We start from the raw sequence: 71,631 nt of genomic DNA, 5'->3' as shown, positions 1-71,631 counted from the left end.
GTGCCTCCAGAGTATTTGTAGTTAGAAAAGCCAGTAAATATCTTCTTCCTAAGAGATAAGACTTGTGCCCTATTTCATTTTTGTATATGTATTCATTATGAGAAGCATTTTTTAACAGGAAAAGTTGAGTGAAAGAAAAAGCATCACTGGTGAGCACGTTGTGGTAGAGGAGGGTGGTCCTGTGGGTCCTGCAGCATCAGAGTGCTTTCCCAAAACATCCTCATCCTCACAGAACCACTCAGAGGCACCTTTGCCACTCACCTTTCTGCTTGCAGGGATGGGGATCCCTGGAAAGGCACCTTGGGACCTTGGCTCTCCAGCTTGTAATGCAGAGGTGATGGCTGGGACAGCAAATCTTCGGGGAACTTCAAGTGTTTAAGCAAGAGGCACTGCTGATGGTGTTGAACGGGGCTGAGGTGCAGGGGGTTTTTCTTATTTCTTGGATGGGGATTGTCTGTAGTTTTTGGTGCTGCTGGCAGTGACAATGGCAACTGGAAAGAGGGAATAACAACAGGAAAGAGGGAATAACAACTGCTCCAACAACTGCTCCAAGCTGTGCTCTGGAGATGGGGCACTGCACAGGGACAGCCTGCCCTCATTCTCCACGTACAAACAGTAGTGTCCTACACACTCCTGACAGAGTGTGGGATTGGGATGACAATTAGAAAGTCATAAAATATCGTGAGCTGGAAAGGACCCACAGGGATCACTGAGTGCAGCCCCTGTCCCTGCATAAACACCCCAAAATCCCACCCTGTGCATCCCTGGCAGCGCTGTCCAAAGGCTCCTGGAGCTCTGGCAGCCTCGGTGCCCATTCCCTGAACACCTGGGCAGTGCCAGCACCCTCTGGGGGAAGAACCTTGCCCTGAAATCCAACCTAAACCTCCCCTGACACAGCTCCAGCCATTCCCTCAAACAGTGACGTGGGGCTGCTTTTACCTGTTTGGGACAAACTGGGCAGGACCAGAAGATGGATGTGTCCAAGAAGATGTGAATCCTGCCATCAATCAAGTGTCATTTCTGATGCCAAAAATCAGTTGATTCATACATCAAGAAAGAATTTGACCCTTAGTTTCTGGGTGCAGCTGAGATCAGCACAGCCTTGCTTTTTTCCCCAATGCTTTGTGTTTATTTTCGAGGTGCTGCTGCTCAAGGCTATCAGCCTTTTTCTGCAGCCACGTTCTGTATGGAAAGAAAGACATGTTTCATTTTTAAGTGGAAAAAAAAAAAAAGCAGAAAAAAAAGCCACGCACACAAAAAAACCCAAACAAACATAAACCGCAGCGTGGCACAGATTAAATCCATTTGAGACAACTCGAAAAAAAACCCAGTCATATGTGCAAGTCAATAGGAGGAGGGGAGTGGAAGGGGGAAAAGCAACTGTGACATATACAAACCCTTTAGTGTGCATAGCATAAGATTTTTTGGCTGGCACTCACATGATTTTATTCAAGGGCTGGGAAAGAACTACGATTAGTTAAAAGCTTCGGCAAAGTCTGGAGGGAGTGCTCTGAAGAGTTGGGAGCCGCGCAGAGGTGACTGTAACTCCTCTCGCAATTTCAGACCATTCTTCTGAGGCTCAGGACAAAAGCCTTTTCTTTTCCCTCCGTGTTCAAAGAGACATTTGTCTTGAGATGTTGCAGCTGTGGGCCGCGGGATCGCTTGTTTGAAGATACCCCCTCGTAGACGAAAGGAGAGGCAACGCACTGAAAAGTGGTAGTATTTTATCGTGTGTGGGTTCCCCCCCTTCCTCCTCCCTCCCTACTCCTCCACTGCCATGTGTGGTTTTTAATAAGAAGAAGAATGTGGAGGCAACATTTTCCAGGCAAGGGGAAATTTCCTGTTTCTCTTCTGTTTGTTTAATAAAGTGTGTAGTTGACTGTAAAACTGTAGCTACTTGGTTGTGAGCGGGTAATTCAGGCGAGTGTCAGGATCGCTTCTTGATGCACTTTTATATACTGCAGGACAACATGTTTAAAACCTTTTTTCCTTTTTTTTTTCCTTTTTTGTTTTTCCTTTTGTTTTTCCTTTTTTTTTTTTATTTTACTGCTGCGTGGCGCAGGCAACTGAGATTAATAAGAATTAGGCAAATGGCTTCTGCTTTTGTTTCGGTGAGATAGTACCAGCCGTCTTGCGGTCACACAAAGGCTGCCATTTAGCAGGGAGCACTCCCTAATTCTCTTGGCAGGGGTGCCATTGGGATCGGATACAAGTGGGTGGCAAAGGGGAGGAGCGGCAGGAAAGGACAAGCAGGCTTTGTGTATTAAAAATGAAACAAAAGCACTTTATACGCGGGGCTGCGTGCAACAAGCGGCGCTGCCTGTGAGCCGGGGTGGAGTTTGAGTTCTCTGTGCCTGCAAAACCTTGCTTTTCTTTTCTTTTCTTTTCTTTTCTTTTCTTTTCTTTTCTTTTCTTTTCTTTTCTTTTCTTTTCCTCCCTGTAAACCTTTCCTCCTCTTCCTCTTCCTTACCAAGCTCTCCCCACACTGCTGGCCAGGCTCTGCAGGCGGCTGAAAATGCTTTAAAAAAAAAAATAATAAAAAAAAAAGTATTGAACAATACTTGCCCAACTTTGCAGGAACAGCTGGGGGGGTTCTCTGTTAAAATCAGCTTCAGATGGTGTGGGAGGCACCGAAATTGGGAGGCAGAGCTGATCCCACCCCAGCCCCAGGAGAGCCGGTGCCCAGCTCCGCAGGGGTGGTGATGCTCATGGCTTACACAGCATGAAAGGGTTAATGGCTGCGATGTTTTATCACAATTTCGGGGGGAGTGGCTGCTGTTTAATTACTTTCTGATCCGTGGCATACCTCCTTCTTAATGAAGCAGTGGCCTGCAGAACAAACGTGCTGTAGGAGCCGGGGTGGCTTGGTTTTGTCAGCCCAAATGTGTTGGTTTGGATGTGTTTGTGCAGGGGTGGGAGCCAGGACGGTGAGGAATGGATGCAGGGTGGTGGAAAGGCAATGGGAGAGGTGGCTGAGGAAAACAGAGCACGGTTTAAGCTGCAAACCTGCCAATGGTTTTTATTAAAACATCATTTCCATACATTATGCACTTCATCCTGTATTGATTTGCTTCAGAACTTTCCTTGTTGAGCTGAAATAAATTCCCTCCTTGACGCAGGAGAAACGAGAGCAGTTCCTGTGAGTACCTCACGGGTTCCATCCACATTCATCCTCAGTGACTGCACTTGAGTGTGTGGACAAGGGTGACATGCCTAAGAAGCCTGTGTCATCATGCACAATTACATCCCTAATCCCAAGCAAAGACACAGATGCTGTTTAAAAAAAAAAAGAAAAGAAAAGAAAAAAGGAAAAAAAAACCAACTGTGTTTCGTTTGACTTTCAAAGAAGCTTATGTAAGGGCAGCATAATAAACCCGTTATTTTGGGGCTCAGATTAAATGTTAAAGTTTCAGATAACCTGTGGATTCATCTTCCACATGCCACGCTCACAGGAAGCCACTCCAACCTCTGTGTGCCCACTGCTCTGCCTTGAGCATGGTCCTGGTCCCTGGTGGGCGCTGGGCCCCAAGCTTGGGGACAGGGATGGTGGCCATCGGGACTGGCACCACCACAGACACCTTGGCCCTGCAGCAGATTCCTTTATATTTGCAGTTGTGGTGTGAGGCTCTAAGCCTTGGAGATCATACACATTAGTAAGCATTTAAGTCAGTGTTATAATTCACTTGCTTGTTAACCTGAGAAAATAATCTAGCTGGGGTGCAGAGCTGCCCAGAGGGATTGTGTAAGCGCTCGGAGATTTGGGCATGTTTTTATTCTTGCTTATCTGCTTATCACAAGCTTCTTTCCCTTATCCAGATCGTCTCAGCACTCCACCCTGCCTACTGACACACTTGCACTCCCATCTGGATGAAATGCATGCAAACATAATGGATTACTTCCAGTAATGGATACCTCAGTAGGGAAGGGGGAGGGAAGGACCAGTTCCAAAAGCACCCACCTGTAATGCTGAAAACCTTCAGTCGGGTCTGCTGGCTTGGTTGGTTCTTCATTTCTTTAAGCAGATTCAGTGGAAAAGGAATGGAAAGCCACTGAACCCGCTCCATTGAACCTGCCTGTTTCCATGGAGTTGTTTTTTCCCCTGTAAAAGGAGTGTAGCTGTGTGAGTGTAGCAGCAGTGCAGGGTCCCTCCCTGGGACCTCGCTCTTGGTGCCAGCAGGTCTGGGGTTCATCGCTGTGGCCAGTAGTGCCCATGTCTGCAACAGCCACATCAGCTGGGGGAGACTGTCCCACAAAACACCCCAAAACAGCCCCATGGAGTTCCCTCAGCCAAGCCCTGGGCTTGTCCCCCTAATCAGCACAGCCACTGCATTTAAAGGCCAGACAGATGTTGGCTGGTAGCCCTGGCAGGTTCTTGTGAAAAAGTGGGGTTTGCTAAGGAGAGGCTTTGCTGGGGCTGCTTGTCTGAGACTTTGGAGACTCAAAGCCAGACCCTTCAGCTCCAGCCATCTCATGGTGCTGCAGCAGAAATAAAGCACCACATTATACCCAAAGCACCTGGTCCCCTCACCTGTCTGTGCTCTGCTCAGAAACTGCCTAGGCAGCTGAGAAAGATACCTGAGGTATTTCACAGGGTCCTAATATAATAAACACCATTACTGAAAGGGAAGTGTAGAAATTTCTGAGTGATTTGTCCCAAAATGAACCAGTTAATCCCCACCAGAACAATAAATAGGATATAAAATTCATCATGCTGTAGCCCTTGGGTGGTGATCAATTCCTTCCTCCCCTCAGAGGAGAATATTTGGTTTACAAAGACAAGCTTTGCTGTTCCCATGAAACCTTTGGTAGTTGGCAGTACATCAGAGTATAACCTTCTGTGCTAAAGAGGTCTTCAGTGTCCTGCTCTTCCCGTGATTTTCCAGGAATCCTGCTCTTTGAGTCTCTGTTTGGACTTGTTTTTCTGAGGTAGTCAGAATGGTAAAGCCATTCCCTAAAAAATCAGGGGCAAAACCGCCGCTGTGTTCCCAGAGAGTATTGCAGTCCCTTGGCCAGAGTTCAGCCCTGCAGTGCAGGATGTCAGCAGGTGCTGCTGGCCCTCAGTGCCAGGGAGCCGTGAGAAACGCACTGTGCTCGCTGTGCCCACAGGTATCCGCCCGCAGATCATGAACGGCCCCATGCACCCCCGGCCCCTGGTGGCACTGCTGGACGGCAGGGACTGCACCGTGGAGATGCCCATCCTGAAGGACCTGGCCACGGTGGCGTTCTGTGACGCACAATCAACTCAGGAGATTCACGAGAAGGTACCGGGAGAGCTGGGGTGGGCTGGAGGCAGCGGGATCTGGCCTTGCTCTTCCACGTCTTTAAAGCATCTTCCAGTGCCTAGAGGGGCTCCTGGAGAGCTGGACAGGGGCTTTGGACAAGGTGTGGAGTGACAGGACACAGGGAATGGCTTCCCACTGCCAGAGGACAGGGACAGATGGGGTATTGGGAAAAAAATTCCTCCCTGTGAGGGTGGGGAGGCCCTGGCACAGGTGACCAGAGGAGCTGTGGCTGCCCCAGGATCCCTGCAAGTGTCCAAGGCCAGGCTGGACAGGGCTTGGAGTACCCTGGGATAGTGGAAAGAGTCCCTGCCCATGGCAGGGGTTTGGAAAAATGAGCTCCTTTCCAACCCAAACCAGTCTGATCATTTGATTTTTGAACAGAAAAAGTACAAAGCTGCATTTCGAGTCAATCACCAGATAACATCAACAGAAGCCACTGCAGATTAAAATTCATTCAGGTTGTTTTAGAAGCCAGATGTTATTTTGGAAAAAAAAAAAAAGTCACTTTATCTCTTTGCATCAGGTTTTTCACATCAATGTTATTAACACTTCTCATGTTCTTTGAAGTCCGTGGTGCTCTTGCTGTGGCTTTGCTGACACCATCCCAGCTGCAGCTGGTGGATCTTCACAGGTCCTTGGTGCACCTCCAGCAGCTCCTCTCTCTCCAGGGGGAGTGGAGGAGGTTTGGGAATCATTCAGGCAGATCCATGTGGTGTGGATGAATGTTTCTGCTTGGAAGCTCTACTACATGTAAATGCTTCTCTTAAAAGTATTATTTTAGACGCCTCAAATGAGGTTTGAAGTGATCAGAAATCACTTCCAAGATCTGGGAAAGAGGAATGCAAATAGCATCAGTGCTGGTCTTTGCAGATACTAAATTTAGGGGAAGGAGAATGGGGGTTTGTTGTGAGACATTAATAGATGAGCCAGGCTTGAGGGGTTTGGATGGGTCTTGGGTTTTCAGAGCACTGAGGTAGCATGTGGTGAGCACCAGTGATGGTCTGGATCTTCACTGAAGGGGCAAGGCCCAGCCCTGTGTGACTGTGCAGCCTCTGCAGAGCTTCTCTGGTCCCCTTGAGAAGAGGCAGGAAAGGTAGGTGTGGCCAGTGTGGCCAGAGTCTGGACATGCACAAGGAGGTCCAGGAGTTAGGAGTGTCCCACAGTCCTGTTCAAACCCTTCAGACACTGCTGCAACACGAATTCCTTTCTGAAAGCAGAACTGCTGCCTGGAAGCAGAGGGATTTGCAGATAACCACCTGGAAAAAAACCATCTGCTCAGATGTAACATCATAACTTTGGGATATTCACCAAATCCATTCCCAGAGGTGTTGGTGGGTCACAACCCTGCAGGGTTTGGTGACACCTGGCTCAGCCAGCAGGTGAGCAGTGAGAATGTCCAGCTCACTGTGCCATGTTCCTGATTCCTGAGCTGCAGGTGTCCCCCCAGGTGTGCCGGTGGCTCCTGACTGCTGTGTTGTGTTGCAGGTGTTGAATGAAGCCGTGGGGGCCATGATGTACCACACCATCACCCTGACCCGGGAGGACCTGGAGAAGTTCAAGGCCTTGCGGGTCATCGTCCGAATAGGCAGCGGCTACGACAACATCGACATCAAAGCTGCTGGGGAGCTCGGTAGGTCCCAGCTCTGCACCCTGACTCCCTCCTTCCTTCCCTCCCTCCCTCCTCCCTGGCACCAGGAGCTGCTGCTTCCATGGGACCACGCTGGCACAGCAGAGTTCCAGGCAGAGCCTCCATTCAGCCTCTAAAATTACAGGTGGAGTTTACATTTTTTGCACACAGAGAATATTATGCCACAAAAACCTGACCATGAAGTGAACAAAATAATGCAGTTTTAGAAGGCAGCTTTTGGGTTCATATAATTAAAAAATTGCCCTGTCTGAATCCCTCATTCCTGCACTGTTACGAGTTCAGGTGCCCCCTCATGCCACTGGGTATTTGTGTGGCTGTTCTATTTCTGCCACAGGAGAGTTGATACAGCTTTAGAAAAATTGGAGGAAGGGTGTTTTATTATCTTTTGTTAAGCAAGATCAGTCTCTTGATCAGAGCTGGTTCTCTGAGTCATGCCTGCTCCGCTGGGAAGGCGCTGTGTTGGATGGTGGAGCAGGAATTGTGTGTTGGGTTGGTGCCACCTCCTTTGCCATCTCATCAAAGGTGCCTCAGGAACCTGAAAAAGGCTTTTAGCGTGGATTGTCAAGAACAGGGAGAGTCATGTTAGACAGTGCTGGGACCACCCAATTTCCAAACTGGTTTGGGTGGTCACAGACTTTTGGCTGCACATGCCCAGCTGCAAGAGTTTAATTGTATCCCTGGTTTTAGCAGCTGAGTTACAACAGGCTTTACTCATCTGATCCCAAGATTCAGTCTGTGGAGCAGCCTTTTGGCATATGTTGTATTAAAGGTTATCTCTGGGGAAGTGAAGAGTAACAGCCATTCCACCTGAGCTGTTTTACAGAGATAATTGCAATAAGAGAGTCTCAAATAGTCATTCCTAAAAAAAGCAATTCTCAATATAGTGAATTGTTTTCTTTTTTCAAGAGGAGAACAGTGTCTCCTCAGTGTAATGGTTTCTTCATGTTTTTAACTCTTATTGTTATTATCCATTATAACAATGTTCTGAGGCTTTGAACATCAGGAAGGGAAAGATATAACGAATAAAGTAATGGGATACTGCAGCATAATCCTTCTTTTTTTACTTGGCAAATTGGGTGGCCAAATGATGTGGTTTCAAGTAGAAAATGTAATGACTTCCCACAAATGTAGCGTAAAGTTTAATTGGTATTGCTTTCCATAAGGTAGTTTTTAAACTGTGCAGTCAATCAGTGACCAGGGCCTGAGCAGCAGTGCCAGGGCCACCCACTGGCTGGGCTGGGCACCAGTTTGGACCCGTTAAAAGGTACCCCAGAACGGGCTGATGGGGTTGAACCATCATCCCTGGGTGTCTGAGGGGCACAGAGTAAACACCAGTGTGAGAAGCTGGTGGGAAGGGCAGCTGGGAGTCACCTCATCCCACAGACGGGTCCCTGAGACAGGGCAGGGGCTGGCAGGGCTGGCACGGGCCAGGCTGTGATCTGTGTGTGGCCTCCGCAGGAATCGCCGTCTGCAACATCCCCTCGGCCGCCGTGGAGGAGACGGCCGACTCCACCGTGTGCCACGTGCTCAACCTGTACCGGCGGAACACGTGGCTGTACCAGGCGCTGCGCGAGGGCACGCGGGTGCAGAGCGTGGAGCAGATCCGGGAGGTGGCCTCCGGAGCCGCCCGCATCCGCGGAGAGACGCTCGGCCTCATCGGCTTCGGTGCGTGGGGCAAGGGCGGCTCCTCAGGGGGGCTCAGCGCTGCCCTGGGAAGGACCCAGAGTGAGCATTTCCAAAACCAGAAGCACCACAGTGGATGGGTGTGAAACAGGGAGAACATCTCACACGGGTTTTTGGGGAGCTGGTTTTGAGCTGTGGTTGAGTCCTTGGAGGAGCATTGGTGAAATGCAGTGGCGTTTTAGAGGGACCACAAAACTCTCGAGGTAGTGCTGCTGTCCTCACCCTGAGCCACAGCTACAGCAACCCAGCCCTTCCTGAGCCACTCTGGCCTGCACAGTGCAGGGCTGTGGAAAACAGAGCTTAAGTTCAGCCACAGCTGTAGAGAGTTTCAGTGTTAGAGGCGGGATCAGCTAATTAATGGTAAGCGCTCATACCAGCATGTTTAAGTGGGGAAACTGAGGCAAGGCAAGGGAATGTCTGGGGAGCCCTGCAGGCCCCAGGGGACAGTCCTCAGGTCCTGCTGGGAGCTCAGCCTCTCGGACACAGGGAAGTTGGGCTCAGTTAACTCCCGCTGTCCCTTCCCTTCGGCACAGGTCGCACTGCGCAGGCGGTCGCGGTCCGAGCCAAGGCCTTTGGCTTCAACGTGATCTTCTATGACCCGTACCTGCAGGACGGCATCGAGCGCTCCCTGGGCGTCCAGCGGGTCTACACCCTGCAGGACCTGCTCTACCAGAGCGACTGCGTCTCCTTGCACTGCAACCTTAACGAACACAACCACCACCTTATCAACGACTTCACGATTAAGCAGGTAATTAATTCACCTCATGTGCGTGGCTGAGGAGAGCTTTGGTGGGCAGGGCCTGAGTGCAGGAGCTGGCCACAGATCCCTAAGCTTCCCCTGTGAGCCAGCAGCTCCAGAACAGCTGGTTGCACCCAGGTGTGTCTCCCCACAGAGTTTAGGGGGAGCAGTGTCCTGCCAGGTGAATGATCCCCATCCCTGTGGTGCAGAGGTGATGGCAACAGCGGGTTCTGTTTGCCAACACCAACCAAAGATGGAGATCCCACAGAAAACCCACGTTGTGGCGGGATGGGGGTCGCTCTGGGGCTGGAGCAGAAAAAGTGGGATGCTGTCGCAGCTGGAGGCAGCACCCCAGGGTGGGGGTGAGGATGGGATGGGGTCAGAGCAGCCAGCTGATGGTCACCCCTCTCTGTGCCGGCGGCAGATGAGGCAGGGAGCGTTCCTGGTGAACACGGCCCGCGGGGGGCTGGTGGACGAGAAGGCCTTAACCCAAGCCCTGAAGGAGGGACGGATACGAGGGGCTGCGCTCGACGTGCACGAGTCGGAACCGTTCAGGTAAAGCTCCGGCTCCTGCCAACACCAACCAGGGGTACCCAGCACCCACTGAGTGCCACTGCCCCTTGGCACACAGCCCAGCACTGGGGGACAGTCCTGCTGTTGTCACCTTGCAGCAGCCACCGGCTGTAGTCCAGCTCTGGGGTTACATGTGCTCAAATGGACACTGAGAGCTTAGAACAAGAACCCAGCCTGTGTTTAGATAAAATCCCAAAACATTCACTATAGCCTGTGAGAACAAATTCACTGTGCTCAGTGCTGGGCGTTTTTGCCTGCAGCCTGGGAAGGGCTGGGCTGTAACTGGGAGTGCAGCTTCTCTCACCACAGAAATATTTAAACAAAAAGTTTGCTCCTACACAAGGGGAACCCCAGTGTCCACCCTCTCCCATCCTGGGCAGACCCACAGCATATCCCTTTATCCCCACACTGCTGCAGACACCCCCAAACATTTTTCCCATGGGAGCATTTAGCCAAACCACTCCAGGGGTTGGTGTTTCAGCTCTTTTTGGTGCATTTTCAGAAGCCTGCATTTTCTGAGCCCTGCATGGAAGCTGTGCTTCCTCCCCAGCACTTCCGTGGCCATTTTGGGCTGGCAGGACTGTCAGGCCAGGAAATCATGGAATGATTTGGGCTGGAAGGCACCCTAAAGGTCATCTAGTTCTAATTCTTTGCCATGGGCAAGGACACTTTCCACTAGAGCAGGTTCATCCAAACCCCATCCAGCCTGGCCTTGGAAAGAGTGTTACATAGGCAGAGGGCAGGCCACGAGCCTTTTGCCGTTCATCTTTTATTCTTTGTTTAAACATTAATCTTTTTGTTTGTCTTCCCCTCCTCCCAGTTTTGCTCAAGGCCCATTGAAAGATGCTCCCAACCTGATCTGCACTCCCCACACAGCCTGGTACAGCGAGCAGGCGTCCCTAGAGATGAGAGAAGCTGCTGCCACGGAAATCCGACGTGCGATCACAGGTACCCAGCCCCTGGGGGTGCTGGGCTTGGCTCCCTGGGTGCCTGGAACGGGAGCCAGGAGGAGCAGAGACAGGGATTGACCCTGCCCATGTTCCCAGCAGCTCACTGGGAAAGGGATCTAACCCCAGTTTGCTTCCCAGAGAAAGAGCTGAGGACCCAAAGTTCCCTGTTTTGTCATGACTGGGTGACAGGTTTTATGTTGGTTTGATTTTTTTTAATGAATGGGCAAATATTGGAGTCTGTGACTGGGAAGAACAGGACAGGGAAGCAGAAACTGCTGCCCCTGTTACTGGTGCTAACCCACACAGTGGTGCAGACACAGCCACTGCATTCCAAAACCCAAATCCAAGGTGGTGGGCACAATACTCCAGCAATAGTGTTTCTCTTGTCCTAAAAGTTGCCCTCAAGGGAACACCTCCTCTGAAAGCCAAGTGTTGGGAGTGAGTGAGGGTGGGAAACTGGTCTCTAACCCTGCACCTCGGGACAGCCAAAACATCCTCCTGAAACAAGAAATGTGGGATTATTTTTTTTCCTCCCACCCTTCACACTGACAGTGAAATTATAAGCATTGCAGCTCATTAGAGGGTGATAAAGCTGACACAGCCTCTCCTTTCTTGCCATCTCCAGGCCGCATCCCAGAAAGCCTAAGGAACTGTGTGAATAAGGAATTCTTTGTCACGACGGCCCCGTGGTCAGTAATAGACCAGCAGGCGATTCATCCCGAGCTCAATGGTGCCACGTACAGGTGAGCGGGAGAACGGGGACACCGCGAGCACCCGCCGAGGACAGCGAGGGTGGGCACCCGGGGACCCCCCTGGGGACCAGCGCTCCCAGCTCGGGGGTTACCCATGCTGTGTGAGCCAGCCCCGGCTGGGTAAAGCCTCCCTTTGCAGAGCTGGGAGTCACTGGGCAGCGTCTCTGCAAGCGGCAGGAGCCTCGCAGGCCCCTCCACGAGCTGGAGGTGACTCTGAACTGCAGCAGCAACTCTGCTCCTGTCCGTGACCAACCCCTGTGAGCCAGACCCAGCTCTAGGTTAATGAGCCAGGGGAGAAGCTCCAAATCCAGGGCTGTAGTCAGGTGACCCAATTTCCACCTAAATCCGAGATTAAGGGTTACTTACAGCTCAGTTTAGATGGCTCCAAGTGTGCTGGTAGGAGACATTAGGCTCAAGGAGCTGGAGCCTGGGCTCATTCAGGGTATCACCACTGCCAAAAATACTCTGAGCTACAGAATACCCTGCAGGGCACATCAGGGCATGTCAGGCAGAGCCAGGCCAGAGTTACCCAGCAGCAGAGCCCCAAGGCCACAGGCAGTGAAGGCTCCCTCTGACCAGCAGAACATCCAGACCTGGAAAAAGCCTCCCCCTGTTCCCACTCTTGTTCCCAAACATGGGGACAGTGCCAGGACCTGAGGACAAGCCTTGGCTTTCCCAGCTTAACCTGTCTCTGCAGGGAGCTTCATCCTGGCTAAGCTCCTGCAGCCCTGGAGCCCCTGGAAGCTGGCTCAGCTCTCCACCTTCACAGGCAGGTAAAATTCCCCTCCCAGCTTCCCAATCCACCGGGCCTCAAGGCAGTGGAGTCACAGGAAAGTGGGAGCCCTCAGGCCTCTCATGGCCACAGAGCTCCACGTGGTTTTGTCCTCATTGCCTCCACATCACAGCTGAACAAAATATTATTGATCTCTTTTTTCACACTCACTGTTGTTTCTTGGAATGTGTACAATTCCTCCTGCTCTTGGAAAAGCTAGATTAGATCTGATCCCATCTTTGAGCTGTGCTGTTCCATGAGGAAGATGCAGCTCACGTTCCACACAGGGAAAATTTACAGGTGTAGGTGTTCAAAGTATGCACACACAGTGATGATGGGGTCAGCATGTCAGCATTTGAGGTTTCAGAGAGCATCCCAGATGGTTCCTTACCCAAATTTCCAAAGGAGAAGGGCTTCCCCATGGTCCAGGAGGCTGTGAGAAGGCACAGAACAAGCTGCAGTCCTGGTGGTGTAACAGTGACACTTACCCAAGGCACAGCAGGTGATGTTTAACTCCGAGCTCTCCCTTGTCACTTAAAGTGAAAACCAAACCTGGCTCCAGGAGAGAAGTGGGATCGCTCTGCTCTTTTCTCCACGGTGGGCTGACGGGTGTGTGATGAGCTCTGCTGTGACAAACCTGCCTCTGTGTGTCTCCTCTGCCAGGTATCCCCCAGGGATGGTCAGCGTGGCACCAGGAGGAATCCCAGCAGCTATGGAGGGGATCATTCCCGGAGGCATCCCTGTCACTCACAACCTTCCCACAGTGGCACATCCTTCCCAAGCTCCATCGCCCAACCAGCCCACAAAACACGGGGACAACAGGGAACATCCCAACGAGCAATAGCAGAGAATTTAAAAACCATTCAATAAACTTAGGACCAAGAGACATTGGAAAAGAAGTTATACATGAACTAAAAGAGAAGAATTTGATACGAAATTTGTAATGTTGATTTTGGACAGACGCATCATTGATGTTCCAGTGTTCCCGACAAAGTGACAGCAGCCAAGACTGGGGAGAAGCCCTGGAGAAGTCACCTGCTCCCTGCAGTGCTGAAAACTAGGATGTGATACGTTAATGAGCAACTTCTGTTATTGTGTGTTGAGTTTCCTTCATCTGTGCATCAATCACATGAATAAAAATGAATTTCTTTTCCCCCCTCAATTCCTTGGGAAGGACAGGGCTCCTGCACTGTGTCCAGGCCACTGAATTAAGCCATCCTTTCTGAGTTAACAAGAAACCATTGTGTGGCTTCAGCCCTTTCCTTTCTCTTGCATCTGGTGACCTCTCCTAACGGGGGGCAGCAGTCCTGGCTTAGAAGTGGAAGAAAAAAAAAGAAAATACTCCTCCTCCTCCTTTTTGCAGTCTCACAGGGCCAGTGCTGTGTAACAGAAGTTCTCCTGCCAGGTCTAAGTTCCAGCCATTCCAGCCGGGATCTGTGGGATGGGGAGGGCAGAAAGGGCTCCTGGCACTGAGCACTGCCCTCCCAGGCTAAGGAAAACCAAACTGCCAGTCTCTTCTCTGCCCAGTACACTGAATAAAGTAGCTGTGCATCCACCTACGCCCTGCAATGATGCAAGAAAAACTGAAAGAAAAAAAAAAAAGAAAAAAAAGGAAAAAAAAAAAGAAGAAAGTATTAAGTTTCACACACTATTTGTACTCAAATATATTTTCTCAGTTTTAAATCTGCAGCTATTTTATCAAGTGGAAAAAGTCTTGAGCTGGAAAGGGTTCAAGAATAATGTTGCATTTCCTTATGTCTCAGGAAACACTTTTTATGGTAACTTGTCAGACTGTCTATGAACAAAATCCACTTTTTTAGACATTGATAAAAGTCTTCTTTTCTTCACGTGATATTTTATACAAGAACACTTCAAGATGTGTTATTAGATGTGACTGATTTTAACAAATCCTATTAGATTTGTATCAACTAGTTACATGTTATATTCATAGTCTTTTGTGAATCATCGCCTTTTTGTTTTTAAAGATGGCCTGTTTTGAGCCTTTGTATGGGTACATTCCTGTTTCTGTGACAAAAAAAAAAAGAAATCTTGAGCTGTCCCAAACAGACAAAAAAAGAAACCAATGGCTATCAGTATGTTTTGTTTTAGTGTGTTACCGTTACTGTATTTGTTTATTGTAAAGGTGGACATTTAGCGTTCAGTGCAGTTTTCAATAAAAAGTGATAAAATTTCTATAATTTCTGAAAGGCCAAGAGCTCTCGCTGCAGTCTGGGGCTTGGAGACACTGAGAGGTAACCATAAGGTACAGAAACATAATTCTGATCATATTTGGTGAATATTTACAGTGGGAGGGGAAGGGCCCTTCCAACTCAGACCATTCTGTGATGAAGTGATCACTGTGGGTTTCCACTAAGCTACAAAGGCAGCTACAACTCAAACTAACATTTTCTGTACATTTTCAAGAGCTGAAGCATTATCAAACCATTGGAAAATAAAGCCCAAAAAAGTGCTCAGGAGGTGCTGCTTGAGCCTCACTGGGCAAAAAGCCTGTTCTTGTTTCTATCCTTCTTTCCCACTGTGTTCAAGTGCCACACACATAGAGTTAGATGGGGACTAAAAAAAGCTGAAACCAAAGTGTCCAAATTACAAAACTCTGTATTTTGTTTGCTTTAAATTAAACTGAAAACTTGGTTACCAGCTTCAAACATCCACAAAAGAGGTCACCTGTTACAGAGAGATTGCTCCTTGTCAGTGCTTAGCACAGCCCAGCAGTGAATTATCCGTGACCTCTGCAAGAAACTGGGATAAAACAGATCAGATACAGGGAGAAGTGTTTGGGAGACACTGAAATGACCATCAAAACCAAGAGGAAAACATTTAATTGATGTTAAGGTTTAGAGTTGTTTTAAAAATAAACGAGCCCTGATACTTTGTTTCTCAATAATCCGATAACCTCCGTGCGCCGCAGGATCCGTGAGCCAGCAGTGACTCCGAGCTCAGAAAATGCTGGAGCTTTCATCCAACACCCAACTTCCCTTGCAGCCAAAACCAAGGACAGAAGTGCCACAAGCTCAACAGGAGCAGAGGTTAAGCCATCCCAAGGGTTACAAGTGCCTGCAGGGAGAACACCAGCAAAACATGCAAAGATTGGAGCCATGGAAGCGGAAAGGGAAGAACATCATCACAGCTGGGAGATGCCAAAGCACCAGGAGCTGCAGCTCTCAAATGGAAAAGTGCTGGGCAAAGAAACAGGAGATGAACAGTTGCTGCTGAAGGTTTGTGGCTGACAGAGCCATGCTGCTGTAGTCCCACTCAGGGAAGGCAGGCAGGAAGGCTCTCCTGGGATAATCATCTCTTTCTCCAGGGAAACTCCAGAGATGTCAAAGTAGCTGTCAAAACAAGCAGCTTCAAGGTGACAAACATTAAATAAAACCTTTTGAAAAGGGCATTAGGGGAAGTTACTGAATAAAAGGGGGGAAAATGAAAAGCAGAAATGAAACAAGGTCTCCAAACACAAACTGACATGGGTAATGGAGGAAATGCAACTCAGGGGTATTTGCCATAAGCCATGCAGCAGAACTTTGGAAGAATCCAGAATTACTAAATTTTAATATATTAAAGCAAAAGAAATACAGGGATTTTCACTGAGGAAGTCATAAATAAAACCAGAAAAAAAACCTGACCAGCTGTAAAGGAGGTAGCAATGAAAAGCAAAGTTCTACACTAGGAAAACGTGTACTGCTGCGAGCAATATATGAGGAAAATAACATTGAGAAACCCGATTTTTAATATATATTTTCATGGCTGAAAGTGCAGAACTTGCTGACAAGCTGCAGGGGAGTGTGTACAGATTAATCTCAGTGTCTGTAAACTTTCAGGTGTGTGATTGAGGAACCACTGACATAGACTGACTGTGGTGTGAGCACTGGGGGTTGCAGCTCTTTAATCTACAGGTACAGGAGGTTTGGATTACTCTGATTCTGAAAAAGACACTTCACCAGTTCCCAACGGGCCTGTGAACCATGTGAACCTGAACAGACCATTGTACAGCACATCAGAACAAAACAATAATGATCAAGGAAGCCAAGTGATCCAAAGTACCAGGACTGTCCTGTCGGAGCAGAACCAGAGATTCATTGGTGCATGTGTTTGAGAACAGCTGAACTGAGCACAGGGACTCCACTGCTCTGGGGAGGGCTGGGGGGGACAGGGGTACAATGCAGGCTGCCCATGGACAGCAGGAGAGGAGGGCAGGGACAGCTGGGCCACTTTGCCTTAAGGCAGACTCTCACATTGGTAATTCTCCTCTTGGGACAAGGAAGCTTTGCTTCCCTGAACGGAACAGCACTGCCAAAAGCACACAGGGTGAGAGGTGAAAACTCCACAGCCTGCCCTGAGCAGCCCATGCAATCAGGGGCCTTCCCTTCTGTCCACAGGGCAGCTGGTCAGGGGCAGGCTGGGATCTGAAGCTTCAGGTCTGGCCACTGACTGAGCTCCTCAAGCTGGCTGAGTTAGGACCCCCGTGGTCACAGCACAACACATAAACCACTCCAGCACACGGTGCAGGCCAGCTCAGGGCACGGAAATCCTCATCTCAGCTTACCCTGCATTCAGCTCTCCTGACAGAAAAGCTTTACATCCTCAGCTAGACAAGGTATAAAAGGATTTCACTGCAAGGTAAGGACAAAAAAAAAAAATAAAATAAAAAAATCCCAATTTAGAAGGGAACTTGAACCAGGACTGTGCACTCATGAAGAATCCCTGTAATATCTGGGGTTGGGTGGTGAATTTGGGTCACTCACATGGCAGAGCAGCATTCATCCTTCACCTGGAAATCTGGGCATGCACCAAGCAGAGGAAATCTAATGGCCAAAAAAGGTGAAGACATAATAAACCTCAGTGGAATCTAGGACGGGAAAATTGCAAAATTAATACAGTACTTCATTATTTCTTTACTTTCGGTGTCATCACCAAGTTTCTGTAGGAGTTGTGCACGTTTCAACACCATCTAAGCAGCATTTGGAAGAAAAAGCAGCAAGTTCCTCAGGGTTTCCATAGCTCTGAACTACATAAAAATAGGTGCTATGGGGCTTCTTTCCAAATTCTAATTAAAACAGTTTCATCTACTGAAAAATTTCTTATTCAACCACCACACCATCAAAAGTGCTTTTCAAGACAACCTGAATTGCACTGTATATGTAAAAACTGGCATTAACCTTTAGTGTTGCAGTGAGATTTTTAGATAAACTTTATCCATTACAGGTTACATGGCTAAAGTTATCAAATATAATAAAATTTCTACTGGAGAATATACTCTGAACTTACAGTCTCAGGAACTTACATAAGTTTAAGTATGGCCACATCAATCAACATGCAAGAAATTCCCAGGTATACATACTGGGAAATATATAACAGTGCTTTTAAACAACTTGAGCATAGATTCTTCTTTTTAATTAGAACTGCCAAGTGGATTCTCAGTAGATTTAGTGACCGAGGAGTAACCTTTAAAAAGGTGTTTTTTTCATTTGCAGCAAAGTTTGAGTGATCAAAGAATAAATGATAAAATGATATAATTTGTAACACAGCAAGACAGAGTTCTGACAAGATTAAATTCTCAGTTGTGTTCAAGTTCTCAGATTTCACACAATTTTGTTTAGTGTATGCTCACAGGAATAAAATCCCTATCTTTTAGGTCACTTCTCTGAATAAATATCCTTACGTATACTGAAAGGAACTATAACTATTAGAAGAAAAAAAAAATTAAAAAAATAGGCAAAATAAACCCCAAAAGCCTTTTTCAAGAAACAAATAATTTCACTCAATGAAAATTTAGCTTCTCTTCCAGTTTGTTCCATAGAGTTTAGGCTTTATTATGTGGGCACAGCAATAACTAAAATATTAGTAAAATAATGAATGTATTTTTGCTTATGACTTGCTGTGGATATCTGTGCAAACAAAAAAAAAAACCTCTCACAATCTGACCTGTGCACTAGTGAGATTTCACAGGAAAGGGCCTTTCAAGGGAAATGTGTCAGAGTATCTAAAAGGTGATGGAGAAGACCAGGTTCTACTGTAAAAGAATCTCAGAAGGAGGAGATATCCATCCAGCTTCACATGTGCTTTCAGAAGTGCCCTTAGTTGAAAAATTTCTCTGCAATAATTAAGATGCTGGTATACGTTTCCTATTACACAACCTCTTACACAACCACATGCGGTACATTTATAGACAGATTTACAGTCAGAAAGAAAAATGGGGTTGGTTTGGTTTGTTGTTTTCTTTTTTTTTTTTCCATCTTGATAATAAAATTAGCTGTTTTTTGTTTCTTTTTCATGTTTTTATACAAACTGTAGTCCAGCCCACTTGGCTCTCTCCAGGCAGCAGGATGAGCGTCCATCCTCTCCGCGTGCTGTCGGAGAATCCTTCCCAGCAAGTATCCCCTAGACCTGGGTCGTTCCACACCCAACTGCTACAGCACAACGCTCACTCGGGGTCACACACTCTGCGCTGCTCATTTGCACTTTATTCCCCCTCACTCATCGTCGTCATCCTCGTCCTCCTCGCCGTCGGACAGGGACGTGCAGGGCCGGATCTGGCGGTAGCGGTCGAGCCACTTCTCCACCATCTGGGTGACCAGCGGGTGGTTGCGCCGGCGGGAGCTCTTCTGCATGGCCACCAGAACCCCTCCCTCCGTCACACAGCAGTCCAGCCACTCCCGCAGCAGCTTCTCCTGCTGCTCCTCGTTGCCTATCTTTGGGGGACACAAAACACCAGCAGTGAGGTTCCCAAAGGCCCAGCACCATTCCTGCTCCACGTGTGTCCTGGTGGATTCTCCTAATCTCTACTCTAGCCTCTGTTCCAGGCAGCCACTCCAAGGCTACTCCAAAAGATGCCCACTGCATTTTCACCCAAGAGCTGCAAGTACTCTCCAGCTCTTCTCCCCAGTTTTTCACTTGTATATTTCCAGTATGGCCTACAGTTATTTTTAAGCTATTATTTATCTATAGTAAGCACCATATATAAGGAATTAAGTCCTAGAAGAGCTTTCTGGCTTTACAAACACATTTTTAGGTGCCTAAGTTCTTGGCATGAAATATTTTCTCTTGTAAAATGTAACAAGTATTGTGGCTTGCTGAAGAAACATCCTTTTCTAGACTTGAAGCTCCTATTTTTCTCCTTTTATTTACAGAAAGCCCACTTTCTGCATTTACTTCTGTTTTCCAGCCCTCCCTTCACCCATGCACAACCTTTAGTGAAGTAGTTCCATGATTTTATCATAGTTATTAAACCAAAAATGAGCTGAGTTTCATTAGAATAGGTGGAAAATGGTGCAACTATGGGCCAATATTTGTGCTGCATCTATTAGGAAAAAAAAACAACAAACAAAAGGCAGATTTTAGTTTTGCCTCAGTGACAGAACACTTATTTTTGTGTCCTAAGTATGCTGATATTCAGTGTTCTCAGGCACAGGGTAGGGTTGTTGGGGTGTCCAGTACAGGGCCAGGAGTTGGACTGGATGATCCTTGTGGGTTCTTTTACTAGCTCAGGACATTCTGTGTTTCTATACTATGATCCTGTTTCTGTAATTTACATGGACAGGTAAGTACATTCCATTGACAGAGCTGTAAATAAGCATCAAATTTGTGGGAAAATACCTTTTAGAATCACCTGGAATGATGGGGAAGGAGCAGTATTAATTAACCAGCACCCTCCCTGTAATTCTTTGGACACCAAAAACTCAGGGAGCTACAAAGATTGCTGAACTTCAGTGAGCAGCTGTGACAAAGTCACCACCACACACCAGACGTTTCTTTCTTACCTCTTGAGCAGAAAGGAAGTGAATGTGCAATAATTTCCTCTCGCTGTCCACCAAGGGTAGAAAAGTAACAGTAACATCATCGTCAGTGTTCAAATTAGCACCAGCGCCTCGATTGCCATAGCCATCATTCTCCATGGCAACCAGGGCGGAGAAATGGCCCCTCGTGTAGCCCAGAGCTATGGGACTTTTCCAACAAAAACTCTGTTCCCATAACAAAGGCAAATACACACCTGTGGGAGTGAAACACAGGGTAAGGCTCAGAGCTGCTGCTCAACAAGGAAGGGTTTTGATACAAACCTTGTGGTTTGGGTCAAACAGAAGCACATCACATTTAAAACACGCATGGTTGGGTCTACACTGACACAGGCACACTTTTCAGTAGAGCTAATTGTTATTAATTAACACAAGTCAAGTATCTTTGCAACTGTACAAGTTTAAACACGAAAGATTACAATCACAACCAATACATTACCACAGCCCTAAAATTTACAGTCTATAGTGCAGTGATGAACGAAAAACAAGTTTAGAAAAGCAAAAAGCAGTCGTTTATGTTTGGTAACTTTTCTTAAAATAAAAAGGAAAAAAGAAGGAAAAAAAAAAATCAGATTATGCATCATAGAAATAAAGGCTACATTCATCTATTTTTACCAGAGCAAAAATCCCACCATCTGCTCACAAAACTTATTATTAAAAGAACTCACTACACAAAATGTTACTCAGCACTGATGTAACCCATCCCAGAGAACGGGACTGCTCATATTCAGTACTCACAGATTAAATTAACACACATCAATTATTCATATCAATTTTAAAAAAAAAAGAAAAGAAAAAGAAGCACCAAAAAGCTGATACTGCTTTGCTCAGCTTACAACCAACACCTGATGTCACAGATTCTGAGAACTGCACTTTTACTCCCCACCGTTTTTAGCAATAAAGACAGCAGTTCGCTCCAGGTCTCAAAATAAAACTGCAACTCCTTTCTTCCAGGAACATAAATAATTCTTGGTGTGTACTTCTGCAAGACAACTTAAGCAAAAGCACAGCTCACCTTGTGACAGGTTAAAAATAGCCCCACATAAACTCAAGTGCACATGTAGCATAGCAACCTCCTGGTACAGCTGCTGCTGCAAACACAGCGCTCCTCCGACAGCCATGGAGAGGGAAGGGCAACGCTAAAACGGGAATTTGAGGCAGGGAATGGCTTTGGAGGTTCTGCTTAAGTTTTGAGCTCATCTTTTTGTACTGCAGTAAAAATTAGTGGGGGCTACCAGTAAATAATTGTTCTTTTTTCCTCTTCTCCTTGTTTTTGAGTTAGAAATCAAGAGCTATCTAGTCTTGCCATTTGTTTAAAATGAAGATTCACACAAGTTTTTACAACACCTCGATTTAAAGACAGATCCTTTCAATACCTTCTCAGCCCTCCCTTCCTCCTGGCCCCATTATTAAGTTTCACTCTAAAGCAATGTTAAACACAAAAGGTGAAGAACACGGGGTAAGAGTTCATCAGAAAATTTTAAGCCTTTGCATTAAGAGAAAGAAGCAAGCATCCAGTCAAAACTCAAATTTACACCCAAGATGATATCCAGTCAAATGTAAGGAAGACAATCCTCCAGTTCCTGGGAGCACAGCTATGTGACCTTTCAGGACTGAAACTCATCTGTTTGCCTCCATCTCTGCACTAAAATTCAACAAGTGTTTGGAAATCTTCTTTCACCGTTGTTTTATCCTGGGGAAAATTCCACACTAATCATTTCCCCAAGACAGAAGGCTGTGCTAAACTCTCCATTCCTCCTCAACACTGCGATGAACTCCACAGGAGAAGAATTTAAAGCATTGCCAGGGAGAATATCTAGTGCTCTTAGGAGTTATAAAAGTCACTCTGATATAAAGCCAGAAGGTCATGTAACAACAGTTGACATGAACACAAGCCACAGAAAATAAAGAATATGGGCTAACACCTATCCTGAAGCCACCCACATAGGATTTAGTTTCTCCAGCCTGACCTGATGATCACTTCAGTCAGTCATCTTTTTTCCTGTTCAATTTTAAAAGCTGTGTAAATAAATGTGGCCAGACCAGATGGGTCTGACCAGGATCATAGTTAGGGCTTGAGCAAACAGATCTTCCACCACTGAAGCTGCAGTATTTAAAGAATTAACAGTCAGCTGGAATCTGGGAAGCAGGGAGGCTGGCAATTATGGATTCATAGCAACTACAGCAAGGATGCCAAGCTGGAACAAGGAATCCCTGGGGTAAAAAAATCCTTTCAGGGAGAATTTATGGGGTGTGTAAGAGGGTGCTACAAACTGAACCATGATGTTGAACAAGCATTAAAAAAATTCAATTCCCCATTTCTATGATAATCCGCAATTACAGAGTGGTTTGGGTTGGAAGGGACCTTAAAGCCCATTCAGTTCCACCCCCTGCCCAATCTTCCACTATCCCAGCTTGTTCCAAGCCCTGTCCAACCTAGACTTGGATACTCCCAGGGGCTTTTCTGATGGATGTGATGTTAAACGGATGCAGGGACACCCCAAAACTCCCCAAAGCTCCACGTGCTGAGCACAGCCCACACCCAGGCCCAGAGCAGGAGACTCCTCCTGGCAGCCCACCCCACTCCCAGTCCACTCAGCTGGGTTTCAGCTGTGCCAGTGACATTTGATTTGCACACATTAACCACAAAAACGTGGCTGGGCAGGGAGAGGAGCAATTCCAGCTACTGTGACACAGGACTCCAAGTTCACCTGTTCCCAGTGCTGCTTCCATGGATGGATGGATGTGAACTGTGGCAAGTAAATCTCATGGGGTAACTATTTGGGCTGCCTAAATTCCTGGAATCCCATGTGCAGTAAAAGGGTGTTCCAGGCACCTGGCTTTCTTCTGGTTCACAGAGCAAGAAAATTTCAGCACATTTAAGCCATGTAACACTTGTCTGCCTCAATGCCCAATCTAGGAAATAATACCATTTGCAAACCACTAAGCCTTGGAGTTAAAAGCAACACAAAGCTGGAGTGTCTGATTTAAGTGACACAAGTAATTGTTCCTTCCCAGCCTTTCATCATCAAAACATCTACCTACAACAACTACTCAACTTCTAGACTCTTCAGAAAACTAATTAATTTCCCCACATGAAGTTTTGTTACTGCCCCAAACTTAGAAGCCATGACTCTGAATAGTTATAAATTAACTGCACAGCTTAGGTTTTAGGTTAGGGTTTTCTATTGATCATGGGCTTGCCTCCTTCCAAAGTCACCACACTCATTTCTTTCAAATCACAAAGGTGTTTTGGGAAGTCCTCAGCTAAGCTAGAAATAAAGAGTGGTGATCATGAAGCAGAAGTACTTGAGAGCAGGAATACAAAACTGTGGGAAAAACAAATGTGCCAACCCCCTGGAACACACACAGCTCCTTTCCCATGGGTTCTGTTTACAGCTCACTTTGTGCAGATGCTCCCAATCCCCACTCATGTTTTATTATTTGAATAATAAAGTATTAGCATGTAACAGAGGTGAAAGCTGCCCACAGATTTGGCTTGCAAAGCAGAAAATACATGTTTAGAAATCTACAGATGTTAAGTCTAAGCAAAACTGGACTGAGTCATCTTCATATATAAGGACAGTCAGGCTTTCCTGAAGACAAGCAGGAGGAAAAGTCAGAAAGAATCTGATCAAGCTATGCAAAATTGTAGTACTAATGAGAAATAAGTCAGTATTCACACCACACTTGCTGTAAAGTGTGAATCACTAAAACACAGATAATTTTAAAAACTCCCTTTAAAGTATCACGAAATTCACTTTAACAGGCACCATGCCCACTATAAAATGAAAAACTGCAAGTTTGGGGTGGATTATTTTGTTCTTTTTAATAGCAAATGAAAATTTCCCTACAATATTATTCTGTCCTTTTCCAGAGAGTCACTTCATGTCACTACTGATTTACAGCCCAACCTTGTTTAAAAGTGAATTTAAAAAATGAAAGGCTTACCTTGGAAGCGGGTATATCCTAATGTTTCTCCCCGAAAACTCTTGTAATATTTTACTCCATAAACTATAATTGGTCTTCTAAGAATATGTGCAAGTACAAAAATGTGTGTCTGCTCCAAACTCGCTCCAGGCTGAACCAAACACAAAGAAAGACATCACTTGAAACAGAACCTTCCATCCTCTACTTTGAAATTTGAAAAACAGTCTTCAAATTGAGAGAGAAAATGCTTTTAAGAGTGAGAAAGCTTTGACAGGAAAAAACAAGACTGGAAAATTATTGGAAATAAGGGAAAACATTTCAGCTTGTCAGCTGTCAGTAATAGTTCTCTGTCCTATTGTCCAGATTCAGTGTAATGGATTTCATTCCCCATTCAAAAGTGAAACTCTCCATAATGTTAGGTCTAAAAATAACTCCTTCATCTGAGGGCACTTTAAGGCAAATACCTTTTGATGATAGGAAAAGGGCACATCCAAAAAAAAAATCTCAAAAAAATAGCACCAAAATCATGTCTGTACTTTAAAAGTGGAGCTAAAAATACTCCCAATAGCTGGAAGCTTATAGGAATGTAAATCTCATTTTGGAGGGGAGTTATAAAATCTCAGCTTGCTGGAGTTTGAGCAATGTAAGCTGGCAGATTTGAAGGTGTGTTTTGAGAGGTAAAAGTGCTTTAAGAGCTGGATATTAAACAGGATTGTCTGTTAGTTTGTTCTACAGACTTCACTCTTAATACCACAATTCTTTTTTTGTGTTGCACTGCTTAGGAAGCTCAAAAATCATAATTTCAAATTAACCTTTCTGTATCTGTAGAAGAGTTTACCCAATAAGATTTTAAGATCATTTGCTTAAGAGGAATGTTTTTCCTTCATACAGGAATATTCTTATCTCTGAAAAACTCTTCTAGTTCTGAAACTTCTTTCCAGAAACTAAAATATCTTTTCCAAAAGCCCTCTAATGAAGGAATTTTCTTACCTGGCTTGCAAGAGAGAGAATGAATGCCCAATCTTCCTGCCACTGTTCCTCTCTCAAGGAGAAATGTAAACCGAAGCTTTGGGAATACCATGATTCCCACTCTTTCCAGCGTGTGTAGAACCTAAAATGTTAAGAGAGAGAGAGAAAAAAAAATGTAAAGGCAAAAATATTTACTCAACCACCAGAATCCTGACAGCAGTATTGAACCCTTGTAATCCTTCATCCCAAGAAAGGGGAAGAAAGAGAGCAAGTAGCAGGAAAAGTGAATTTTGTTTTCTTTTTTATCTTCAGGAGATTCCATTTATTAATCTTAATTTAAGAACCACTTAAAAAAAAAAAAAAAAAAAACAACAAAAAAAAACAATGCCTGCAGCAAACATGATCCAAGTTCCTATCAGGCTCCTGCCTAGTTTGATACTTCTTGCAATAGGGTTTGTTTTTTTTAATCTTATTTAGGCTTATTTAAATGTTGATATACAGGGAACATAAGTAAGATATTCAATTTTATTCAACAGTTGCTGCTCATTCTTCTCACAAAAAAAAATATAGGTATTTTCTATTTTTAACCACATGAGTCAATTAAGTTCAAAGTACTTGCATATCAATTTCCAACAACCCATGGTTAAGAGGCAGAATCTGTTTTATATACCAGATTTTGGAGCAAAGGAGTGGTAATTCCACATTATATGGAGTTGTAAAGCAGTGTGGATAAAAATCAAATAAGCAAAGTGGGATTTAGTTTAGTCATGATATTTTATTTAACAATTTACCAAGAAAAATGACATGTTCAAGGAAGATGTTTGCTTTCTAATATTTTAAACTCTGTCCAATCACCACACCATGGAAAAGCCACAACTTCATATTAGGAACAGAGATTTAGGGAACAGTTCCAAGCCAACTTTTAAACAATGGCCTTTACTGTGAAGACAAAGAAACCATTCTAAAGTTTCAGCTTATTAAAAAAGTCACTGAAATGAACTCATCTAATTAAAACCTGAGAATATTAGCAGGCAGTGAGTGTGTGTGGGTAAGATCTTTCCTATGCTTTCAGTGAAGCTGGAATCAACTTAAAATCTTGTGTATGACAGCAGCCACCAGCCAGGCTGGGTTTCCAGAATCCAACCTAAAATCTTGGCTTAACTTTAAATTCCTATTATTAAGATATTTGGATAGGTCTGTGCTAATTGACAGTAATATTTACAGGGATTCATCTGGATCTACATTCCAGTTTTTATCCAAACACACCAACACTTCCACCTTTGTAGCTGATAAATACTTTGCCTATTTTCTGTCATGAATCTCTAACAGCACTCTGAATTAATTCCTGGGTCTCCTGAAAGAAATTTAATCAGATTCTGGTGAAGAAAAAACAGAACAACAACAAAAACTCCCACATTACCAGACTAAGAGAGAAAGCCCAGAAAATTCAAGGGAAACAAAGGAAAACACCAAACTACTACTCCCTAAAGCTGGACTGTGAAAGTGTTCTCCTAAAGAAGTTTCTTCCCTGAGTTAGTCAGCCATAAAAAAGATTTTAATGTCATTTAAAGCAAACTTTTTAGATTAACACAAGAGAACTGAATGCATCCATTAAAGAATAAAATTCTGAAAGACAACTTAGGACATGTGCCCATTCTCCAGCAAAAGCTAATGGTGGAATACAAAAAGGGACACATCAGAACACACTTTTGTGTGAACTAAAAAAGTGGAGTTATTGAAAGGTGAGTGGAAAAGACTCCACAGGCCAAAGCCTCTGGGAACTTACTATGGAGCTTTTTCTGAGTACCAGACACAAGACTTTCTGGTAAATAGATTTTTTCTTTGTTCAGCATCTAAACAAACATAGCAAAATGAGGTCAAATGAGTTACATGAGTGTTTTCTGTCTGACTATAAAAATACCCATTTTTAAGTGTCTTTGTGGAGGCTTTGAAGAATAATTCCACTAGATAAAAGTTTAAGTAGGGATTGCATTTAAGAGCCTGTTCCAGTGACGACATCACTTCCTATCAGCCACATGTCCTAGCCCACAAAATTAAATGTATCTTCTCAAATGGAATCCATACAGCACCTATAGGATATACAGAATAATCAATTTACAACAGGATCTGGCTAAAAGACTTATTCTAAAGCCTTGTTCCTAACAAGGAACACGATCTGTTCCTGGAATACTTGTTCCTTCCAGTCTGAAGACCTGTTCCCTTGAAGGAACACATCAATCAGTTAAAAATTATGCTTCTAATAAGGATAAAGATAACACAGAGTAAAACAAAAATTCTGTCTAGACATAAACTAAAAAGCTTAACAAGACTGAATAGCCTCTAGATGAGAGATATGTTAGGATACAGCAGTAAGTCAACCACAATTAACACCAACATTTTGAGAGATTTGGTCCAAAGCTCAGTAGTTTGCAGCATGTTTTTGGATACCATAAAGAACAAAACCTCATCTATCCTAAATTTCTATTCTGGCCTCATGGGAGCTGCCTGTGATGCCAGGGACATTCCTGCATGGCTGAGATGCACGCTCCATGCTGAACAACTCCTAAGCAGTGACAGATCCTTTCCAACACTGGTTCCTGGAAGAATTGCTACTGAAGCATCACTTTCTGCAATCCAGCTCAGGATGCTAGTTTGTGTAGTTCTCCCCCAACAGCACAAAATTTACTTACAGGTACCACTAAATTAATCTTTGTTGTTGCCCTGTACAGCAAGAGGACAGGGACAAGCTCCTTCTGCAATATGTGTGCTGACAGTGTTTCTCCTGTCCTTGACTACAAGAACACCAAAGAAATGATCATCTGTGACTTGGATTATCAGTCTTTATCAGCTCATCCCTTAGTCCAGGACACCCTGGACAGCTGTTGGACACCCTTGGGGGTCCAACTAAGATTGTCCCTGTAGCAAAAGGAAACCAAAGTATCTGACTAAAGAAGACTGTCTGTGCAAAGCAATGAAAGTTGTTTTACAGAATGATAAATCAATTTTATGGCCAAATGACAGAACAAGTTAAATGTCAACACTCCCTGCTTTACTGCCATTATTTTAGCAGACAGAATAGGGATAAAAAGAGAAATCCTGAGTAAAGCCATAACTAAGCAGATGGAATGAAAATACTGGAAAGTTTATAAGGAATAAAAGGCTATCTTCTACTAACAATCTTCTGCTCCCACCAAGCAGCAAGGCATGGCATGTGCATGATTTACATTGCAAGGACACAAATTCCAGCTGCAGTAACCGTGGTTAGTGCATGCTTGACAAGTAAGTATAAAGCATTTTAGTGTTTGAAATGCCATTTGCTGAGCATCACTCCCCATCCCTGAGTTCACAGCATCCAAGTTTCCAGTGCTCGTATTTAAAACACAAGATCCCAGCTGGGACCACAGTGAGTCGACAGCTCTGAGGAACAAATCCCCAGGGAATTGGGGCAGGGTGGCTGTGGGGTTTTGCTGTGACAGCACATGGAAGAAGCTGTCCTAACTCACCAGTGGGAGCAGTCGTGTAAACTGTCGTGCAGAGCCTTGCGCAGCACGGAGTCCTTGTCGTAGATGCCCCAGGTGGCCTGGAGCACGGAGTCGAGCAGGCAGTCCCCGGCAGTGCGGTTCCAAAGTGCGTACAGCCTGCTGTCCAGGCGTGTCCCCAGCTCCAGGGACCAGTTAATGATGGGAGACTCCTCTTCCAGCTCTGCAATGGCACAGCCAGCTCTTAACATGCTGTTCATTTCTCTCAGAGATTTCGGACAGCACGATACGGCAGTCTCAATAATTTACCCCTTTGCATGAATAAAACCCCGCTTTCCTTCATACTACAATGAACAGGTCAACTACACTGGCTGAAAAAATTTCTACTAATCTCAGTAAAACAAACAAAAGCCAAACCAAACCACAGCACCACGTTATTTGTTTGAGGATTGTTACTGAAATAAGATTTTTTTCAGTTTTCCTTAAAAAGCTTGTGACTCAAAACTGACTTTTAAAGATTTTTAAAAGCTCTGTAAACATGATTTGTAAAAACTGCACTCTGCCTCATAAATAGTATGGAAATGTTAAAATTAAAATAATTTTACATGGACATACAGTGACAAGATAAGGGGGGATGGCATCCCACTGCCACAGAGCAAGGTCAGATGAGATGTTGGGAAGAAATTGTTCCCTTTGAAAGTGGTGAGCCCTGGCACAGGTTGCCCAGAGAAGCTGTGGCTGCCCCATTCCCAAAGTTGCTGGTTTGGAGCAACATGGTCTAGAGGTCTTCAAGGACCCTTCCAGCCCAAACTATTCTGCAACTTTATGAATTCCAGGGTGAAGATCAAGTTGAAAGCATCCAATCTCTATTTTAAACATGTTCCTGGACAGAGCCATACATATACAGACACATGTAGTTTATTTTTAGTAAGAGACACATTCTCTAATGAAAAGCCAGGAGTGATCCCAGCTGTTCTCAGTGCATTTACCTTTCTGAACATCTCTGTCAAGTACTTCATCAAATAATTTTTCCTGGACTGTGGGTGGTAAATCTTCAATATCTGGAAAAATAGAAAGCAAATACAAGAGTCACTTAATGTTCCTGTAAAAGAGACATCACCAGGAGCTCAGGAGAACTCACAGAACAGCTTTTTCCCTATCAGCCCTAACACCTCCTCTGGAAATCTGCTGTCATGTGTGACCCAAGGCTTTGCAGAGCTGCTGAGGCAGGTTTGCATCTCAGCCTCACTGTCACACCTTTGATGCAGAAAGGATCATCACAGCATGCATAGGGTAAGACTGGATTTCTCTGAAGGTTAAAGTGGAGAACCACTTTGAGGTGAGGAACAAAAAAAGGAGTATTTTTTCCTTTCAACCCTATTATATTTTAGCACAGCTTCAATCCTAAGCAATGGCTTGCCACCCATCTGGAATGGCTTCTCCTCTGCAGTCTATCCCAATGGACAGGGACAGTTTGCCAAGGGATGTGTTCTTCTCCAGAACATCCCATTCCTCTGTTATCTCATTCAGGCTTTAATGAAATAGTTCTGAGAACCCCAATGGTTTGCAGCAAGTTAAAAAACAAGAAATGGGAAAACTATTAAGCTATGCCGTGGAAAATGCCACTATTGACAACTGCTCCCAAGAGCATTACAGACAAAATTTGCAACAACCTCATAAAAAAGAATTTAAAAAAAAGGTGGAAAATTCTATAATGGGCAGAACTCTTTTGTGACTGCTGTATCATTTAGAACAACAAACACTGTCACACATTCTAAAACTCAGCATGTGCCTCACAGTAAATATTTGCTCCAGGCCTGCATTCCAACAGAGGATAAGCAGTAAAGGGTTGCCAGGCAGAGCAGTAACCAGAGAAACTTTGCTGGTTTCAGCACAGCCATGAAACTTAAACTCGTGAAAGTAAAGGTACCAATAAAATAGGAACAGGAACATCCAGCACCCCTTCAGGCACTCCAGGGGATAAGGACTGGGGCCTAAGTGGTATTTCAAGGACACAAAGATCTCTCTTAATTGCAGTGTGGTAGCTGCCAGTCCTGCTCAGATGTCTAGTACCCCAGGGCTTTTAAGTCCACATTTAGGCACATGAGTTGCTACTGAAGCACACTAATGCCTGGTGCAGGCAGGGTGATGTGGGGTGGTCTTTTTTTTTTTTTTGTATGATTGATTAGAGCTTTTTAAGCTAAAACTGTTTGCAGTGACCAGCAATCAATTTAAAAGCTTTGCTCTCTAACATCCAAGCATTGGCTTTTCAGGAGGATCAAATCTGTTTATTTGAAAGGTCGAGTAGAAACTGGTTCGTAAACTACATCATTTAGGTAATATCTGACCAGGATTGTGTGATTTCTACTTCTATCCTTGGAAATGCTCTCTGGAGCCAAACTGCAAAAGATGTGCAGTTGGCAAAGTGTGAGGAAAGCAGAAAGTCTTGATGCATAAAAGCTTCTGAACAATTTCATTTTTTAATTACTTAACAGCTATTACAAGTGTCAAAAAACTGCACAGTGCTTTAAGATGTCTCTCTTGAAAATACTGAACAAATTCTTAAGCTCTGGAGAGAACATTTCTCCCATGTGTTATGAAATCCTTCTGTTGCCCCTTTCCCCTCTCTCCCCCTAAAAAGCAATGAAATTTTAGTCTCCCAGACACCCCACATGCCTCTCATGGCCCACAGAGTACAATTGAATGCAGCATCTCAAACAGGTACACAAGTGGTAAATACTATCAAGATTTTTTGAACAGGACATGAGGTAACACTCAACCAAAGGGGTTCCAAATACAATTCTTGCAATGTTTTTTATAAAAGACAAACAGGTCTGCTGATTGGCACAGTTGGCAGCTGCACATTTTCTTACTAGTGACAGCATTTCTATTAAAGGAAACAGCTTTTGAAGATTAAAAGTCTTCTAATAGCTCCTTGTTAATAGATAAACATTCCTTTGATCTCAGAGTACCTCAGAAGTATTCAGAAAGTTCTATTGCTACAACTAGGTAAAAAGAAAAGCTCTGAGCCTCAACAGAAAGGACTGAAAGCTAAAATAGCCATGTGAAAAGTCACACCATGGAACAGAAATGTCTGGGCTCCAATCTTCACTTTAAATACAGCCTTTCCTTAGAACACACCACTCTTCTTCCATTTCTTCATGTCTAAGTAGGACAACAGATGCTCAGTTCACAGGAACAATGCATGGATTGAAGTGTGCAAATACTGAGTAATCAAATTCAACTACTAAATCTGACCTATTATAACAGGTCTTAATAAATAAAACTCTCAATAAATTAATTAATAAGGCTCTTAATGAATAGAACCTACACACACATCACCACCAGAAAGTCAAAATACATCATTTTCAACTAATGACCAGGCAATAAAATCTTCCAGCAGGAAGAAGGGTTTTGTAGCTACCTGCAGGTAACGTAAACGTCACAAGGTCAGTCAGAAAATAGCAAGCAAAGTCTCCCTTTCGCTGATGAAGAGATGCAGCAATTTCACGGCGGATTTGTTCCGTGACCTCTGGACACACCATGGCAGGAATGCACTTGGCTGCATGCTGGGATACCTGTAACACAACACAGTTACTGCACTCAGGATTGTCCCATTAAATACAAAGATTTGGGAGGGATGATCACCAGCAGAGAGTATTTGGTTAGAGCAAGGAATGCAAGGGAAAGATGAATACTGGCACCCCTGAAAGATCAAAAGTTTAGTGACTCTTAATGAAGTATCTCACTAGTCATGGAATTGGTAACATAAATCTGGTTAAAAAACATCTTTAAATTGAAGAAGTGAATTAACAGGTAACCACTCCCAGCTGAAAAAGAGGAAAAAATAGTAAGAGCTCATAATAACAGCAATCTCAAATCTCATGCATGAGACAAGTTTAGATTTAACAGATTATTACCACAGCACAGGACAGTTTCCTACAATCTTCCAAAAAAACTATTAAGATAGTTAAATTTCTCCAGTTCTAGTCATCACTGGCAGCAGAAACCCATTCAATGATGAAGGCCAAGTGGCACAGGGATGACACCAGATGCATACAAAAAAAAAACACCTTTAAGATGCACATTTCCACTCATTCATATCCTAGAGAAGGAAAATATCACTGGGGCTCAAACACTACTAAGCATTTCCAGAAATGGCAAGATGAGTCAGTATTCCTAGGCACTGAAGCAAAACCAAACACAAAAAATCCCTAAGACAGTATTTCAGTAAATTAACTCGTTTTTAAACATGTAACTCCATCCACAGAGTTATGTAAGCAGCACAAAGCTACTGATATTAGTCATATATAAATATGTACTCAAGGCTTTAGCTACATTTGTCTTGCTTCATCTACTCTTTTTAATTATTCAACACTGAGCATTCCATTATCTTTTTATGCTTTGCAGGCAAACAGCAGCTTTCAGAATTGCACTGAGCATCAGAGAAGGAGGCAGAATAAAATTCTGGCCCTGATCAAAAGTCTGAGTTGAAAAAAAACAGACAAAAAAACGTAACAGAAGTATTTACAAGGCAAAGATGGAGAACAGCAAAGGTCACCAAAAGGTGACACAAGGAAATGGAACGTGGAAGAGCAAAACAGAGGAACCAGTCAGTCTATAAAATGCACAAGGTATAGAAAAAAATGCAGCAATTTTGCAAAGCAAGAGATTTGCTTCTCTCTGCAAGAGAAACTCCCACAAAAGCCAGGAAAGCCAGCCCAGGTAGACTCACTCATTAACAAACTCAGAACAAACTCTGCTGTCACTGATGTCAGTGCTTTGCTTTGAGAGCATTTCCTCTCCCCCACCCAGAGTACAGGAAGCCTCACAATAGCTCACTTCCACTGCCAGTAAGGTCACAACGTGTGCCAAGACTGTTCATTAATGAGAAAATGGAACATCCTCAGGACCATCACAAGAGTCTCTTAAAGCAAACTCACTTCTTGAGGAGAAATCCAAGGCCCAAGGCAGCGATTCACGTATATTCTAACACCAGCACAAATCAAAGCTGCGTGCCGCTGGCTGCACACAGTGGTGCAGTTACACAAAGCACTGCTCCATCCTTGCAGGGCCAGGGGAGCTCACCTCAGTGAGGAGGATGGCCAGCATGTCCTGCCTCTGGAAGCGGATGGCCAGGTGCACGAGGGTGTAGCCCACGTCGAAGGCAGACGGGCGGTTCAGCAGCCGCACCTCGTCCGCCGTCAGCTGCCGGGCAATGTCCCCTCCGGATGACTTGTAGGCTTCCACAGCAGCTAAATCACCTTCCACGACTCCTGAGGACAGAAAAACAGCACACAGTTCATTTTAGACAGCAAGGGAGACAATTCTGGAACAAGCCACCTCATTTAACAGCTCACCTGTAGCTGTTGTGTTATAGGCCAAACAGAAAAATTATCAACTGCATAGCAAAAAACTTGCCAATTTTTTAATTATTTTAAGCAGAAGACTATGAAATATTTACACTTACCTCCTCTCTCAGACCATTTCTCTTACCCACACTATCTGGAAAAGGTAAGAGATCAAAAGCCAGCTCAGAAGTGGACCCATAATAAAACACCAGCAGTAACATACACACGAGCATTTCAATTGACCAGAGAGAAAGTAATTTCTTCACAGTACAGAGATTAGTTTGATTACTTTATCTTCCCTTTTATCTCAAAAAAAACAAATTACTAGATCATAGAAATAGGATCTATTGGAAGAATTTTGGACTAGAAGTTTTATTTTTTTCCAAACAGTACAAATGGTAGAAAGCATAAATTTTTCTCTTCAGCTCACCATCTCTGCTGCTAATGGAGCCTGAGAGTTTCACGCAGGATGAGCTTATGAAAACTGAAATAAAAAGAAATTAAATACACTGTGTGTTCCTTCTAAAGCAAGATAGGAGGAACAATGAATGACCCTAATGTCTTCCAGAGTCCCTGGCAATCTTTGATTTCTGTACCATGCTTCATATCAAGACCAATCATCCTGAATGTATTCCTTAGCTGCAATTACCAGAATACACTATCAGTAAGATGTGGAGCTGCTAAGAGGATCTGTTCCAATATAAGACTTCCTAAATTTAGAAATTCCTTCAAATATATTCTATTTTAGGTATGTGGTCCACAAGAGAACAGTGCAGTGCTGAACTGAGGAAACAGAATAGTGTCCCTAATGCCATCTTTATTGAAGAAGCAAATGGAACCTTACTCATGAGAAGCAGCCCTTGTTGCAGCAGCTCAAGCAAAGAGCACAGATGACAAATGAGAAAACCCTGGCCCTATTTTCTGCAGCTCAACCTCCTTCCCTGCTTCTGAGAGTTAGCAGCTGAGTGGAGGCCATGAGGCTTGAGATTGAGACCCAACTCCATCCTTCACTTCATTTGCTCAACAAGACTCAAAAGCTGATGAACAGGAAAGGTCATCAGACTCAATCAGGACAATCACTTCCCACTCAGGACTTAAAATAAAAAAAGGAAAAAACCACAACTTCCCACCCCCTCAAACAAACCCCTCATCCCAAATGAGCAAAAATCCCCCACCAAAATTAAAAAAAACTCCAACGTAACAAATTGAAATGGCTGCTAGCAGAGAAGCACACTAACCACTGGCTGGCTGATTAATCCAGGATTTAGAAAAGTATTCTTAGCTCAGCCAAAAAGTATCACTTTGAATGCTGAGATTATAAAGCTTTCAGAAGAAACACAGGGGGAAAAATGGATTATCAGTGCAAGACATTACAAAGTTATCAGCTGTGCTCTGCAAGATTCCACAGATAAATTTGATTATTCAACAGTGGTCTGGAGCAGAGAAGTTCCAAAACAACAATTCAACTGCAAATTTTAGTCATACAGTATCTACCCACTCATTCCAAGGTCCCAACAGGCCAGGGCAGAAGGAAAAATCATACAGGACAGTATTTTTTAGTTTTCTGCTGCCTGTTTCTGTCCCCTGTAAGGAAGACATTCCTGTTCCACTCCAGCACTACTGTCTCATTCAGTACCTGCCCATGTATTCTCCACAGATGAGTTTTGTCTGTTCAATTTTAGTTCTTGCTCTGTAGGAGTCAGAAGTGCCAATTGTAGAACTTTATTTCCATGCGAACACATTTTTGCCACTGATTAGGCAATTCCTCATGGCTGTTGCAATGATTATTCCAACCAAATATTCCAAACTGACATTTTTTTGCATGTGTGCAGATTTGTATGTGCACACAGTTAACAAATCAAATTTCTCATTATCTGTCCTCTTAATACAAGTTATATCACAGCTTTGGCAAACCCAAGAATCTGGAGAAGAAGAAATTTGATAGAAGAGCAAGTTCTCTGCTATCTTACAATATCCTTTTTTATTATTACATTAATTTAGGAGAAAGTTCTTGTAAAAGACTAAAAGTCACATCACTCCTTTTTGTATTTTAACCACTCCTCCTGGCACAGGAGAGACGCTTGTTACCACATCTGCACCTTCCACCACATCCCCCAAGACAAACACACCAAAGACCACCCAAGACTGGTTGGTGAGAATCACTCTGAGAATCCAAATATGCACAACTGATTTCAAAATTCAAAAAAATATCCCTAAAACGATCTTTTGGTGACAGATGATCAGACCCAAATCACATTCCAGCCAGCCAGCCTGTCAAATAGTACATTTTACTACAGCCTACTACTGGGAAATTCATCATTTTAATTGTTCTACCAGTCCCCCACCCTCAGCTGCTTATTATCATCCCACTCTTCATCAAACCTCAGCAAAATCTGAGGTCTAAGGCTGATGTTGAGGCAGTCACGTGAGGTTTGGCAATACCTTTTTCAAGCTGCAATAAGAATCCAAACCAGTGACATGTGCTCTGGGCAGCACTGCCAGTTCTGGAAGTTTATTCCCACATCTTCCAATACTTGACATTCCTAAAAGCTCCATGTCCTAGAATTATTAAAATTGTTATATAAGCTGTCAGTTAAAAAGTACATTTCTGAATTTTGCTGATGAAGTTTAAGCTAAAGATCAATTAATGCATCCAAACCAGGCAAATTGAGTAAGTTTTCTAGGATTTATTTAAAATACACACACACACATATATATATATATATATATATATATGTGTGTGTGTGTATATATAAATGTATTTTTAGTGGTATTTTAGGTATAGGGTTGGTGTGCTATATGACACAAATGAGCACAGCTACAGCTCATGAAGAGATGTGACTATATGCACGGATAGTATCTGGTTACCTTCTATTCTTTAATCAAAACAAGTAAAAATTGCTCTTTATAGCAGGGGGAGGCATCAGGAAATTTGTTTGTCTAGTCCTACTGACTACTGCAGGGCTGATATTCCATGGGCATTAGAAGCCTCTTTGGTCCCTCTGAGCCACAGCAAGAAAAGTTAACATTTCTCTTTACCTGTTCCACCAAACATCTATTCCACTGCTGCCACTTCAGAAGAACAGGGGAAATTCCCGACAGTCCCTTCACCTGCCACCCTGCTTACAGCACCAGTCCATACAATCCAAGGCAGCAGTGAACATAAAATATAGTGGTAACAGGCAGACTATCAGAAATATAAACCAGAAAATACAAATCTTGCCCCAAAACTATGGGGTGAATTTGCCTACATGCACCATGCCTGCAATTCTGAAATTCAGTATCATCACACCAAAATGAGACCTAAATATGCTTGTATTGACAATAGGAGAAACATTCCTACAAAGGCTTTGATTTCTGTGGGATGAGCGAGAGCCTCCAATTCATTAAGTCTATTTAAATAGAGCTTAAAACCCCCACTGTTTATGAGAAATATCACAGAAATATTTACTGATGTTCTAATTCCCTGCATTTCACAACACAGCAGTGCCTCATTACTTACACAAGCAGACTCTGAATCGTGTCCTGATCCAGCACTGTGCCAGTTGGATTATTCCCCACTGACACCCACAGCATTCCCCAGACTGGTGAAATGTCAAAAGGAAGAGTGGCATTTGCCTTAAGATTGTTCCCAGAACACCCAGGAGCCTCCAGGAGCTCAAACCCTTGTGAGGGCATGGCCCTGATCGGCTTCAAGAGCGACACAAATGAAAACACATCCCAGTGACTCAGTGCCTGCTCCTGATCCACACAACCACAGCTTTCCTTTAAAGTAGACTCCAGAAATGTCCCTTTGCTGTCACTCTAAATACACCAGTCTTTTGTGCCCCCTAAAAAATTCTGCTTGGCCTCATGTAAAATCCCTGACTATAGCCCTAAGGGAGAGGACAGAAAGCCAAGTGCTGCACCCAAGTCATGAGAAAATACAACTGCAGTCCAAATTCTGCATTTGCAGGTTCAACTGTGCTCCCATTTTGCAATTCAGACATTTCCTCTTATTGGAAGACTTTCACAGCATCAAGAGCCAAGGTTTTTTTCTTCTTCTAGTAAAGCCCTGCCTCTTTTAAACAGCACAGCTTAGACATTTGCAATCTTAGTATATATTAGATGACAGAAATTAAGAAGGGTATTTTAAAAAGACTAAATTTTAAAAAAATATTAATCACCCAATTACAACTTTTGCCATCTTAATACTACAACTTTTACAACTTCCTTCTTTGTTAGATGTCAATGTTACCCTCATATTAAATAAAGCAGAACTAGCTGCTAAAAACAAACTATTTCAGCTTAAGGTGCTATTACATTTATTCTTTAGAACATGTAAATATTTATAGGGTTTAGTGCAGTTATATAAACTTGGAAAATATGCAGGATAGGCTTACAAGCGTTTCTAGAAAACCAAGTCCTGTTTTCCCTAACTGCACAGTTCCAGTGGCTTCAGAACAGGCAGATAGGAAAGTTCCCAAGGAAAATACAACAGCACAGCCTTTATTTACTTCAGTATCTTTCTGATAGTTGTGGAGCACTGGCTGGCACAAGCTGCAAATGAAGTAGGCAAATTCTTAAAAGCAGACTGATGCAGTTGTGACTACCCAAAGAACAACCTGAGGATTAGGGATTTCTGGGATTCCAGGAGGCAGCAATTCCTGCAATAACCGTGTTCTCCCATCTGAGCAGACTGCAAAAGGAAACACTTCATCTTAAGGAGGTCATTGTGCCTCCTGCGTGGGACAGTGCCTTGAACTGCTTGGCAAGAGAAGGCAAATTTCTCAAACAACCAAGTTACACATTTTAGAAGTCAGAAGTCAAGACAGATCCTGCTGCAACATAAAACAGATCTGAGACAGAGCCCTGTGCTGCTTCCCTTCTGCCACAGGTACAACTGCAAGTGGTATGTCATATATATATGCTCTCATTTACTCATCTAAGGACTAATCCTAAGATTGGTTTAAGTGCTAGCAAGTGAGAGGCTGATCAACTGACCCACTAAAACCTAATTCTGACACCTGTTAAGAATTTCTGCTCCTTTAACACCGACTGCTGAGGACCTGTGGCATTCTCTGGAGCTGAGTCAGCCCTCAGGCTCTTCCAGCTCTTCACCAGGGGCACATCACGTGGCCATAAATGAAGTTTTATTGAAAATAAGTGACTCACAATTTCAGCCAGGGAAGAATTTCTCCTGAAGGAAGGACTGCTTTGCAAGCAAATATGACACATCAACTGATAAAAAAGAGGGGCTGTCTGAAAAACCTTTATGGGCCTCTAACATACCCTTCTGTTCCTTCTGTTTTTTGATATCCCTATTCAGTATTAGCACACAGTCAACAGTAGATCACTATCCAGGTAATGACACTGAGGCATTAACTTCTGTATATTAAGGTTTTTTTGATTCTTCAAGCTCAACAACTTGCATCAGCTAAAAAAAAGAAGTAAATACTTCTAAGAAGACATGTACCTTAAACTTGAATCCATACAGTGCATGGGAGGATGACTACTACTCTTTGTTTGCTCTTCTCCCTACACACAATTCATGTAGTAGCATGTGAATATATCACTACAAGACACAGCAGCACAGATGTAAGAACAACTGTTTAAAGATGTCCTTATCCTTCCCCAATCCAGCAGAAGCATCCTCACCCCTTGCTGCTTGCAGGGTTGTTCCCTAAAGGGAGGCTGGACAGTGGAAAATCATTAAAGCTAATAATTAAAGTTAACTATCAGTGATTCTAAGGAAAAATTGAAATAACTGGTTTTAACTTGATAATTTATTAAATTATTTTTAGCATAAAATATCACAGTGTTTAAGAAAAGTAAAAGGGTGTTTCAGGAGTTATGATTTTCTGACAAGAAGTATGGCAAGCAGTTTTCCTCAGTCTCAAAGATACAAACACACAAATGTAAAGCATTTATGACAGGACAGATGTACAAGGCACAGATGACAATACACAGAGCTCTCCCAGCCAGGTGAGAGTTGTGAGCTTACATCACTGCTACCTGGCACAGCAGCCAAGTCACACTTCCCACTATCCCAGGGGAACAGGGAAGGAGGTCAGGCTGTACCACTCACACCAGGGACTCTTCCCCTCCCAACCATCCCCACAGGCACCATCTGCCATCCCCAGGCACAGCCAGCGTGGCAGGGCATCACCTGGCACTGAGTAATCCATGCTGCATTTCCCTAAACTGCTCCAGCCCAGACTGACACCAGCAAGGCAAGGTGCATGACCTCTCCTGGCTTCCAGCAGCTTTGTTGCCTGTACACTTCCCACTCCCACAGCACAGCATAAACAGAACCAACAAGGTTCAGCTGTACCCTGGATGTGATGAGGAAGCCAGTCTGAACTTATTACACCAATTAAAGCAAAAAGAAACAAAACCCCCTACACCACCCACAAAAACATCCCCTAATCCTGCTTCATTTTCAAACACCCAGGAGGACAGAAAGGGGCACCTGGGACAACTCTGGGTGGCAGTGCCAGCTGAAAGCACCTTGTTCATGTCAGTTCCTTCAGGCTTTATAAAAACCCAGAGAAGAGCCAGAGGCTCTGCAGGACACAGAGCAGGAGGTGCCTCCAAGTCTCCTGGAGCTGCAGGGCAGCGTGGGACACAGCCCAGCCAACTCCATACCAATGTCTGGACAGGGAGACTCTCCTTGCCCACAGGGTTTCTGAAGGCCGGGGTAACATATTTGGCACTAATTCAAAAAACCCTGTAGGAGAGAAAAAGCAGTTGACAAAGGAAAAAATAAGCAGACATATATAAGAATACAAGGAATGAACTTACAGTCCTTTTAAGGATGTACTGAAAAACAAGATTCATCACAGATTGCTCTAAATATTTTGGATTTGTTTAAGAAACACACTCTTAGCGGTTTCTTTCACAGAGCTAAAAAGAACATGTGCCTACTTGATTTGGGAGGCAGCATCGCCACAAGAAGCTCTGGCCCGTGACAACAATACCCACTTTACTGACCTGAACCAAGAGAAGAACACACTCTTTCAGCAGCTGATAAACAGGTGGAGAAGAAAGGAAAAGGAGAAGAAATGCAGTTTACCTTCAAACCAGCAATTCAAGCTCAGGAGTTGCACTCACAACTCAAGAATCCCCAGCAGTGCCCTGCAGCAAACACACTCTGCCAGCATCACCATCCAATGCAGCCCAGAAGTGCCAGGAGATGTGAAGCTCCAGGGTAACACCCAAGCAAACTCTGGATGCCAGAGAGGTTTTATAGGCACAACCATCCCCATCCATTTGTACTCCTTAAATCCACAGCCAGCTGGAACCAGATTCACCAGGCCCCACAGCAACTCTTGATTGTTGCACATCACATTCTCTAAGTCCCACAGGCCACCAGGACTGCCTGACAGTCTCTGCCATAGGTATCACGAGTTATAGAAAAGATAATAAAGTTTAATTTAAGTATACATCAGTTCCCTCCCCTAAGAAATGAGTCACCTTGGACTTAACATTAATCTTGTTCTAGGCCACTATGGTAGAAAACATTGCTGTCATTGCAGAAACCATTTGTAATTCCTCTTTGTAATTTAAGCTGGCATTTGGAGGAAGCCAGGTTATCAAGACACACTTCCTCCAGCTTCTGCTAGGATTTTAATAAATTTTAACCACAGGAATCAGTTTAAAAATCTCACCTTTCTGAGAAAGAATCACCCAACAGATACATTCTGAAAAAAGCAAGTCAATAAAAAAAGCAACATTCAAGTACATTTGCTGGCAGAGTTTGAATGGGGGAATACCACTAATCCTTCTGATTTGGAAGGAATACCCTCCATCAAGGAAACTATTCATGCTGAAAGGCAAGAGTTGCACTCATCACAATTCGTCCAGCCTGGATTTGCAAGGAATAGAAGCCTTGATGACATGTTCACTTACTGAGGTGGGAAAAGCATTAATGGATACTTCCATCAGAACAAAGAAAAAAATTACAAACACACACAAAAATACAAACACATACATACCACCTTAAATCTACTTCATACACATCTCTCTTAATGTATCAGCTAAAAAGAACAGATGCGGAAAAGAATAGTCTGATACATGTTTTTCAATGAAACTTGACATTAAATTTAAAAATTAGTAAAAAGAATTTTGTACTGGAGTTGGGATGTGAAGAGGGAGTTCAACCAAACAGCTGTCCTAAAGTATCAGACGTTTTCCTTGGTACCTTCTGACAGACAGTATCTTCTAAGAGAAAAGAAAATAACCACTCTACCAAGAGTTCCTCATACTCCTTTAATCTTTATTTTTAACTTCGGGGTTAACTTTAAAAGTTAACTTTTTAACATCTCTCCTACAAAAGATGGATTCAAAGCAAATGGACTCTCCACAACTGATTGAGCTTAAACTTGAAAGTTTCAGTCTGAAGTTCCCAAATCCTCACAAGGCACCATCTGTCAGATGGAGCAGGGTAACACACCAACTCTTGGTCCATCAGTGTTCACAAATTTTCTTGGCATTTAACATGAACTTGTCCTATTTTATAATTTTGCTTGGCTAGAGACTGACAAGTGTTCAGCTCAGCTTAAACTTCCCAAGAGCTCCAGCTGGCAAAAACAACTCACTAAGTCACAGCGACCCACTTGGTTTCAATGGTAAAAACAGATTCTTTGGGCAAAGATATTCATTCAATTGACAGTTAAATTAGTTTGTCACACTAAGATCACCAGCAGAAATTCAGCTTATTGCTTTAATTATTACTGGCTAAACTGATGTATTTTTCCAGCACGGATACACAACACAACAACCAGAAACAAGCACAAGAGAATCCATGTAACCTCCATCAGTCTTCCTAAGGTTATTCCTATTACAAGGAGTATTTGGGGAAAAAAATGGTATCTGTAATATGCAAAATTAAATTCTGAGATGAAGGACAGATAATTAACAGCTTTGTTTGCTGGTTCCTGTGCCTCCATCATCCTTCTTCCCCAGGAGTACAGTAGGTGTTTAAGTTAGAGAAAGAAATTCATGAAAGCTTTCAGCAGTAACAATCAGCACACAACTCCACCTGCATTCTGCCTTTCTCACCAAGATCCCTTCAGACCAAAGCACTATTGCATTACAAAACTTGTATGACATGGTTTTGGGTTTTATGTACAACTATATCGTCATAAGCAACATTAAATACTCGCAAACCCACGTTCTTAAATATAAATACAGCCCTTCCTACACAGGTTAAAGCAGAAAGTGTGAAATATTTTAAGTAACATTAGAACAGTGAAAAAAAAAAATCACTTTTGAAAAAAACAAAGGGAAAAAATAGCCTAATTTTTAATGCAATTACTATCAGAATACAAGATAAATACCCATGTAGGGTATTTATAGGACATAAATATGTTAAATAAATATTTATAGGAACATAATATATGTTCCTATACATAGGAACAACCTCCAACACCTGATTGTTGGTACTCAGAAACTCAAAAAATACCACACAGAATTTCAGCAGCTTCATTTCAGAAGGAAAAAAGCTTATAAAGAACTGGAGGTATCAAGAAATACTGAGGCATCTCTTTCCAAAAGGAAGCGTGCATGTCTATGCACACTATTCACACAACACAAAAATAAACTGGAATATTTATTAGCTCAGAGAAACCAAACACAGCATACCCACAAAAACATTTACACCTGATCAAATATGTTAAACAAAGCAGCTCCACTAATTAGGTTTTTGATTACAACCACGAAGTGACTTTGTGAAACATTAAGGAACAGCATGAGACATACTAGCAGAGCCAGAGTTTCAAATGAAGTGTTTTACTCTAAAAATAGTTGCATATTTCAAGTGTTGAACCTGCTCGTATGCTGGGGCACACGATATCTGCTTCTGGGAAGCTACAGCACAGAAATTAACTCACAAGGTCAATAACTGAAGAAAACCCTGCTCTCACATGGCTCTGTTCTTTAACAGCACTGCGAGAATTATCCAGTATTTCCTTAGGAGAGCACTAAAATACAAAACAAAATTGGTATTTGAACGTTTTTTTGAAGCAGCCGACTACAAAAATACTTTCAGAAAGCCTGTAAACATTTACAACACAGTATGTGTATTAATACAACATTATTACTTTCAAGGTCAGTATTACACATGCAGTTTCTTGGAGCTACATATTTTGGTGTTATTTTTAACATCTGACAGAGCATCTTGTACTGTTGCAAGCTCTACACTGTTTACAAATACTCCCAAGCTGCAGCTGCTGACTCTACAGAGTATGTCTTGCCATAGCAAAAAGAAGAGTAATTTTAATTATCCAGTAATGGCATTTTTTACAGTACTATATGCACTCAAATTCTGTTGATTTGCTTTGTAATTTTTCCACCTTTTGACAATTATACGGAACAACAGGATTTGGTTACAAGAATATCCATTTCTACAAAAGGTCAAAAAAGTCCAAGTACACTTGAGAGACACGTCTAACCCTGTTCAGATTATGGATGAACTTCACAGCCTCTCTTAGCAGGTGCTATTTCAGGAACCTCTACATTTGGCTTACTTTTTTAAATGGAAATGCAGAGATAAAAAAAGCTGGTTTGAAATCAAATGCCAAGTTTCTGTTTTAATTCTTCATTCTCCCAAAATACTTAACCACCAGCACAAGAGCAGAAGGTAGCAGTAAACAACTTACCCACACAAGCATTTAGGAACAGCCAGTCAGTCTTTTTCATTCTATTTTTTATTTGCTTTAGTTTTTTGAAGTCAACTTCAAGCTCCTCCTTGCTGCCAACAGCTCCAGCCAATTCAATTCTTTGGAAGTCCATTTTCACATCAGATTCACGTTTGGTTGTTGGTGGAGATCTTCTTTGGCTATTACCACTACTACAGCTGCCTCTCCACCGAGCCCTGTCTTGCTCATTTATGATGGAAGAAGCCTCTTCTGTATCTGCCAGTTCTATTGCTTCGATGTTGTTGGGTCTGGGGTGATCACATACAACACATTTCCTGGCCTTGGCCCAGTTTTCATATGTACAAACAGAACAAGTCCAGTGCTGAGCCCTTATGTTTAGTTTATTTCTGTCATTGTATTCCTCACACGGATCCACAGAAAAAGGGACCGGTCTGGACCCGGAGCCTGAAGACTGAGGAGACTCCGTGGGACTCCTGGTCCTGCGCTGAGACAAGCACTGGGTACACCTTATAGCTCTTGGCCAGTTCAAGTACGTGCACATGTGGCACGACCATTTATTTGCACTTTCCATACTGTAGGATGATTTAACCCTTGGTCTTGCACTGGAATCCGGGCATATCAAAGGACTGCTCCCTCCTTCAGTGCTCGTAGGATCCCAGTCCCTCCCGATATCACTGGAACCACTTTTGAAAGGATCTTCTGTGATAATTGTTCCACTGGGTCTCTGGGCACGACACATGGTGCACTTGATTGCAGAAGGCCAATTCTCATATGTACAATACTCACAGGCCCATTTAATTCCACGCTCTGTCATCGTGCACTCCTTGAAATGAACTGCGGCGGGCAGAAAGCTGAGGGGTCAGAACACACCATCAGTGCACAGTGCCAGCAAAGGAGCTGCTCAAAACAAAAAATGAGTAAGATTTAACCCAGTGGATATTAAAATCAGGCTGGGCAAATGGGCAGTCTTTTTTATTTGATACTATTACAACATCTAAAGGGAGTAAAATCACTATGAAAAGGGTAAGACTTGACCTACTGGCATTTTATATGCAGAATTCGGGATTTACTAGTGCAAAAATGAGAAAAAAACTCAGTCCAGCATTTCTTAAACTCTTCAAACTTGCAGAGAGACTTCCAAACAAATTCAGAATATGCATTAAGTGCAGAGAATACTGGAGAAGAGACCAGTACAGCTACAGAAACAAGTTATAAATATTAAATTCTTAAAATAAAATTCAATATGAATACAGGAGTACAAGAAAAGGAACACAAAGTCTAGGTCCTGTAACAGACCTTACAGGATTTGGAAGGAAGGGTGTGTATCTGGTGGGCAGTTACACAGTGAGTAAGCAGTTCTTCCAGAAAAGGAAGGAGTTGGAATTCATGTAAAATACTTACAATTTGAAAATTTTAGAAATGTGCTTAACCAAGACTAGGTCTTGATTGGACATCACCCATATCAGTAGTGTTACAAAGTGAAAATGCCACTTGAAAGCATGCACAAGCTGTGTGTGTTGCCAGGCTAAGACAGTATTTTCATGCAACAAATTCAGATTTCAACTCACTTTTTCTCTAATGAAGAGGGGATTCTGTCTTCATGCTGGCTCAGATCTTTTCTTCAGATTGCTGAATATGAAGGATGAGCGTAAGCAGATAACTATTCCTGTAAACAAAATGAAAATAGACTCATTATGGGCTTCCTACTGGACCTGAGTAACCAGAAAGTTAATTATTAAATGCCACACCTATTCTAATCCAAATTTACTTGGTTAAACCCAGTCATGACCTGCTGAGGCCACAAGAGACTGGTTAAAATAAACCAGTATTTATAAAAAACCGGTGGCCACATAAGTGGTCAATCTGCTGAAGTAAATGAAGTAAATCCAAGCAACAAGTTCACACCAAAACATCCACAAACACTCTTACTGCAATCTGAAACTTTGGATTGGGAAGGCAGAAAAAGCTTTGTGTAGAAAGCATAATAGAGGGAAAGGCTGAGGCAGATAGATAAAGGACAAACAGACAAAGGTACACAGCATTTCCTCCCTTACCCCAGAATAGTTATCCAGCGTGTAAAACTCAATAAAGTGCTGGTTTCACTTTGCTGAATGCAAAACAAAGAATGCAAAACTGATTAAATACAAACCTGCTACATCACTTGACTAACGCTTCTTATTTATCATATTACAACCCTCTCAGCTAACAAAACCACCCGGAGCCTAGGAAACTAAAACTCACAAGCTGCACAACAGGATTAAACTCAAAACCCGACACATCAACCCAAAAATTAGTTAATACCTGCTCCCAAGTTAGGCAATGTTTTACAAGTTAGTACATTCTTCACTGAAATACCTTCACACACACCTTGCTCTACCAAGGCATAGCTCAAAGTTCTACTTAAATTTGTCAGCCTTTTTCCTACTATCTCCTCCTGAGGACTCTGGCACAGAACGAGAGATTTTTCCAAGAGCTCAAGTGATCTATTCAGCAGATCAGGTGGCTGCATGAATGAGGGGCTATCGCATGGCCAGGACAGAGGAGAGGGCAGCACTATCCTTTTCCATAGCAATCCATATTTATGCTGCATGAAAGCAGAGGAGCAATCAGGAACACAGAAAGCTCTCTCTTAAAGCTCAGGTTCCATAGTACCGGTTTGAACAGCCTGCAGAGAACTTCACTCCCACCTCTATATTATAAAACTGTGTCAGACTGAGGAATGTGCTGAAAAGGCAATCAGATTTCCTGCTGCTTCCGCTCCACCATTCCTGACAGATGTCCATGCCCATTTATAATGGGGAAAAAAGGAGCTGGATCATACCAAGCACCCCATAACTGTGACAAAGTAAGTGAAAAATGCATACATGTATACAGGAGAATACGAAGTTAATTTGATTTTACTTACTAAAGGTGACTTTGCAAAGAAGACTTTTTGGGAATTTTAAGGAAAAAAAAAAATGTTTCTCTACTTTGCCAAAACACCTCCTATATGAGTACACTAGATACTAGGTTTATCTATTCCATTTGGTCAAAGCTTTTCCCCCAATTCCCAAAATAAGGTTTTTAATTACTTTCTTAATAAGCTTATTCTCTCTAGAAACAATAGTTTTTTTAGGAATTAATGTGTTGTAGTTAGAAACACAGGAGAGTTGAACAGAGTTTTCAGAACAGAGAAGGCAGAAGCACACTGCCTGTGCACCTGCCCACTGCCACCAACAGATTGTGCCACCAAGGACCACCAAAAGTGGCTGTTCCAATATTCCAATGCTTGAGAATAATTCCTACCGGAGCAGAAGTTGGTATGGCTGGAGTAGGCGATGCTTCCCATCAAATCCATAAACAGTGTGTGATGGGAACCTGTACATGGTTTCTTCCCTGCCCTAGTTTGTACGGCCTTAAACAAAGCAGTTCCCACTTCAGACAAATCCCAACCCACATTTGGGACGGGGCATGAAAACAAGAAATCATCTGTTTTAGTGATATTAAGACTGGGAAAGGAGATTGCAGTTCAAGTTGGAAAGCAGCTGGCTGCAAAAACAATCCAAACAAGTACTGAGATACTACTTAGGAAACTAAATAGCTCAGGACATCCCACGTTACAGGAAAGCTTTTATACGTATCACAAGATCAGCTTTTTAGCTGCAATTATCTTCTGTGCCCCTTAAAAAGCAGATGCTCTCAGACATAATTCTTAGAGAGGCTGAGTATCTGCAGCTTTGAAAGCCTCTGAGATATGAGCTCACCACCTCTGAACACAAGGCCTCGGGTTATTACGAAGTAAAGAATATAAAAAGGTTCAACAGAGCAATGCAATTTCTCTTCCTTGACAGCTCTGCCAACACCAAGTACAGTGAGGAAACTCAGGATTGGGTTGGGTTTTTTTACTGTTTTTTACTTGAACTGACCTCCAATTCTACCCACCACAGTAGCTACCCATGGATGGGTCTGGTGGGAGCAGAGCTGGAGGTCAGAGACACCAGACCCATCCAATTTTGTTTACATCAAGAACTGCAGTGAGAGGACAAGGGGAAATGGCTTCACACTGAAAAGGAGTAGGTTTAGATTAGGCATTAGGAAGAAATTGTTCCCTCTGAGGGTGGGGAAGCCCTGGCACAGATTGTCCAGAGAAGCTGTGGCTGCCCCTGGATCTCTGGAAGAGGCCAAGGAGCTTGGATCAACCAGGATAGTGGAAGGTGTCCCTGCCCATGGCAGGGGATTGGAACAAGATGAGCTTGAAGGTCTCTTCCAACCCAGACCATTCTGTGATTCTACGATTTACTGGTGATACAGCATCACCATGCAGCCACAGCAGTTTGATGCTTATTACATTTTTTCCCAATTACTTCTTTGACTTTGTTTTCAAGTCAACTTGTTATTTTGGATTCCTCACAGAGGAGAAGCTGAATCATGGAGCGCCTCCTCTGACAGAGAAATAGCAACACAGTGACTGTGAAGTGCAGGTGCATGCCTTTATGTCCAAAATGCATGAGCAGACAAGAAATTAAAACCCACAAAACTTCAAACAAATTCCAGTTGATCAGTTTAGACAGTGTGCTGAGTATCTTCTGAACACACTTGTAGAGTAACTCAATACAGTGAAGAAAATATATTAACTTCTGATAAATAAGGAACAAAAAAAAAACAACAACAACCTTATCAGATCACCTTTTTACTACATAAAGTCAGCTGGTAAAAGGTGACCTAGAATAACTAGAAATTTTTAACAACATTCTTTTTTTTAGATGCACAGGAAAACACAAAACAGCTTGCAGAAATTGGGAAGAAACAATAAAGTTCTCAAATACTACTTTTAGGACAGGATATATTACAATCCCCTCAATTTAATTATTTGCTGTGTCCAGAAGTTGTTTTTCCCTTGGCTCAAACAAGGAACAATATGGAGCTCCACTTCATTAAACGATCAAGCCCCCCCTGTAAACAAGCCAGATGCTGATTTAGACCAGTCTACACTACGGATTTTAGCTGGGATGGTGCTGGCATCTGTGCTGGCTGAAACCTTATGTAATTCCACCAACCAGATCTGTGTTCCCACCTCAAATTCATTTTGTTCATGTCCACAGATTTTCAAATAAAACTGCTTCTATGTTTACAGGGAAAAAGGGAGCTCAAGGTGGTAGCTTCTGCAAGACAAATCAAGAACCACCCTCCTTCCCCCCATGCAGCTGCCTCTCATAAGCTGCTCCAAAAAGAAAGGCAGGCTGGTTTCTTCAGTTTAAAAACACTAAAGCAACTTTTCAGATGAACACAGTAAGCAGAAGTACTTTTTTCTGAAAGAAAGGGATCTCTATAACCAAATGTAGAATCTCTTAATTCGGCACTACAGGAGTATAGAAAGTAAAACCTTTCACAAATCCTAGTCTAATTTTCCAAAGTGCACATTAACTGACCATCTTCTCTTACCTTACCAAACTTACTCTACCTTCAGCTATTTGTGCTTCTTTCTCAATAATTCAGTATAAGCCTCCACAGATAGGTATATTAAAAGCAGAAAGCTTGAACTTGGGTTTCTGTAGTTTGATGGGAACTAACAATAAGCTCCATTGTCATCTCCGCAAATTCATTTTAATAAAATTAAGAACCCTGACCTCGTCAATGGAACAAACAGATCAGATCAGCACTGAATCTGGAAGCTTTGCAGTTGCATCAATGTATTATAATAAAGAATGGAAAGATTACTGTGAAGTATTTTCTTCATTAGCCCGAACACACTGAAGCAAGAAATTTAATAAGCAAGCAGAGTTTGCTTCGGTTCTTAGGACAGTTCTTTAAAAAGGCAACAATTCAGTCCCAAACAGAGCAGCAGAAAGGGGAAAACACTCTGTCATCTCAGCAAAAGCACACTGAAATAATTTCCCACAAGCTGCTCTGTGAGATGGGGGTTTTACTTGGGAAATGTTGATTTCCTTGAAGAACACCAGCTGGCTGTTTGCAGGAACTGGACCCAAACTGTAGCAGCCACAGAAGGCACAAACCCTTCTCACCAAACTGTACAAGCAGGATTGGGAGGTTTCTGTCCAACTGCATCATCCTCCCATCCTCATGGCAGCAAAAACACACAGATCACCTCTGGCTCTCCTGATAAATGGAGCTGCTCCTCTGCTCCCTCCAACGCCAGCAGCAGGGACAAGACTGCTGTCTCAAGAGAAGCATCATCCAGGTAAGACTGGCACAAATCTGATTTCCATTAAACACCCAATCACTCCCATGCATATTACAACACAATCTATAAAATATAGCATTAATGGTGCATGAGAAAAAAAAATAAAATGTTTTTGTTGGAACTGAGTAACTATTTACAATCTAGCTCATTAAGTGATTTCTAACATTTTCTTCAGTTTTGATAGTCCAGATCACCAAAAATACTCCTTACTGTAGATTTTTAGCTATGACCTGCCTCACTACCTAAAACTTTTCATCTTGTAAGTGAGGAATGAGTTAAAATCCAGGAGACTTCAGCTCTCACTAAGAAACACAATACAAGAAACACAGTGCTCTTAACAAAAAAAAGCAGGAAAGTAAGAACTAACTTCTGAACACATTCAGAAGTCTGTTCATTGGGTGAATTCAGATGGATTTCATTTACATAAAATTAATAAAAAATTGTTTTCATTCTGCTTTATGGATTCGTATCTCATTTCAAAGTGCCTTAAATCTACTTTATTAGGTATTTATGGTATTCAGAAAAATTACGCTGATTTTGCTTCAGTTTTCTTTTCAATATTCTATTCACACTTCCAACCCAACTGCTGACTTTTCATAAGCAAAAGAATTTATATGCAGCTTTAAGGCAAGAGGATGTCCAATTCTGCTAATGCTCCACGCACTAAGAAGGAAAACATCTGGGAGGTTTCTGATCTTTGGAGATATATGAAATAAAAGATTGACAATGAACTTTATGATTAGATCTACAACTTAATGTAAACGGATGCTTCTGCAAAAGCCGGAAACTCATTATAAAATTGACAGATATTTGAGAATAGTACATTTTCTCTTTCTGCTGTCTTTTTTTTATTCAAATATTTATCTCTTAAAGCATTTCTGTGCTCTTAGCTGCTACAATTAACCCTCTTGTGTAACTTGCACAGTGCAAGTTTGCATTTTATTCATTACTCATCTCAAATGGGTCAAACTCCATCTAGCTCTATTAACTTTGTGACTAGGAAAATCTTAACAGCTGAAAACAACCTATAAAAACCCAGGAGCAGCACCCTGCTGTTCAGTTCTCTTTCTTTGTCAGGGCTGCTTTTTTTGTTTTAAGCTAAATTAAAAGTGAACGACTGTCCAGATGAGACATGAGATGTTACTACACATTAGGATGGACTAAATATGACCAAGTGCTTAGGAACCAACACCATTTGGGCAAACAAGGGTAAGCAGTTTAACAGTTACATAATGCACAACATCTCCCACACAACACTAATCAAAATCCAAGCAAAATGACTTAAAATAATGAGCTATGATAGAGCATTTGCATAAATACAGTCAGCAGCATTTAATGAATTTAACCATGAACAGCAACAGATGAATAACTGACTTGAGATCTACAGTAACAAACATATACAGTAAAACAACAGAACTGTTAAAACTTCATTTTTAAAAAGACATTAGCCTTGGACAAAGTACAGAAGTTGAACAAGATGTTTCTTTATAAAAAGTGAGGTCAAATACAAAAACAGTTTATCTGTGTTTAGACTGTGCCTCCAACACCAGACCCATTTTTGTTTAGCTCTCAGCCATCCTCACACACAAAGAGAAAAAACAGATGTCACGCTCTGACTGAAAACACGCTGTGGAGTCAAACATCGAAACTCTGAAACACTTAAACCTGTCCAATGGCAGGAACATTACACCAAGACTTGAACATTCTCTAGTAATTATCTGCTGGACCTCCTCAGTACTGCCTGACCATAAATTAGAGCAGGGCTACACACACCATTCAGAGGAGGAAAACCACCTGCCTCCAAAGGAAACACGGAAACACACACTCAGCATCACTCTTGGGCAGTTTGCTCCTAATTAATGACAAGCCACATTCAGATACAGCTAAGGACTGTCTTTGGTATGAGAATTTGCAATTGGAATACACTTAAGGCAAGTCCCAGCTCAAGTGAGTCAAACAAATTACATTCATTTTATGCAGTTCTTCCTAAGGTGCTGGCAAGGCAGCAAAGTATCCAAAAGAAGGAAAAAGAAAAAACAGTAGCAAAAATGCTATTATCAGAGCACACAAAGTCCACTGGTGTGGATGCTGTTGATTAACACAGTACAAAGCACTAGTGTCAAATATCACAGGGAAAACAAATCCAAGCTCCTTCTAGAGACATAGTGATTCCGGTTCTTTATTTTAAATCACTTTTTTTTTTTTTAACCATAAGATTAGTAATCTGTATTTTGGTCATAATTCATATCTCTGAGTTAATCACTGCAGGGTACTCTGCACTCCTGGAAAGTTTCAGAGTAACAACTCTAAAACAGAAATAACAGGTTCTGGGGTGGGAGTAAGTTTCTACTAAAGGCAACATTGAACAACTTTCTTTAAATAAACCCTTTAAAAGCTATGAGGTGACACTTCTTTTTATCCCTGCCAGTGGGGAGGTGAAGAATAAAAAGTAAACAGTTCAGCAGCCTATCTCAGCCCTTCAGCAAGCCAAAAATGAGCTTCTCAGCAGGCAGTCAGTTAAGGGGAAGCTTTCACAGGTAAAACCTAAACCCACTGGCCCATCTGTCAGACGGTGTCAGTGACAAGCACAAGTCCAGGACAAAGCACCCAGGGCAGTGAGAACCAGCAAAAACCAAAAGTATATCATCAACACTCCTTGAACCCAAGACCTCTAGACTGAGCCTGTTCCAGGAGAGTACTGAAATAACAGCAGGGAATAAATATGCCAGCTGTCTCTACAGATCCCTGCTTAGATACTGGGAAGATGATTGGAGACTCAGGGAATACTTTCAAGCCCATTAGCCTGAGACATGCACAAGCCGAGCTCTCACAGCGCACTTACAGTCCCAACAACCACAAAAAACAAGATTGTCCCATAAACCAGCAATCATCATCACAAAGCAAACTTCCTATTTTTTTGCTGGAATTACACACATTTATGAGATTTATGATAGATGTTTTTCTTCCCAGATAATCAACTGACTGCATCAAGAACCACATAGTTTTTAAATGAGTGGACCTATAAAAGTGTGTGTAAATTCAAAGTCACTAAAAAATTACTGATCAAAATAGTTCTAACACACTGGGGAAAAAAAACAAACCAAAAAAACCACCCAGACCACTCAAGTTTACTCTTCCTTCCAAAGTCAAATAAATCATGGTTCTGACAGTTTTCTTTAGCTCAGGAACACCAACTCATGAATATCTAGAAATTACCAAGAAAACCAACAGACCTTACCAAAGTTTCTTAATACCTACAAACTCCACAGTAACCCCCATCTTTCTTTGATTTATTAAAAACAGCTTCTCACAACCAGATGCTAAATCAAACTGAAGTCAAAGAACCATATGGAGGGTTTTTAAACCTTAACATTTGATTACAGAAGTAATGGCAAACATAACCCAAATAAAACAGCACCGTGCCCCGGCTTCTGGCACAGCAGGAGGAAGGGGAAGGGGAGAAGACTGCAGCCTCCTCGCTCACAAGTCACAGTTCCAGACACAAGTCCTACTTACACAGCCCTATTTACAAGTGCCAAAGCAGACACAAGTCCTTCCTTCCAACCTCCCCCAATGCCCTGGACAGCAGGTTACATGTCTGCTTTTCACTTTCTACCTAGGTCTTCAGTACTTCAGGTATTTTCAGCTCAGTTCTGAACTTAAATCCTGTGTCTTGTCCAGCATTTTTCTTAGAAGTAATAACTGTCCTTAATTTAAAATTTGCAAGCCATTGTCAGCAAAAAAAAATAAAAATAAAATCCAACTTAGAAGACCATAAGAAAAAATAAACAAACAAGCAAACAAAAAATATAAACAAACCACGCAGTAGTATCCTTGTCTTAAGAACAAGCAGAACAGATTACATCAAGACAAACCTAAATAACCAAAGGGAAAAATGCCAACTTAATTATATCTCCTGTACAACAGAAAATGTAAAAGGGTTGCAAAGTTGGCTGCTTCCTAGGCAAGATGCTCTGCACATACCAGTCACTACCAATTTTTCCACTGTATTACCTCCCCATGTTCCTTGTAAAAAATCTACTTTTCCTTCTGCTTTCTTGAACCAGACTCCGTATCAGCCCCCTCTTGAGTTCTCTCTTCAAACATCACAGCCATTATTCCCTGCTCCATCCCATCCACACCTCTCCTCTCCCTGGTCTTTGCCAAAGTGAGTTTCTGCATAAATGGGATATCAGCATGGGAAAAAAAGTTGTTTTGAAAAACACAAGGTGGACACAACTCCAGTCCGAGTACAGAGCTTGGGAATACCTGCCTATGTCACAAAGAAGAAACAGAAAATTATAAATATTATTATAGATTAACACACTCTCAGAATTGATGTTGAAGTATGACAGCTTTTCTTTTAAAGTATGTTAACTGGTAGACCCCAAAGAGGTAATTATTAATCTTGCACGTCAAGAAAGTTCCAAAAGAATTAACTACAAAGAGCAGCTGTGCTCCAGCCACGGATGATGCAAAAATGAGCACAGTCACAATCCTGTGCAAGCTGAGGCAATGACAGCTACACAAGAAATGCTATGAAAAGTACCAGGTAAGTGTCTGGATCCCAAATGTTCGAAATATTAATTTTAAGACAGATGCTTTAAGGTGTAACAAATTCCATTCAACTGACATTACAAAGTTACAATTATCTATGTTACTAAACTGATTTTACCAAGCTACGCCATCTGACAGGAGAAATGGCAAACTCTTCACTAGCTGTGTTGAAAAAAATTCTCTTTTCAACTCTGCCTCATTTCCCTCCTCATACATAGTACTATTTAAAAAAAAAAAAATAAAAAATTAAGAACTCTATTACAGCTAAGCCAGCCATTTTCAGCTGCCAAACTAAAGTTTAGTTCCATTTTAGTACCAAGAGACTGTGGATCATAATTCATGCAGTTAAATTGAGGATTACTTGTTGACATCAATTTTGAACAGCCCAAAATAACCCAGTCCTCAAATTTTGGGGGGAGGAAAGGGCATGAGATTACTAAGAGAACTGGCAGTAGCAGTTAAAATGCTTTGCTGTGATTAGCTGAGAGCACATCACGACAAAGAATGTATTGATGTGAAGTTGTGCTAGAACTGATAGAGCAAAGAGAAGCTGGAAAGAGAAACATTAACACCCAAGTTAATACCACATGAAGAAGCCAGTAAATCTCACTTTAAAGTGCCTAAGAGAACATTTGATTATTTGATTGACTGTATTAAAAATAACCTCCCATTCAATCAGTAAAGTATTTCCTACTTACACTTCTGACTTATTTACAGATCCTTCTTGCAAAGGGCACCAAAGACGGGTGGGAACTCCTGTCCCTGAGGAATTTACAGGTCAAACAACACACAATGAGAATGGCCACACACAAAGCTAAAAATGTCCCCTTGACCCATTCTGAGCTGAGTCTCCAATTAAAGTCACGCTTCTGTGATGAACCGTTGATGCTTTTGTGCCACTCAGCATTCCAATTACATTAATATTTGTAATTATGCTTCTGAGAAAATGCTAATAGACACAACTCCACAAGAACAGTTCACAGCCTCGCTGGTGTCACCCCCACCTGCCTGCCCTTGCTTAAGCAGCAGAAGGAAAGTAAAGGTAGCAATTTCTTTTTCCTTCATGAGAACTACACCACATAATTAGAGTTTCACAAATCCCAAGAAATGCAACGCATCCAAAGGCTTTATCCTCTTTAAATGCTGTGACGGACTTAAACCAGAGGTGATCTTTCACATATGACATTCCAGACTCCACATGCTGAGACACCAACCCAGCTTGGCCTTCAGAAGGAGACCAGCAAAACAGTTCCAGAACACCTCCTGCTGCTCACCTGTTTCCCCCGCCCTGAGCAACTACTGAAAAAGGGGCAGAAAAATAAATAAGCCTCACAAACCTCTTCTGTGGTCACCAAAGACCAACAAGCAGATGGAAAAACAAAATTAATTACACCAGATCCCTCCTGAACTACTGTTAAAAGGTTCTGCTCACACCAGAGCAAGCTCTAATAAGAGAAGGAGGGAGTTACTATACAGAAGACATCTCACCTTTCAATTTTTGTACCAGCAAAAACATCAAAGCACTAAACTCACATGCCAGCTCCAGCACTTGTGACACCGCAGGCAGCTGGTGAGCACAGACTGTTCAAGCACAGCACAAAGCCCGTCAAACAACGTTTGTTTACTACATCAACCCCCAAGAATTCCAGAAAAAGTTGTCATTATTGCCATCGCTGAAAGTCACCGTGGCAGCAGAAAGTTCTCAGCAGCCGGGCTGTGCCAGCTGTGTAGGACACCCGGATCCATCATCTCCATCATTTCTCCCACCCGCTGCTCCCAAGGGAGCGGTGACTGCTGCGGGGACAGGCTGATTCTGTCACTCCCAAGGAAAGACTCACAGACGCATCCAAAGGACTCACAGACACATCCATGACCTCCGCAGACAAGTTTATCTTATCCTGCCAGGAAGCTGCTGCAGTCTGGGTCCGTGAAGGCAGACAGGGAGGCGCTGGCAGCGTGGATTACCAAGGTCTGCCTCGCTCCTTAATCCAACTTTCCCAATTTTTGTTTAGACTTCGCTTCCCAAAGACGAGCTCGATTTTGAAATACTTCTCACACTGTACTTCTGATAAAGCATTGCTAATACTTGATCACAGAATGAATCACAGAGTGGTTTGGGCTGGAAGGGACCTTAAAGATCATCTCGTTCCAACCCCCTGCCATAGACAGGGACACCTTCCACTGTCCCAGGTTGCTCCAAGCCCCGTCCAACCTGGCCTTGGACATTTTCAAGGATGGGACAAGCAATATCATGGAAGTTCTGCTACCCAAAATCCACAGACACAACCCATCACTCCCATCACCTACTCCACCACCGCGTGTAGATCCACACAGGCACATCCGAACACGAACAAAATCAAACCAGGAGGGTGGGAAGAAGTGGGAGGGAGGCGGCACAGGCATGATCTCACCCAGGCACACCAAGGCACTATAGCCCGGGGTCCGGAGCAGCAGCCACGGGAGAAAAATCCGAGTTTCCTGCCTTTGTACCGAGGCTGTGCCAGCCTGCCTTCCCTCAGCAAACCTTTCCACGCGGGACACCGATCGCAGCGGGATCCGGGGCCAAGCCGGAGGCGCCTCCTCACAGCCCCCCCCCGACCCTGCAGCGGGTCCCCGGTGGACTCTGGCTCAGCTCGCCCCCGTCCCCCCCCGCGCCCCCTGGTCCTGCAGCGCTGCCCGAGGCAGTGAGAGCACAGGATCTTTACCTCTCCGCCGAGATCCGTCCCTCAGTCCCTCAGGAACACGCTCGGAGCACTGGGAGCCGCCTGCGCCCCGCGCCGCCCCCCCCCCCCCCCCCCGCGGGGGGGGGGGGGGGGGAGGCTCTGCCCGCGCTCCTCTAATGGCGGCGGCCGGAGCGGCCCAAAGCAAAATAAACCCCCGCACGGCCGAGCCGCACGTCAGCGCGGCCTGCAGCCCTGCGCGCCGCCCATTGGCTGGGCCCGCTCCTGCCTTCCGCCAATCGACGGGCGGCTCTTTGCGCAGAGCGGTGATGTCATCGCTGCCGCGGGGCGCCGCGTGCAGGGCGGGCGCCAGGGGGCGCCGCCCGTCCCGGCCCCTCAGGGCGGGTCCCGCCGGACCCCCGGTGGGGATTCCGCGGTGCCCGGCCCGGCTCTTCCCGCTCGCCTTCTTCCCGCACGGCCCCAGGACCCCTCGGCACCCCGCGACCTTCCCCGAGCCAAACATGCGCCTGGGTCGCCGGCAGTAACGCGCAGAGCGCTGTGGAGTGGAAGCGAGAGCAGCATCCCTCCCCGTGGCTCCCCATGCACCGCGGTGCGGGGTACACGGACATCGGAGTTTCCTGTGGGAATAGTCCCTCAAAAATCCTCCGTGTGATGGCACGTGGCCAGGCAACAGCCGTGGAGAACCCCGCTTTGTCACAGCTGATGACAGAATCGCTGAGGTTGGAAAAGATCTCCGAGATAACCGAGTCCAACTTGTGAACAATCCCCACCTTGTCCAGAGCCCTGAGTGCCACATCCCGGCCTTCCTTGGACATCTCCAAGGATGGGCACTCCAAACCTCCCTGGGCAGCCCCTTCCAATGTCTAATCACCCTTTCCATGGAGAAATTCCTCCTAATGTCCAACCTGAACCTCCACTGGCTGAAATTTAAGACTCCGTCCTCTATTCCTTATTGGCACTTGAGAAATAATTTGCTATAGAACAACTGAAGGAATTAATGGGAATCCAAAATCCTACAGGTGCCATAGTCAGGTTGATATGGTGGTGTTGGGTCATTGGTCAGACTCAATCTCAGAGATCTTTTTCAATGTAAATTGATTTTGTAAAATAAATATTTCCTCCACTGTCATTTCCAGCTGTTCCTGACTCGAGACAGTGAATGTGTGGGGTTGGAGTTCAGGATGCCACCCTTCCCAAAAGGACTTACCCAAGTAGCAGCCATGCAGTGCAAAGCCCATTTCTTTCCTGAGGAGGAAAGACCAGCAGCAACAGCTCTGACAGCCCTTGGGTTCAGTCCATGTGCTGGCTATGCAATATTTTTTTTGCTTTCCATTCAAAAATTGTAAGACTGCATCTTCCTTAAGCTGCCCTTGTAGGCTCACTGACAGAAAATGAGTATTTGTCCACTTCCTTGCTTTCACTCAAGGGTTTTACATCATTTGATACTCGATTTTTTTTCACCCCCCACCGCAGTTACTACTTTTTATTTCAGGCTTTCTCAGATGTTTTAGCACTTTCTTATTTCCATGGTTTCATTCCCCATTCCCAGACACTGTTAGATAATGCCTCAAGCTTGGTGTTACATTGGGAAACTCATCCAGAAGCAGCTGGATCCATCCCTTCTCCCTCAGTCAGCATAAAAGGAAAGCACCTGAGATGTTCCAGCAGAGCAGTGCTAGAGAAAATCCCTTTGTCCAGCAATCAGACAACCAGGACTGGAGTCAGGACAAGTAAAATGTAATTACTTATGGAGACTGAAATAGAAATTTGTCTTCATTTGCAATTAAATTAGTTCCCTATAAACATTGAGAATTGTTGCAGGGGGCTGGTAATGTGATTTCTCTCTCCCAGACTAATTATTTACTAAATTCTCTTTCTGACTCCACTGAACAAGTTGGTGCATTTCTCAAAACACAGCTGTAGAAAAAAGGGGGAAAACTTTTTTTTTTTTTTTTTAATAAGACTTGGATAAGTCATGTAAAATAAATCTTCCTTATCTTAAGGAATTTTACCATCTCTGTGTTTAAACATCATCCCAAAAATGTATCCCTTCCTCTTGGCATCTAGGCAAGATGATGGAAGAGCTATTGGGGTAAATTCTAAATGCTGCCCCAACTGTGCAACAATGGAAGTTCCCAGAAATAATTGTTATAGACTGAATAAAAAGCTATGAAAATACAAGGAATATCTTAGAACCATAGACTTGTAGAGGGGCTTGGGTTGGAAAAAAGTTATGACCAACTGAAAAAAAAACATAATTCCAAATAATTCTATGATTCTAAGAGATTTTAATCTCTGTACAGTTGGTCTGCAGAACAGAAGCATTCTGAGTAGTGAAAGAGGTCCCTGGATAGTATTCAAAGGAGAACACGGGGACAAATTGAATTTGAAAATATCTACCAGAGCAAAAGAAAATCCTGGGCTGCATCTCCCAATTACCTGTCGTTTTTTTATGTTGGTGACTTTATTGCTAAGGCCATGTCTTTGCCTTCAGCTCAAGAAGCTGCTGGTGTCTCCTTCCAGGTTTACCTTGCAGGAGTTTGCCATTTGTTCTAGACTTAAACAATAAAATAAAAGTGGAGTGACCTTTCAGCAGTTTAGAACATTGATATTTACACATATAATTTACCTAAGAAGAGCTTTCAGACTTCTAATTTGGAGACAAATCAAAATCTACATGACTTGATAGTCCAGTCCTCAATAGATTTGGTGTTTGATCATCTTTTTTTAAATGTCAGAAAGATAATTCTATTTTTGTTAGAGGTAGCAGAAGTTGTAAGCAAGTACTAATTTCCTATATCCCACCCAAAATTTTCATTTGCTTTCACCAGTTTAAGGAGAAATTTTAACTCCCTAGGAAGGAATCTGGAACAGTCATACTCATTTGACAGCTGAAGCTGTTATTTTGGGAACCTTCCTTTGCAGAGCTGGATTTGCTCAGGCCTTGCAGCTCGTGTGCCTTCACACAGAGTTGTACAACTGCCCCTTGTGCCTCACAATAAACCCACAGCAGAACCATGAGATAAAAATATCATTTGCACATATATGTGTTCCAGCTTTCTTTTTTCCCCACTTTTCAAACACCATAAATCTCTCTTCTTGTAACTCCCCACCTTCCTTAGCCATCCTAACTCCAATCTCCTTTCTTCCCATTCCTCCAGAACAAGAACTGATAGTAAATCTCCTTGTCAGAGCTCAGAGATTGGATACAACCCAAGCAACATGCACAAATGGTGTGATTTTACAGGAATATCCAGCTCAGAACCCCCTTGGTTCCCATCCTTGCCAGCCTGGAGCTGCCCCACCAGCCTGGAACCCTTTGTGCCTGCGAGGTGTGAGCCTTGCAGGCAGCCAGCGAGGCAGATGGTTGGGAAGCTCCCTTTTCTACAAAGAATTTATAAATTTAGGATTTTTTCGGCGCAACCCTGAATTGCAATTTGCCGCTGTCTCCTATTAAACACAAATGCTTTGCCTTACAAGATGCCCTGATTTTTTTCTCTCCTGATGCTCCCTGTTAGTAAAAGGCCTTTCCCTCAATCCTCCCTGACGTTTCTGTTCTGATTCACCCTGTTTATACCAGAGCAAACGATACCCAAAGCTATAATTAGAAAACAAGCACTGAAACATTCCACAGGAGCACATTTGTTGCGTGTAGTAGCTGAGGGACTCAACGACACAAAATTGTGCTTCAGGTAAGCAAAAAAAAAAGACAAAAACCCCAATTATTTTCTGCTGGCATGGAGTGTTTTTGTGCTGCAGCAGAATTACCTCAGCTTGAGTGCAAAGATTACATCTAGTTAGTGATGTCTAAGTGCAGATCTTGCTCTTATGTAATTCTCTTTACCCTGGTAACTCCTCACTTGCAGGCAGAGCGCCGGCTCCCATTAGGAAATTCATCCTCAGCTTATCCAGGAGCAGGGATGTACGTGCTCACCAGATGGTTCTTTCTCACCAGCTGAACTTTGGATATGCAGAGCTCCCTACTCAAGCAGCTCCTCAGATCCTGCTCTTGCCATTGCTTTATCCTGTGTTTTCAGGAGCAAAGGCTTGCAAAACTTAGATAAAAGGGGAGGAATAGAAATGCACAAAAGTCCAAAGGAAGCACAGGTTTTGGATTGAGAACAGAATGTTTTAAATGGTTCACTGATTTGTTACCAGATTTCCATTCTCTGAGTCAGCCTGAGCCTTCAAACCCAGTAAATCCCATCCTTGGGGCTCCTTTTCTCATTTTTATTTGAATCATAAAAGTATTCAACTATAGCTAGATCACTATCCTCCCTATCCAGGCAAGGATAAAGTCAGAGTGGGCTAAATCACAGAACCATAGAATGCCTTGGGGTGGAAGAGACATGAAAGAACATCCATGGAGACAGCAAGAGACCCCTCACAGCTCTCCAAGTAGTCAGAGTATGTGGGATGATTGTTCCAGGGACAAAACAGCCAGGAAAGAGAGAGAATAAATAAACCTAGATTGGAAAAACTGGGCAGAAATGCACCCTGAAATGTATTTCAGTGGCAAAAAGAAAAGGGTACAAAGCAGGGAGCACTTGCATTGAAAGCTTCCACATTCTCATATTTTTCTTGCTTCCTCTCTGGTTCCACATGGAGCAGAGCAGGGGGTGAAGGAGTGAATCCATCGGGATAGGATGGATTTCCAACTGAAGGGCTGGAGTCCTGTGATCAGAGAACCTTAGAAGCTTTCCTCAGCTGGGCAGACCTTGTGTAGGTGAAGGAGTCTGTGGCCAAAAGAGAAGCAGCACACGTGGAGACAAACGGGAAGCTGGGAGGCGATGGGATGGCTGCGTTCCAGCACTCAGTGTGGATCTGGAGACTCCACGAGACTGCAGGAACTGCCCGGCCCAGATGGTGAACGCAGCGTGGCTGCCGCCGCTCCGAGCGTGCATCAGCAGGTCTGTCACAGCACAGGAATGCAGGGGGGAGGACAGAGAGGAGGAAAAGAGAGAGGGAACCGAGGAAAAATGTGAGACAGGGTGTTAGAGGGGAAAGAAAACAGAACGGCAAAATGCGAAGAGCTTTTTGGATGTGCTCTGAAAGTCATCAGGGACGACGGTGACAAGTCACAGCGCAACTCAAAAAGGACACAGCAGCCTGAGTCTCTTCAGGGGCTTGTAAGGTATTTGTGAGGACTCAAGACAAAAATCCATTTTAAAAATGGACTGAAATGCATAAACTTAGTGTTGTACAGAAATGTCAGGAATAAAGAGCCTGGGTGGCCCTGTGCAATGGCCACCGTCTCTCTCACTGTCACTACTGACACATTTAACCAACGCCAGACCCCTCCAAAATGCTTCTGGCAGCAGAAAATGAATTGTGGGGTCAGCAAAACAATGGCTCCTCCACCACTGCGAGCTGGGGCTGAAGGAGATGAAAATACCACATCATGCTGCCACTGGTATTGATGCTGGGTTAGGCAAGCCCCTCATCTGACTCCTGGCTTTTGTGAGCCCCGTGATGGCATCACCCCTCCCCAAACATTGTATAAAAGCCAGAGATGTTAAACCCAGTGGCTCTGGAGCTGAAAGGCAAAAACTCAGACTTTTTCTGCTTTAGGACAGCCCAGCCCTTCTCCTGTGCAGCAAGGTAGTGTTACCAGATTGCTTTAATATGCCCCAAAGTCGAGCCAAAGCTGTTAGTGGTCGGCAAAAGAGAAAATGGGATTTATTATAAATAAGGAGCACATGAGGCAGCAGAGAAGGGACATTCTGTGTCTGGTTTGCAGAACACAGTGCATCATCATGCCCAGCATAATCAGCACCAGCTAATCAGATTATTTGATGAGCCAGAGGGAGCAAAATCTATCTTTGAGTTGACGTAATCCACCAATAGACTGCTTAAGGATTCTGGATATTTTCATTCTGTGTCTCAGAAGCCTTTCTTTTACCTATTTATCGAGACTTATCCTTTTTATGAGCAAATCTAGGATTAAACACAGGCAGCTCAAATTAAAACCAGAACACAAACCAGGTAAGAGTGAGATTCCAACAGGGTAGTGCCAATTACCACACTACTGGCTCAGCAGGATGGTGAAAGAGTATCAGGGATACTTTAAAGCCATTACTGGAGACCTTGGATGGGAACTGAGGAAGATAAGAAATACACAAGTCTGGAATTAAAATGGGGAAAAGAATTTTCTTCTGGAAAATCGTCAAATTTTGGATGAGATCTTTGTTTTAATTCAGGCCTAGCCTGATCCATAAATTAATATCACTTTAATATGATTTAATATATTTTAGAGGTGTGTTCTGTGAAAAATCTGTACCTTCTCTTAGCCTTCTTCATCACAAATAGGCAGTTTCAACAAATGCATAGAAAGTATCTTTCCATCTTATTCCTAATTTAATCTTGCAGAAAGCTGTCTAGCAGGATACCTCATAATGCTTTGCCTTATTTACAGATACAATGAGAGGAACAGAAAAATAAATCACTTTCAAAACAGATTACTTTTCTGGAAGGACTGTTCATTGATTGCTTTTATTCCTAATTTTAGAAGAAAATAATTTAGTAATTATAGCTTGAGCAACTATTGTTTACTTGTATCAGGCCTCACAAAAGCTGCTGTGCCCGCCTTTCTTGTATGTTGTGTTAAAAAGATGGGTAGAAACAGAATAAAATAATTGCAACAGAACGTTGCCTGCAATCACTGTCTCCCTCCCACTGCACAAAGAGATGCTGGAGCAAAGCTGAGACATTTATTGAGCAGCAGGAGGTCATTAGCTTGTTGTCAGTCCTCTCTCCATTGACAGCTTGACGTTGCTGTCTGGTAGGTAAGCTGCATTATAAAACAGGCTTTTTGTAACACACATTTCTGCTTTCATATGAAAAGTATGTTTGCTGTCTCCCAAATAATCCTTGCCACCCTGAGAAATTACAGATGTACGTGTTGCTTCAGTTTTCCAACCACATGTCTCAGCTGCATCTGAGTTCCTCTTGCCTAAGCCCTTTGAAAAAAGTTTAAGCTTCAAAAGCTTCCACTTCTATGAGACAGCCAGCTCTGGAGTGCCCCTGCCCAGGCACAGCTGCAAATTTACAGGGCTCTAACACCAGAGGACAATTTAGAGCATCTCTTGGGGTTGTGTACAGCTAAAATTCCATAAATATTACAGCAACTTAGATCTTCTGTAGAGGTTGGAGTGAGGAACTGAGGATTGGTGAATTAGGGAGGATATTTAACTGAGGGGTAAATGACTGCTGCCCTAAGCCAGCCAGATCCACGTGTGATCATTCATTTGTACATCTCATTGCTGCCCAAGCACCACGGCAGCAGAGAGGCTGAGCCACTGACTTAGCTTTGCCCAGTGCAATTCAGCTTAATCAATAAAACCAATTTTACAAAGTTATGCAAAATGTTGAGCTGCTGCTGGAATAATTGGAAATTGGTGAAGCTGCTCAGTCTCAGGGAGGTCACATTCCTTCACTGGATGTGGAACCTTTGAAATCCTTGGCCAGGAGGGATTGATGTCCTTTTCTTCCTGGACATGGCTTTCACATAGCCCAATTTCCCCAAGACTTCCCATGGTCCCTCCCTCTGCCAAGTCGACTTTGAGAATCAAGTGGCCTGGGAAATCACCCAAGGCCCAGGGAGAAAGTCCAGATTTGGCCCATTGCTCACAAGCCACATTTCACTGGTACAGAAAAATCACACGACATTGGTTATATTAGGAATATTGATTACACACCTGATCATAGAATCACAGAATGGTTTGGTTGGAATTGACTTTAAAGATTGTTTGTTCCAACACCCTGCCATGGTTCCTTCCACTGGACCATCTTGCTCCAAGCCCCATCCAACCTGATATAGATGAGAGTCAGAAGCAAAGGTCCTCAGATGAATGGGGCTGTTCACTTGCATCAAATTACAGAGTTCATTTCTCAAATGGAGCCCAAACCTGTTTGGATTAGAGCTTTCTAACTGCTCTACTGAAGAAACAGAAGTTCTGTCATTTCCTTTTGTTGCTGTTTCTCTTATCTTGCCATCCTGGCTTTGAATTTTCACTCTCTTATTCCAAGTACACATCTTGCCCGATTTGCTTAATCTTCAAGAGTTTTCACAGTGTCCTCAGGCACTCAGGGAAGAGGCCAAGTGAGCTGGGCTTCCCTCAGAGCACATGGCTCCAAAGCTGAACTGTGTTCACTTCTTGGCTGTCTTCCTCTCACATCAGAGAATATTCCAAATAAGGCCTCACTGGCATTGCTCAGAATCAAAATAACTTCATCTTATTTAGGATTGATAACCCCTGGAGAAAAATCCTTTGGTCTTTGGCTTCCCCTCAGAGCTGTTGACTGCCTCAGCATATGGTCCTGTTAGATCTTCTCAGTTAAACACTGTTACATCACACTTCTGTCAGCTGTCAGTATTTTAATGTTTTTCTTGGAACGTTTGCTTCCTGTCCTAGACCTTCTGCCTCTAGAGTCAAGTGATTAAGTTAGAAACTGAGGTTTTATTTTCAAAGTAGATTTCTAATCCTCATTGCAGCACAGAAAAGCATAAAATATCGACTACGCATAAATAAAAAGTTCAGAAACTAAAATCAAAGACCAAAAAAAAAAACCCCACAAATATCAGTTCCTAAAACTGAATAGTTAGAAATATAATTCCAATGTTTTGGAAAAAAACAAACCAGCTGGTTAAGTTTTTTCCTGAAGTTTTTGATTGCCAGTTTCAGAGTGCAGAAGGCATCTCTATTTGTACCAATGCTGGATCAATATCCCACCTCAGTTCAGAGGGAGGAGTTGATTTGCTCTCACCGACAGCTCACTCAGGCTGAGTCCTTACATCTAATACTGATCATGGCCCTTTGTTTTCCTTTGTTTTCCTGAAACACTCCAGGAAAAATAAGGAATATCAGCATCTCTGTTCTGGTGACATTTTGGGTAGATATACCCTGTTCAGCTCATTTGCCTCATCTAAGAGAATACCTACACAATCCTTTTCTTTCCAAACCCTCAGCATTGCAGTTGGATTCATGGCTGCTGTATCTCATTCCAGAGGTGCCTGTGCCACAGCTCTGGCTACAATATTTTTTTTGTACTCATAGGTGTTGCCTGCAGTTTACATGGGTTTGGAGTTAGATGTGTATCAGATAATGCCACAGAATCACAGAAAAGTCTGGAAGGGACCTCAAGGATCCTCTGGTCCAGATATTCTTGGCCAAACCACTGTCTAGACAAAATCTGGTCAGATCAGGGCCTTGTACCATTGAGTGTGAATCCTCCAAGGATGGAAATCCCACTGATGGCTCCTCTGAGCCCTGTTCCAGGGTCTGACTGACACTGATTGTTCTTTTCCTGATAAGCAGTCTGAGCTTGCACTAATTGTCTCCAAAACATGCACACTCTGCCTCTTTTCAAACCCAAATGAAGTTTAATTGAGTTGGTTTTCCTTGAGAGATAATGTGACTAGAGAGCATGAAGTCCCAAATTTAGCGAGACTGGGTGAAATAAAAGAGATTATGGATAAGAAACACAAACCACTAGCCTAGAACACCAAGAATAGTTTTGGCTTCCTTTCCTGCCAGCCTAATACTGAAAGGGCCATGAAAAAAATAATTTAATTATTATTTCTCATCCAAATTTATAGCTAGAGCAAATTAAAAGCCTCCATTCCTTTTTTTGCTTCAAAGTTCTAAAATACTTAATTCTTCAAAAGAGGTAATGAAAGTAATGAAGACTACTTAATGAAAACTTTCAAAAAAAAAAAAAAAAGAAAAATGTTATTTAAAACAAAAGTTATCGCAGAATTTGGAGCTTTTGTAATTTATCCAGAAACTCTGGAACTTGCTCCCCAAATCTCTGTGGGATCTCCTAAAGCCTCTGGTGTCCAAGTCAGGGAGCGAGGCTGGTATGGAGGTGAACCCTGAAGTGATGGGGATGCCCCTAGAAATGGGGGTGTCCCCAGAGACACACTCCATCAGCTCCAGGTCACCTCCTGGTCATCCTGGCAGCACTTTTAGTGTAGCTCAGAAACCTGCTGGAACTCCTGAGCTTGTGCAAACCAGCTTGGTTTCAACACACCAGCATTTACCACAACATCTCTATTTTTGGAAGCTGTCCAGCCAGCAACATTTCCCATCTAAAAGGAAGAGTTTCACTTCTCATCCAGCATCTGCCTCTCCAGCAGCCACTTGTCTGTGAACTGCTCTGAGCTGTCCTGTCTTCTGAAGGCAAGGAGAAAGCAACACCTGCAGCTCACCACACTTGAACACAGCTGGGAGCGTTTCAGTGCATCTGAACTAGGCTAAACAAGTTACCTCGCAGGCACACTGACCTCTCTGGGGAATACAAACACCCTAGTTCAGGCTACACTCGCATTATGAAGACCTAATTTAGTCCTGATGTTTTGAGATGCACATGTAAGCTGCTTTTTACAAGGTCACCCCCAGCAGAGACAAGGAATTTTTCATTATTAGCATGAAGACCTTGAGTTTTGAAAAATGCTCTTGGCTTTCATCATCATTTGTGTGCTGTTTTTTTCCATTTTCCTTGCATTAAATGGTCAGTAGAAGAGGCTGTAATTTATGCAGCACTCCTGACAGTTCTCTTAGGGGTTCTATGCAATGAACCACCTTCATTTTAAAAGCTCTTTTAAAATAAATGATCTCAAAAACACTGTACAGTTTTAAAACTGAAAAGACAAGGGAGTTTACATGGTATGGAGGGAAACCTGTATCTGGTGAGAAATTAAAACATTCAGCCACAAAAATGACAGCTAAAAGAAGATGAAGGAAGGAAAGGTAAAACAATGTTAAAGGAAGATGTTTTGCTATTTAGACACATTCTCTCTCCCTGTATAGAAAATATTTTAAAGGTGAGTCCCGACCCTGTTTGTCCTCAAGTGTTAATACCAAGTGCTTAGACAGGAAAATTATGTTGATCTGCCAGTCACTAATTGCCCTTCCTTGTGCTCCCCATTTTCTTGGTACTGTTTTTCTCCCTGGCCCTGACAACTCTTCCCATGCCAGAGGAAATATTTAGCTCCCATCTTCCTGTGGAGTAGCAATTTCCCTACTTCCCCAACTTTAGATTTCCACATTGAGCAGCTGCAGTGTCTGCTTGAACTGTGGAGTATTTATTTTGTGGAGGTTTTTCTAAGTCCTGATCAGATTAGTTTGATGGGAAAGATACCTACAACATCCTAAAGAACAGCTGTTCCTGACAAATCCACCCCAGGAAACATTTTGTCTGTTTATCCTATGAATTGGCAGAACATGGGCTGCTGTATCCTGAAATATTCTATCATCTCCCATTAAATAAATAGGGAACTGAACAGTTCCTAGCTACGGATCACAAATGGAAGTGGGAGGAAAGTAAACATCCAATTTAGCTTTCACCTCAGTGCCTTGCTGCTCCCAGCTCACCTGAAGATTCTCAATAATACCTGTAGGAAAACAGGCAAGTACCTGGTGGAGCTTTTCTTTTACTGGACATCAATTTCTCTGAAGTGCTCAAATCCTTCTTGTCTAAACTTATACATTCTAGATGGATAAAGACGTCTGTAAAAAAGGGAATTATTTTCCAACCTCTGCCTGGCCAGGGGCCAAAGGAAGCTGTGTGATGTTCAATCTTACATTCATACAGTGTGGCATGAAAAAGAAATGTACAGGGGAATTCTAAGGGGCTCAAGCAGCCACTCCTCAGGGTGTTTTTTAATGTTTTAACATGGAAATCTTTCCCTTCAGTTAAAAAAGAAATACAAATATATGTATATATGTTTTATTTTGGCACTGTGACTTTGGGGGGATGTGAGTTTGGGGTTCAGAGGCTTTTTTTCCTATAGGATTTCTAATGATTTCTAATGGCAGCAGGGATTCCTGACTCCTGCATCCATAATTTGAGCTGCAGGCAGGGCAGCAAGGGCAGGCCCTGCTCTGTCAATCTGGTAATGAGCAGTAATGACAGACTCTAAGCTGTCATAAGAGGATATGACCAAGCCTTGCTTGGGAATGGAGAACTCAGCCACGTCTGGTGGCAGCCAGGATGACCTGAGGGAAGGGACCTGCCCACAACAAGGAACCTTTTGCCCTCTCACAAATAAAAGTGACCCCTGCACATGATGTTCCCAGCTTCTCCCCCCTCTCCAGCATCCTTTCTCTCTCCTGTTCCAGGACAGGTGGTCAAATCTGGATTAATTTTATTTTGTCCTGAGCACGATGTTAATTCTGTGTTCTGGCTAGACCACAGCTTGTGGGGAGGAGGGAGAATTTTAATCCTGGTGAGATTTCCCACCCTTACAGATTCTCACATGGAGATTGCAGCAACCTATGTGCAAGTGTTGGAGCTGCTGCAAGCTGTGGAATTTTGGGGAAGCAGTGGTGATGTACAAGCCCTGGAGAAGGAGCTTCCCTGCCCTGGGACCAGGCTGAGCCCCTTCCCTGAGCAGCAGGGCAAGCAGCACCCCCATTTTTGTTCAGAAAGTCACACTAATTACAAACCTATTGCTTTCCTCATTTAAGCAGGCAGTTAATCCCAATGCTATTAAAATCCCAACATTTCCAGCTCCCCTCAGGAACACTGAGTGGTGTCCATGGAGCAGGCTCACACCACGCTGCTACTTCTGTGGTGGCACTGGACAAGTGACAAATGCTGCACCGTCACTCTAAATTCATATTTTGCTGCCCTCCCTCCCCAGGAGACAGGCCAGAGCAGCCTGGGACAGGATCTGTGCTCCTGCTTCCTCCTGTGACAAAGAAGGTGCCACAGGAGGGCACGAGGAAAGTGAGTAATTCCTGTGATCATTAATTAATTAGTGTCCTGCTGCTCCTCCAGGCAAACCAGACAGATTACACAGGGCAAAATTGACATAAACAAGTAGAAAACTCTGCTTATAAAGGAACTTGGGAAGACATTCAGTCCCAAACCTGCTGGAGCTCCAGGCAGTGATCCAGTCTGCTCTATTTCCAGGATGCTCTTGGGTGCTTGGATCCGTTCTCCCTGAAGAAGGTGGCATTCCCAGATTAAAGGATGCACAGAAATTACTCTCCCTGATGAGAAAAGTGTTTCTGTCTCCAGTCTGGATGGGTGAACCACAGCCAAGCTCACCACTTCCATGACAGTCACTGCATGGCCAGCCCCAGGTTTCCAAAGAGTCTCCACATGCAGAGAGCTGAGGGGATCAGGACAGCATCATTCCCATGGCCAGGAGCCTCCAGAGACCACCTGGAACAGGGCACACAGGAGCCCCTGCTCTCTCCCACCTCCCTGTGCTCGAGGAATGTGTGTTTAGAACCGTTCCAGACAGACACAGATGCACTTTACAAGAAAGCCACTAAGAAAAGCCAGATCTCATCAGGATTTGTGCACTTCCTTGTCTCTCAGCATTCCTTGCCTTGGACAGCAAAAGCAGCCTGTCAGAATACGGCCTCTCTGCACCTCTGCACCCCATCCCTGAACCACCCCACAGGGAAAAACTCGCTAGAAAAGACAATATTGTTAGATAGATAGATAGATAGATAGATAGATAGATAGATAGATAGATAGACAGATAGATAGATATAGATATAGATAGATAGATATAGATAGATAGATAGATAGATAGATATAGATATAGATAGATAGATATAGATAGATAGATAGATAGATAGATAGATAGATAGATAGATAGATAGATAGATAGATA

The 71,631-nt window shown here is 43.3% G+C and overlaps 2 protein-coding genes across 8 annotated transcripts in view; one reads left to right on the top strand and one right to left on the bottom strand.

Moving 5' to 3' along the window:
• CTBP2 (C-terminal binding protein 2) overlaps positions 1 to 14,592 on the top strand; it is a 130,098-nt gene extending 115,506 nt beyond the window's left edge. For all 3 annotated transcript variants that reach the window (XM_015632952.3, XM_015632950.3, XM_015632951.3), the window contains 8 exons: positions 5,107 to 5,261; positions 6,768 to 6,912; positions 8,389 to 8,595; positions 9,147 to 9,361; positions 9,777 to 9,907; positions 10,746 to 10,873; positions 11,501 to 11,618; positions 13,063 to 14,592. In XM_015632952.3, the coding sequence (XP_015488438.1) occupies positions 5,107 to 5,261; positions 6,768 to 6,912; positions 8,389 to 8,595; positions 9,147 to 9,361; positions 9,777 to 9,907; positions 10,746 to 10,873; positions 11,501 to 11,618; positions 13,063 to 13,243 (1,280 nt within the window). In that variant the 3' untranslated portion in view covers positions 13,244 to 14,592. The remainder of the gene's footprint in view (positions 1 to 5,106; positions 5,262 to 6,767; positions 6,913 to 8,388; positions 8,596 to 9,146; positions 9,362 to 9,776; positions 9,908 to 10,745; positions 10,874 to 11,500; positions 11,619 to 13,062) is intronic.
• Positions 14,593 to 15,950: 1,358 nt separating this feature from the next.
• On the bottom strand, positions 15,951 to 58,112 carry ZRANB1 (zinc finger RANBP2-type containing 1). 5 transcript variants are annotated; one of them, XM_015632957.3, is made up of 12 exons: positions 58,023 to 58,067; positions 46,634 to 46,686; positions 46,148 to 46,245; positions 44,580 to 45,476; positions 33,677 to 33,864; positions 32,013 to 32,166; positions 29,578 to 29,649; positions 28,613 to 28,811; positions 25,131 to 25,251; positions 24,162 to 24,291; positions 20,178 to 20,407; positions 15,951 to 19,109 (listed from the first exon to the last, which is right to left on the bottom strand). In XM_015632957.3, the coding sequence occupies exons 4-12, from the start codon at positions 45,391 to 45,393 to the stop codon at positions 18,891 to 18,893; spliced, it is 2,127 nt and encodes a 708-aa protein (XP_015488443.1). In that variant the 5' UTR covers positions 45,394 to 45,476; positions 46,148 to 46,245; positions 46,634 to 46,686; positions 58,023 to 58,067; the 3' UTR covers positions 15,951 to 18,890. The 5 variants fall into 5 exon arrangements, with proteins under 5 accessions (XP_015488443.1, XP_015488440.1, XP_015488442.1 ...); XM_015632954.3 differs by having other exon boundaries at positions 44,580 to 45,430; positions 58,023 to 58,065; XM_015632956.2 differs by lacking the exon at positions 46,634 to 46,686 and having other exon boundaries at positions 58,023 to 58,112.
• Positions 58,113 to 71,631: the final 13,519 nt, after the last annotated feature.

The sequence above is a fragment of the Parus major genome, chromosome 6, assembly GCF_001522545.3.
Source record: "Parus major isolate Abel chromosome 6, Parus_major1.1, whole genome shotgun sequence".
In the NCBI taxonomy this organism is placed as follows: domain Eukaryota; kingdom Metazoa; phylum Chordata; class Aves; order Passeriformes; family Paridae; genus Parus; species Parus major.
This window is presented reverse-complemented; position numbering and strand designations above follow the sequence as displayed.

What these genes read in the sequence shown, in the direction of transcription:
- ZRANB1 (XM_015632956.2), bottom strand. Translation starts at nt 45,393, where the DNA reads ATGACAGAGCGTGGAATTAAATGGGCCTGTGAGTATTGTACATATGAG. An exon ending in GTTCCTAAATGCTTGTGTGG is followed by an intron (nt 33,865 to 44,579) that starts GTAAGTTGTTTA and finishes TTCTGTCCTCAG; the next exon opens with GAGTCGTGGAAGGTGATTTA. An exon ending in TGGCCATCCTCCTCACTGAG is followed by an intron (nt 32,167 to 33,676) that starts GTGAGCTCCCCT and finishes GTTGTGTTACAG; the next exon opens with GTATCCCAGCATGCAGCCAA.